This window comes from Taudactylus pleione, unplaced genomic scaffold (genome assembly GCF_031769625.1).
Source record: "Taudactylus pleione unplaced genomic scaffold, aTauple2 ptg000041l, whole genome shotgun sequence".
NCBI classification, from domain to species: Eukaryota; Metazoa; Chordata; class Amphibia; order Anura; family Myobatrachidae; genus Taudactylus; species Taudactylus pleione.
In genome coordinates, this window is record NW_028284443.1 from 70,467,425 (window position 1) to 70,539,513 (window position 72,089).

The window sequence follows — 72,089 nt, forward strand, 5'->3', positions numbered from 1 at the left end:
ATCTGTGAGCGCACAGTGTAGTTCGCGCATGCGCACTGCGATGCATACGCATGCGCAGATTAGCAACCATCGGCAATTGTGAACGGACTGCAGATACCGTCCGGGTCTGATTCAGGCCCAGTATCCACTAAGGGAATTGTGAACTTACAATCAAAGGTCACTAAATAAGGATATACAGTAAAAGAGCGTATGACATGTGCCTCAGAAGGAGTAATATAATTATTGCAATGTGAGTGTGGACTACAATATGTGGGAAGAACCAAGAGGAAATTTAAAATTCGCATAAGTGAACATATTAAGAACATCAGAAAAGGATTAAGAACTCATAGCATTTCAGACAATTTCCATGTGCAACACAATAATAACCCTAAGGGTCTTAAATTTATGGCCATACAAAAAATCCAACAAGACTGGAGAGGTGGAGATTATACACAATCAATGTCTAGAAAAGAAACCAAGTGGATTTATTAGATGAAAACTTTACATCCTGGTGGTCTTAATCTGGACTTTGAATTAACGCCTTTCTGAAAAAAACTTAACAGCAATACATCAGATGCCTCAAATTAAATCAAATGTACATTACAATATATTAGTAATATAATACTTAAAACACACTTTCACACCTGGGACCCATTCTGTTTTTCTTAGTCTATTCTCTATATACTTTTTATTCTTATATTTTATTTTTATTTTTGTAGGGCACACATGTTCGGTTTTGTTTCATTGTTTTTATTTTTATTTTTATTTATTTATTTGATCAGCAGACACTGAAGGACAATGTCCTTTTTAAATTGATTTAATTAAATAAAGAGACAAGTTCACCTAATTAACCATCCATCAGCTGTAGTTTCAACTTAATTAGCCAATGAGAGGAGAGTTAAGAGTTTAAATAGGAAGAACCAACAGCAACCCGGCTTCCTTGAAAAAGTCCGGTACGGATGAAACGCGTTGGAGCTTTTACACTTATCCACCGATGGCTCTCACATAGAGCAGCAAGCCAGAGAAGCCGCCGGAGACACTTTATATCACACCAGCAGCGTGTCACCACCTCCACACAGGAGACGGAACACACCGCAAGTGTCCATGCACTGTAGAGCCGACAAGTGATTTTTGAAGTCACCGGAGCCAGAGGGAAGTCGAGGTGGTTATCTTGAAAATCTAACATCCAACTAGGATTAGGGTAAGACAGGGATAGCACCCGCAGCATTGCTCACTGGCAGCGGGCACCCAAATCATTGTCCAAAAGAGTTTTAAACATTACCTATGTGTACTGCTGATTTATTTCATCATTTGTTTTTTTATTCATAAAAACAGTTTTATTTTTATTTTATATAATTGTTCATTTCATTCTTTTTCTTTAATTGTATATTTTTCATTTTTGTTTTAACATACATATTTCTTTGTTTTCATTATAAGTGGTATCAGGTATTGTTCACATACATCTGCTTACATTGTCATTTTCTTATATTAATCACATCATATGTCAGCAATTTTTCATAGTATTCAACATGCTCATATAAACCATCCTTTTATTTTATTCCCTAAGAAGCACTTCCCTTTCACTACACTTTTTTACTCCCAATTTTACAATTGGAAGCATGGAAGCAGCTAGCCAAACTTCAGGTGCGCTATTATTATTCCTTTAGCCATATTTGGGGACCCCCCTGGAGTCTATTTCGCTAGTTTTTACATTTGTCCCCCAACTTTGTACTTTTTTGCCCCCTTTTTCAAAGTCATTTTTTGGGGTGTTCTTAAGTTCCTTTTAAAACTTTTTTTGACACGGTTTAGCTTTGGAGGACTATCCCAAGGGAGCAGGGGGAATCCCGCAAGTTTGCACCCCAAAACTCCAATTCTGCACTTTTTTTCAGTAGCTTTCATAGGCGAATCTTTTTCGTCTATTTCTATACATCGACTTTCCACACCGACGAAAAGTCTTTGGAATTGAATACGGGGATAAGTTTTCGCCTGGCAAAATGATGTCACCAGCGATACTTTTCCGCAGAAACTGGCTTTTCGCACCTAATTGAATACGGCCCTTATGCTGCATACACACGTAAATATTTTCTGTCCAACCATCCAACTAGTTGATTGATTGGTTGGAATGAAAACCTGGTAACGTATGGGAGTAAATGATGATCAGCAATTTGCTCCTAAATGCCAGAAAACAGATGAAAATGGACGTTCAGACAAGTTTGTTAAATGTTTGATCTAAACAATTTGTTCAAACAACAGTTTTTGTCAATTTTCTGGCGTTTGGGAGGAAATTGCTGATTGTCATTTGCTTTCATACCTTACCAGATTTTCATTCCAACCAATCAACTAGTTGGATGGTTGAACAGAAAACCTTTACATGTGTATGCAGCTTTAGTCCTAAGACTATTGACTTAAGCAGAAAAGGAGAAAGGAGAGACTGGACAGAATAGTTAACTCACAGCATCTGAAAGTTTTTTCTTATTTTTGCTACATGGAAGCACCCAAAATTTTACCAAAAACCTGTTTTGTCCAGTCAAAACACATCTATCTATCTATCTATCTATCTATCTATCTATCTATCTATCTATTTGTCTGTCCTTTCTATTTATCTAGTTACTTATTTATCGATCTACTAAAAAGTGCCCATGGGTGGTCTTGCCTTCCCGAATCTTAAATATGAGTATTTTGCTTCTCAGTTGGCACAATTGTGCAGGTTGGCTATGGATGATAGGAGCCAGGAATTTCATACCATGTTGTTTCAGGAAGTTACCAGGGGACATTCTCCATTGCAAGTTTTTTTGAGTGGCAGCTTTTCTGGAATGCAGACCCCTTTGGTTAGGCAAGTGTTACAATTTGGAGGTAGGCATTTATATTGGTAGGAGGGGAGCATTGATTACCCTGTGGTATTGCTAAACACTATATGAATATGCTTCACTGATGATGGGGGAGGGTAGGTCCCTTTGGACCAGGTATGGTATCTTCTCCCTTGAACAGCTGTTCAATGATGGTGTGTTGAAATCCTTTGCGTAATTTCAGGTAGATTTCAAGATGCTGAATTCTATGTTTTTTCTCAACCTTCAGCTTGGACATGCTTTACCACCTGAATTTTCTAAGTTCTTATGTCCTTATGATTAATGATGACCCTATGAAATCCTTATTGTGATCCTCAGGGGAGAAAAAGATGATTTCTATGATCTACTACTACTTGATTTACTGGGGAATCTTACACTAAAGTAGAGAAGTTTAAAGTAAAATAGGAGATATATCTTGACACATGATTAGATGAAAAGGAATGGGCTTTACTACTTAGCATTCCCCTGATGGCCACTTTCCCTGCAAGATATCAAAATATTATGTTTTATTTATTTCATAGAGTTTATCTCATCCCACAATTGTTGAGTAGGTTTAGGACTGAATCTTTGAGCGTCTGCTCTAAATTTTCTAATCTCCGGTGTTCCTTCTGGAATCTCCTGAGATTTCAGTTCCTTCTGGGATTGCTCTGTTATTAGTTTGTTTTGGTAGGAGGTCTCACCATGTATAACCAGAACTGTAGGAGAATCCCTCTTTTGTCTCCTAGAGTATGTATTTTTGGCTTAGGACTGAGAAATAGGGACAGCCAAATGACTGGCCAGTATATTCATAATGCCCTGGCCTTGGCTAGGATTTGTATAGTTAAAACCTGGATAGCCTCTAGGCGATCTACGGCCCAAGAGTGGTGTTAACTAATGAATGAGTTATGTACACTAACCATAACTGTATACTGAAATACTGTATGAAGGCATCTGGGGACCTTGGAATAATTCTCCATACGGTATTAGAGATGGTGTCCGGTGGGACAAACATTTCAAAACTAACCTTGTCATTATTGAGTTTTATATAGTACAATCATACGCTCACTGGATATTGGTTTTACCTGTGAATTTATATCAGACATGCTAACCTTTTATTCCACCTTTTGTGTACATTCTATAATACATTTCTCCTATGATTATGTCATGCTATGCTTTTCTATGATGTATTCTTTGCACCTTTACTTGTTGTCATTTTTCTGTTTTGTTTAACGATGGCTGAGGCTTTACAATGCTAACTATATGTATGGCAAATTTTATGTTAATAAGGGCGGAGGGTGGTGGATGGGAAATGCATATATTTCTGTGTATTGAAAAATAAATCTGATTTTAAATAAAGAGGATAGTCCCCTTATAACTGCCTTTTGTATACAAACATCTAGATATTTACCCTAACTGAAAGAGTTGCAATATAATTATGTTACAATGTAAAATATCTACTGTAGTCTGTGCCAGCCTCTCTGCCCTTGTCCTGTCCCCTGCCGCCGTCAAACAGTGTATTTAGTATTAGATTGGAGGCGTGCAGAGGCTGCCCTTCCTTGTGATTTGTTCATCTCTCTCATGTCTTCCTTTACCTTACCTGTTTCCTATTTCTATCCACTGGATTTATTCTCTTCATGTTCTCCCATATCCATCTCCATTCTCCACTTGCATCATCATAAGCTCACAGGTTCTATAAAGTATTTTTTTTGTCAGTACCAGATTCTTACAGAGGGCCTGATTCAGAGCCGGACGCTATTTGCGCTCGCTCGTTCAGAAAAAGGGGCCGGCTATTTAAATTGAGCGCTCGCTCTTTGCGGTCTGTTGACGCCTCTATGTCTGAGCGAGCGAACGAAATATGCGCTCGCTATTTTGTAAAGATGCCCCCTGGCCGCTCGCATCCTACGTCATCTCCGCTATTTATTTGATTAATCGAGTACATCGAAAGGCGTCTGAACTGCTTGCAGTGCTTGTGGTAGGTTTATCCGAGCGCAATCATGCGAACAGTTCAGGCTAAGAAACAACCAAGTGACGTGGTCGATAACGCTGCTTTGTTAATTATGCACACCCTTAAAACGCACATTTTTTTTGACCTTTTGGCACGCCTGCGTTCGGATCTCCACTCCCCGTTTTCAAGCACCTTCCCCTGTTACCACCCACAAACGACTCATTCTGTCACTCAAATTAGCAGGCATTCGATATTTTTAAGCAGACAATTTCCGACCGCAATGACTGGTTCGCGCATGTGTATTACAACCCATACGCATGCGCAGTTGTGCGAACATCGCTCGGAGCGAACGAGCGGCCGCTTACGAGCGGCTCTGAATCAGGCCCAGAGTTCACAGCTGAGATACCTGATAATTAAACATGCTACAGTGGTAAGAGGGCATCATTTCTGCTGAGCCCCTCACTCACCTAAAGCTTTTGAAATAGGATCATCTCACATAAAATGATTGGACCAGTTAATGACTGCAGCACTAACATAAAGGGCTACTGCACCTTCAGCTAATTGAAGGATACACAAAATCAAACTTCCTTAATACATTTTTGGTAAACTAGAGGTACATATACAATACACAGTATATAGTAAAGGGAAACTTTTGCATAATGCAGTAGTAATAAAGATCTGGGATGGAACTTGCTGTGTGTCTTGTAGAGGTTAGGCCACCTCTAGGATACTTTTGTGTTGGCCACTACAGTATATTACATGTGGTATCAAATGCATTGTGTGCCGTGATGGCACTATGTGGTAGCCTGACAGAGTTTATTCCACCATGGAACACCAAAATCTAGATTCACTTACCAAAATAATTAAGGTCAGGCATGTGTATGTAACATGGCCACCTTAAGAAGGGTAGCATTCACAACCTGTCTACTGGCTAATGTTTTCTCAATATGTTGTGGTGAGAGGGGTTGTCTCTCATCTGAATTGCCCACATTCTGGTGGGATAAGCTCCCTCCAAGGGAGAGGAAAATAAGACCAGCACATTCTGCAGTTACAATAGAAAAAATATCAGCAAATATGCCTCTGGGTCATCTCAGGCAGACATTTTCTTCAGATGCCCTGAACCTGTTGTGCCCATTGAATGGGTCACTAACTGTAACATTTATTCCTCTGTCTTTTGGTGAAAGGCCAACAAATTTACTATCATGTGAAAAACTTCCTCCATTTTTATAGTGGGAGGGGTATGTATAAGGTGCTTTTAGATAACAAGCCAGTTTACACAAATAAATATCTCTTTCCTTCAGTAAGCAACTGTTATTCATGTTTAACAAGAAAAAGAAAACACTGCTTTTTTTTCTCCAGCAATGCAGGGGTTAAACAGAACACAGGGGGGAAAAATGGCTTTTTCTCTTCCAGCACTGCAGTGCTTAATTAGACCTCAGTAATATGTGTCTTGCTCTTGTTTAGTCAACAGGTGAACTTAATTAGACAGCATACTAGCAGCTGAAGATACTAATCAGCATTTGTTATATCTCAAGCACCTTAGTAAAGGCAAAGCAAAGTAACTTTTTTTTCAGTACATATAACCATTTATTGAACAATGCATAGCAAGTTTCAGTGTCCTTAAAATAACTGAATTTTTCTGGTTCGCCAACCATACTCACATTTACCAAACGTTTTGCCTTGTCCATTCCTTTACTATGCTGTAGGCATATAGTGATTGCACAGCAGTGCAGAGGTCCCCGTATGGGTCACCACATGTAACACGAGGTATTGAAATGAGGGCTCCAAATAGGCAGCTACTTGGTGAAGCATTGTCTTTTTAATGGTAGAAGACACTGCACCTTAGCATATGTGAGGTTAGGCCTGGACACACAGAGGCACATAACAGAAAATAAGCAAACAACGTACAAGTAAATGTTTCAGCACTCCTTGTGCTATTGCCTCCAGGTCCTGGTACCCAATGCTAACCACCACCCCCAGCCTATTGCCTGGCTAGCTTATTCAGCATCAGGAGTAATGAGCAACAGATATGTGAGAGTTTTAAACTATTCCTGTGCTGCTGAATTCCTGCTGGCTCTGGGCGATCTGGAAACCAAGGAGTTCCATATCTCCACTTTGAGCTGTGCAGCCCAGAAAACCCAGAATTCCACTATTGTAGTAGATGATAAGAATATGGACACCCTCCCTTCTGCCTGGTAATTTGTGGAGAGTGTGGACCCCACAATGGAGGGCTGCACTTTAAGGCAGTGTGACCCATCAGGGATTTACATAGACCTAGTCCAACATTATTTTAAGAACTTGTATTTCAGTGTTTTGGGGCCTTTAAATTGGACCTCCTATCACCTATATAAAATATGTATTAAACAGCACTACAACAATTACATTATTTAATTATTTATTATTTATATAAGGGTCAGGCTGCCCCAGGCACAACATTAATGGCCAACCCCACTCCCAATTTATTTTATTTTTTTTTCATTATTAGGTATAAGCCTTAAGTTGTTATTAACTTTCAATGTATACAAATGTTTTTGTACAGTCATTAATTATTATTATGCTTGCTATGTCTAATCTTTACTGTTTGTGACACACTGCTCTCATTATTTTACTGCCTTGTGTCAAAGTTGTTGTTTATATTTCACTTGCGGTATTGCAGTGTTGTGTCTATATTTATTTCCAAACTTAAATAGATATTTCTACAAAAAAATGAAAAGCAAAAAAAAAGCTTATATGAAAATGAACAAAATCTATCAAAATGTGAATTCACTCACATTATTTAACTAACATCTGTCACCACCAAATTCTGTTTCAAGAGCTGGGATTCTTTACATGAAGCCTTTGGATATGCCATTAATTATCTTATACACTCACAATTTAAACTAATAAGAGTTAGTATTAACCAAATAATTCACTTTATATTGTTATGTAACATTTATAACTAACTGAACTTATCTAGCACATTAAATATTTAAGAACATAAATACAGAATGTTATTAAATGGTGTTTAATATGACATAAAAGGTTCAATGCTTTTATTTAGAAAAAGGACAAAAAAATAAAATACTTTAATATATTCCAAAACAGTTTGTTAAAATAAAAATAAATAGCAGAAAACTATTATTCATAAATATTTATATAATCTGTTGACCTGTGAGACAATAAGAATGCATATAGCTCCTCAATCAGATTGACCCCCAAAAAGACATAGAATGGATAAGTTTTCTATGGTTTTTAGACACAAAAAACTTTTTCCCTCTAGTGTACCCCTCCTTGTGTGATGGCAAGGCTTAATGAGTTTATGTGTCTCAAACACATTAGTTAGTCAGAAATTCTTATAAAGAAGATATAACTCATTTGGAACATGGTAGAAATGTAATATTACTTACAATCAGCAGAGTATGCATTTTTGTACAAACACATACTGTAACATACATTTATATGAAAAATAAATCCACTAGTTAGTTACAGGATTTCCCTATTTCTTTAATAATAATTCCATAATAACAATTCAAAGGTAATATGTATGACATAGGTCATGGACCTAATTCCACCGATAAGATTAGTTATCTATGCAAGTATGGATCATGAACAATATTTGTTTGATTTATATTAAATCATGAGGGCTGGAGTTATGAGGGTGGATCCAAAAGTGTCCTGATGTAGTAGTAGATGTTGCCACGTATTGATTTTCTGTGTATATGTACTAGAGGTCTTAGTTGAACACTGTGGAAAATTACAGCACAATCCTTTTTTCATTTTTGCAATTATTGAATAATAAACAGAACAACATCACTAAAAGTTGAAAAATGGAGAATACTGATAAAATGGAGAAAACCGAAATTCAAGCTGTAATTAAATATCTGTAAATGAAAAAGATGACGCCTACTGACATTCATACTCAGGCTGAAGGAACACATTCGTGGGAAGTTTTTTGCATGTGATGACTGTCATGACTGCTGTACAGGACTGGTTTGAGGACCAATCACTGCACTTTTTCCTGAACGGAATCAAGAGGTTGTAGCATCGGTGGGAGAAGTGCATGGAACTAAATGGAGACTATGCCAAAAAATAAATGCCATCTGAACTTAAATTTCTCTTTTAGTCATGGTCAGGATCCCGACTTTTGGATCCACCATTGTAAATCATAACAATGTCTTGTCATGTTGAAATGCTGATTTATTCTGTGGTGGGTATTAAATCAATGGGGTCAATCCCATTAGCCGCGAAGGTTGCGAGTTGCCGTTGCAACGTCATTAAAACGCCCGCAACGGACCTGCATCTCGCACCCTTCGCAGCCAACTCTGATCCCAAATTTGCGAAATTTTGCTCACAGCCCGATGGGGCTCCGAACAAAATTCTGCCAATTCAGGCTGCCGTGAAGTGCGGCCATTGCCGCGAAGACTCGCGCCAGCGAGATCATCGCAGCTAATTGGATCAACCCCAATAAGTTAAATAATAATAATAATAAATGTTTACTAAAGAAACATTTAAAATCTATTTACAAGTTTTTGAACACATGTGAACATAGGGCCTGATTCATTACAGATCGCTATTGCGATTACCCACACAGTTCTGCTGCGAAAATATGCTGTTTGCAACTGCTCAGCCAGCATAGAGACACCCACTACCGCTTTCACACATCTGTAAGACCTCAAAATCCTGTGAATACATTGGTAATATCGAGTAACATCGAACCCTCATGCAGAATTGCAGCAGGTCTGACCTGTCTCAGAAATTGCATCTCTCGTCGCACGCAGTGAGTATTCAAGTTGCGAATGCTGTCGCAGTAGCTAATTTTGGACGCCCAGGAAATGGCGTTCACGCCTGCATTTCTCCAACCACCCCCAAACGCTGATGTCCCGTCGCTCACTCTGTGGTGGCATTGTATCTGCGTACCTGATCACAGTGAGATCGCAATATTGTCCTGCGCACGCCCACTGCGGAGCATGCGCAGTATGCAGGAGCGTATCAATAATGGGTGCAGGGTGTGTGGTGTCCCCGGGTCCAGGGGGGGGCCCGCACTGCACCGCACACCCATACTTTGTATTACTTACCTCTCCGAAGTCCCGCGTCGGGTCTCCCAGCGCTGTTCAAATGCCGGAGAATGGCGGCCACGCAATTTCCCAAACGATCTGCGCATGCGCAGTACACCCTGGGCCCAGAGTCTATTGATTCTGCGGTGGCCGGCCAGCCGCATCAGTCGGCTACCGCTCACCGGAGTGAGAGGAGGGGGCCCGTGTCGGGGTATGCACACGGGCCTCCTCCTCTCTAAAGATGCCCCTGGCAGTATGTATCATCATCCGATCTTCGAACACTGTTGCAATTGTGATCCGTGATGAATCAGGCCCATAGTGCATAGTAATATAATCTCTTTAACTTTGTGTGTGTATGTAATATGTGTTTAGTACATGTGATGGTATTGTACAGTATGTACTGTATAAGTTTAAAGATGCTTTAAGAAATGGCAAATCAAAAGTTTATCCTTAGCTCTTCCCCTATTTTCAACCTTTGTCCCCATTCTGACTAATAATTTACTTTTCTCATTGTTTACATAATTCCCTTCTTCTTGAACCATTTCAATCTCTGTCATCATCTGTCTTCATATCTAAATTAAGATCCTATCCACTAGATTGCTATCACTGTTACAACTGTTCTACCATGACTGCACTAAATGTACTTTCATTACTGGTATAGAGTTCATATAATTTGCATTCTAATGTTGAAACTCGTTGTTATTCACAATTTGATTTTTTTTGTATTCTATTGTATTATTTTTAATGAATTATATATCAATTTTACATGGGTATCTTTTTTCAAGAGTAATACTTAGACAACATAAATGATCAGTCTTAATCTGTAAATAAGTATAATAATGTTCTGTACATTGCCATTTATATACATACAGTACATCCTTTAATATATATGAATTTACATAAATATTTTCTAATCCACTTAATGTAAAGGGCAAACATATCAGTTACACAAAGTCTCAATAGTTTGATGCACATAAATCCCAGCCGTATTCAATTTGAGCGGACCCGCAATACATATCCGCCTCCCAGGCTTTTCGCCTACATCGCGTGTTTTGTAGGCGGAAAAGTATCGCCTGCGTGCCCGCGTATCTCCGTATTCAATTTGAAAGTACGAGAAAACGGGACCCGGCGAAACTTGAACAGGCGGAAAGTACTGTCAGATTTGGGGAAATCAGCCTGACACCCCCCAAAAGATGCTCTGACATGGGGGTTAGCTATGGTACCCCCTGATTTGGCTTGCTGAAAGTATTCGTATTTGGTGTTTTTAAACGGGCTCAATAGCTGCTAAATAGCATTTTTGTATAAGTGGTGCAGAATAGTATTCAGGAGTATTTTTTGCAGAAAATAACTTATCCCAGCAAATTTGGGGTACTTGAAAATGGGGTTGCTAAAGTTAAGTTGAAAAATCCACCTGCTGCAAGCCCCTGCAATGAAAAAAACACCGGGGGCATACTTGGGGACCCCCAGAGTATAGTTCGCTTGTTTTTAACTTTGTCCCCCAACATTTTTTTTTTTGCCCCCAAATTTAAAGTGATCTTTTGGGGTGTCCTTAAGTGTTTTTTTTTATTATTATTTTGATGCAGCTTACCTTTGGGGGACTGTCTGAAGGCTGCACAGGGGTTCCCGCAACATTAAACCCCGAAACCTCAATTCTGCACTTTTTTATGCCTGCTATTCATAGGCGAAACTTTTTCACCTATTACATGGCATTGACTTTCCGCCTAGACGGAAAGTCTTTCAAATTGAATACGGCGATACTTTTCCGCCTGGCGGAATACGGGCCACAGGCAGAAATGTTTTATACTACTTTTTGGCTAATATTATTCTACTGTTAAGTAAATATATGTGCGAATTTTGCACAACTGAAAGTGCTAGATGAACTACTCGCACATTATGAACGGCCTATAACATGGCATTTTAATATTATTTGTGATTTTAGCAAAGCTTTGTAAGGACACATCTCTAATAAATGTGAATACTATTAATTTAATGTCAACACTGGTTATGGAAAAATATGTCTTTTAAATATGAGTACTATTCATCTTATATTAGAGTTGTTTTTCAGGGATATGGTTAATTTAACATTGGTGTTGTTGCAGTGAGGGAGGCTAAATTATAGAATATATATCAGGGTTGCCGACATTTGGCTCCTTCCGGAAGGGAGCTGTTGGGCAAAACACAGGGGGCGTGTTGCGGCAAAGAGGGGGTGTGGCCTTTAGCATAACGTATAATTGGGGGTGTGGCATAGGGTGTGACAGCACGATCACGTCACCGTGGCCCCGCCCCCCTCTTCACAATGCCGAGATTAATGGCATTGTGAAGCAGGGGGCAGGGCTACGATGATGCTTAGAAACATAGAATTTGACGGCAGATAAGAACCACTTGGCCCATCTAGTCTGCCCCATTTTTAAACATATTGTTACCTCAACCCTTATTGATCCTTACCTCTTCTGAATAATATCCTTATGTCTAACCCATGCATGTTTAAATTGCTCTACTGTCTTAGGGCCTGATTCAGAGCTGCTCGTAAGCAGCCGCTTGTTCGCTCCGAGCGATGTTCGCACATCTGCGCATGCGTATGGGTCGTAATGCGCAAGCGCCAACCAGTCAGTGCGGTCGGAAATCGAGCGCTCGTAAAATAACGAATGCCTGCTAATTTGAGTGACAGGATGAGGCGTTTGTGGGTGGTAACAGGGGAAGGTGCTTGAAAACGGGGAGTGGAGATCCGAACGCAGGCATGCCAAACGGTCAAAACGGGCATTTTAAGGGTGTGCATAATTAACAAAGCAGCGTCATCAACCACGTCACTTGGTTGTTTCTTAGCCTGAACTGTTCGCATGATTGCGGTAGGAAAATCCAACCACAAGCACTGCGAGCAGTTCAGACGCCTTTCGATGTACTTGATTAATCAAATAAATAGCGGAGATGACGTAGGATGCGAGCGGCCAGGGGGCGTCTTTACAAAATAGCGAGCACATGTTTCGTTCACTCGCTCAGACATAGAGGCGTCAACAGACCACAAAGAGCGAGCGCTCAATTTAAATAGCCGGCCCCTTTTTCTGAACGAGTGAGCGCAAATAGCGTCCAGCTCTGAATCAGGCCCTTAGCCTCTTAGCATCAGTGCAAATCGTGTCCCCCCCTCCCCCCCCCCGCTGCCAGTGCTTATACAGCCAGCTTGTTGGGTAGGGAGGCTTGCCTGCCTTTCCAGGGGGCCAGGAGCAGCACCCGATTTTCGGGAGGTTCCCGGCCGAATCGGGAGGGTAGGCAAGTATGATATATATCCTATATATATTTGTATTCTAATTTTGGGTATTACCTCCACCCTTCATGAGCAGTGCAGTGTGAAGCAGGGCATTCTTCCTGACTCAGTCTACAGTTGGCACAAAGTCTCAACTGAACAGGACAGTCACTGAAAACTGCAACTGACCCACCAGAATCAGGACACTTAACTTAACGAGTTTATCACTCAAAACGAGTGATAAATATCACTTTTTATGATAAATGGTGCTCAGTCAATCAGCTCCCAACTGTCAACTGTTAGAAAAATGACAGTTGGGAGCTGATTGGCTGAGCACCATTTATCATACACAGTGATATTTATCACTCGTTTTGAGTGATAAACTAGTTGATAAATAAGGCCCTTAGTAGGCTGCTCTACTCTTTCCTTGTTGTTCTTGCAGAAATTTTGCTGCAATTTTCCCCCAGTAATACTGTATGTAATACAACTCCAGGATCCCATTTTTATTCATACTGCCAATGCGTGTTATTTTCTTATTCTGTTTATAGTCTGTAGTTACCATCTTACAGGAGTGATTTTGTACTATAGTCTTGATGTCTCTTTCCCAATGTCATTTTCTGTACCATAAAAGCCCATACGTGTCCATTTTAAGGGCTTTCGTCTCTGCATGAGACAGGTCCTTGCTGGCTGCAATTAACCATCATAACTTCTTCTGGAGTCTGCTTTAATACCATTACATTTATAAAAAGATCAGAGTACTGGTGCAACCCATATTTTGTTGTCTGGCAATTTCTGTTCTTTGGACCAAATCCACATTCAAGGGTGGGACAACATGGAAGGAAGTCAGTTTCCTTTGGCCCGCCCTTGTTATTACAGAGAGACTGGATTGACCGGACTTCACACATGACTAGACAATAAAATTATCAATTCATTTATACTATAAATAACGCTGCTTGCCGAATGACACTCACTCATATGAACAGTCATAAAGCAGACTGCCAAGGCTTTAGGAGAAGAGATATTTATAGCTATGTATAGCCTGCCGGAGGACACAGCATTCTTCTCTTAAACATCTATATTGTAAACATGCTGTGATACTTATAGACCGCTATGTTCTACTTCTAATCATTCTTAATAATATTCAGAAAATTAAATGATCCCAGGTACATTAAACAGAGCCATTACTAGGGAAAATGTGGCGGTAAATGTTTTTATTCAATGTCAGTAATTCTGTATGAAAGTAAACAATTTACATAAAAAATAAAAGCAAAAAAATGATTTTATATGAAATTACAATCAACATTTATCGCTACTTCACTTTTTGAAGGCTTTAAACACCTGTTAAGGTGAATATACAGATCTGTATGGTTTTAGACTGAATATGAATGTACTCTAGGAGGCAACAAGACTGACTTTAGTGAATGGAATATGGTCTAGTCCATTGATTCCCAACCACGGTCCTCAAGGCACACTAACAGTCCTGGTTTTAGTGATATCCAGGCTTGAGCACAGATAGTTAAATCAAAATAACTGAGGTACTAATTAGGTCGCCTGTGCATAAGTATGACTATCCTTAAAACCTAGACTGTTAGTGTGCCTTGAGCACCGTGGTTGGAAACCCCTGGTCTAGTCTTTACTCCCTAAGGCAGGGCTCGACAAATCCCAGGGGCCAGGTCGCCATAGCTACCAGATTTTGCTGCCTGGCTACCAGATTTTGCAGTGAGGGAGGAAGCAGATCCTCATCAGCTCCGGCGGAGATTCATGCCTATAGTATTGCGGTGTTCATCTCATGCACAGAAGTGCATGTGCTGAGTGTCGTGCCTGTGTTTGTCCCGGCCTGCGCTGACGACTACTCTCCATCCTGGCCTGCTCTGATCCCTGCTATCTGTCCCAGTCTACGTTGATCCTCCTGTACGTCCTGGCTGTTTACTGTCTCCTATCTCCGGCTGCATAGAGCTCCCCGGTAGTAGGGTCTGTGCGTGGCCAGGGATTGCAGAGCGGCTTCAGAGGGATAGTGGTGTGACCACGAGGGGAGGGGCGTTTTGTTGTACTTTCTGGCACCATTGTTTTATGTGAAATGTGGTCCATTATTACGGGAGGGTGGAGCAGGGGAGCTGTGCAGAGCAGTGAGGGAGCCTCCATTTTACTGTATCCATTCAACTGTGACCATTTTGTGGACTAGTATAGTGTGCTCCTTACTCACTCCTGTAATTATTTGGGGGGCGGTGCTCTGGCTCCTACACTTTCATCCTGGCTCCTAGATTTTAGAAAAATTTGTCAAGCCTTGCCCTAAGGGGTATAGGTACTAAGTCTTAGAGAGAGATAAAGTGGATGGAGATACAGGGGTCTATGTACTAAGCCTTGGAGAGTGTTTGAAGAATGACAGGATTGGTTGATACTTTATCTTCATCCACTTTATCTCTCTACAAGGCTTAGTACATATTAGTGTAAGTTTTGAATGGTTGAAATACTGTGATAACATATGAGGGGCCGTTCAAGTCAAAATTACAGCTTTCTGGATATGTCATATACCTAAATTATTGCTTTCTGGATATGACGTATGCTGAAATGGATATGACGTATGCTGAAATGGATATAACATATACTGAAATGGATATAACATATACTGAAATGTATATGACGTATGCTGAAATGGATATGACGTATGCTGAAATGGATATGACGTATGCTGAAATGGATATAACATATACTGAAATGTATATGACGTATGCTGAAATGGATATGACGTATGCTGAAATGGATATGACATACACTGAAATGGATATAACATATACTGAAATGGATATGACATACACTGAAAAGCACATGATAGTGCCAGCCAATCACAGCTCTCCTATATAAGCAGGGCTCCTGGGAAGGAAGAGCAGGAAAACAGTGTGGCAGAGCTGTAAAGTGGAGGTGAGTGCTAACACTATAGTCAGTGGTGTAATAACTTTTGCTGTGCTGATGATGGTAATGTAACACATAACTACTACTGCATGTACTATTAGTCATAGCTGCAGATAGGAGACTGCCTCTTTTCTGCTTTTTCTCCTGTGAGGATTGTGCTCCTGCTGCAGGCAGGTTATGTATAAATGTTACTTTCACTTTCCTTTCTGTCCTCATTCTCTCTCATCTCAGCTCTTTCTTTACTCTCCTTTCTCTTTTTTCTCTATGTCTGATTTCTTGACAGTGTCCCAGGTCCTTGCTCATGTTAGGGAGTGCCCTGACTCCCAGCAAGATGGCTCCTTCATAATCCAGCAGATGAGGTAGGATTCCCCTGTTGTCTGGCTGGATGTACTGTTACTGTATGCAGGCTGCTGGGTCAGACAATCGGCAGTAGGCTGTGGTTTTCACACCCCACACGTGCCAAGCATTATTATAACCATACCACCCAACTGTCCCACATTCAGTGGGACAGTCCTGTTTTTTTGGGACTGTCCCGCTGTCCCACCCATGGGCTGCAGTTTCCCGCAGTTGGGGGGGAGTTGGGGAAGCATACATTGCTGCTCTGCATAACAGAGCAGCGTGTACGCAGAGCGAGAACAGATGTGCGCATGCGCACAGTATCTTTCTACTTCAGGGTCCATAGGGTATCCACAGGATACCTTGGGGTGTAGGTGGATGATGTCAGACATTGGGCACCACAGAGTTCAAGTTTTCAGCCTCCCAGGATGCACTGGGATCCCCCTCCTATACCCTGCCTCTGAGCCAAGACAAATTAGTTTCGTAGGTGCACGGCTCGGAGTCGGATCACCATTTAACAGAGGGGGGCTGTAATGGCCCCTGAAGTTCTTCAAGGCAGCTGTGGCTGCTCAAGATGAGCTGCACAGCATAGACAGTCAGTACTGACATCTATGCTGTTGCTCCTTCACCCCGCCAGACCAGAACGCCGGTACTGATCCGGGGATGCTGGTGGGTGTCTGGGGTCACAGCTAGCAGTGACCCCGAATTACTCGGACTGTGGCCGGATTCAAGGGGGCAGGTAAGTGGCGGGGTCCCTTGGATGGTACACGCTGAAACACAGTCCAAAGTCCCCAGGCAGGGGGCTCCCTGGGGACTGTCTGCACGTGGAGCCAGGTATTAACTTGCGCTTCCACTAGACCACCAGGGACAGCGGGCCGCGGCTGAGCGGCAAAGGTCTGGCATCCCAGGGGTTAATTGCATGTCAGGGGAGCGGCCTTCCCTGTCTCACAGCTGGCGCCTCCCCTGCTGCACAGTGGCTCCCCATAGCGGTCTGGCGGGTTGTGTCAGCACTCCTCCCCCTGGCCCGCCTCCTCTCTGCTCCTCGGCGGCCATTTTCTAAGAGTGTGCAAACGCTGCTGGACGCTGAATTCAAGCTGGCATTGCGGTCCGGGTCCCCCCGCATACCTCTCCTGCGATTAAGGTCAGAGTATGCAGCACTGTTTCCTACCAGGCTCTGTGTCTGTGTAGTTGATCTCCGTGCTGGTACTGCAGGTGATTTATTTCTGCATTGTAAGTGACTAACTGCTAACGCTGCTGCCTGTACTTTCACTTCTGACTTTCAGACATTTTACTATCCCTGTTCTTCCTCTGCTAAAGCCCTTGCGGTGCGGTGTTGCAGGGTGTTCATTGCCTCACTGTAAAAGCATTTATCTGTGAGGGGAGTCACATACACTACGGGTATACAATCGGGAAGCCAGCTGCCGAAATCCCGACAGTCGGCTTCCTGACTGCTTTATCACGGCATGGGATAAATGACCGGCGTCTATATCTAGACGCCTGTCATTTTCCCGATACCGGGAGACTGGCGCCCGGCATCCCAATCGAAGGGATGCCAGGAGCGCCACGAGCAGACAGCCGCGGGAGGGGAGGGTTAGGTTTAGGGTACCCGGGGGGACTTAGGGTTAGGCACCCCCCTGGGAGGTTTAGGGTTAGGCTACGGGGAGGGAGGGTTAGGTACCCCCGGGGGGGACTTAGGGTTAGGCACCCCCCGGGGGACTTAGGTTTAGGCAGCGGGGAAGGGGAGGTTAGGGTTAGGCACTTAGAGGGGGGATTAGGGTTAGGAACTTGGGGGGGGGGAGGTTAGGGTTAGGCACCCTAAAGGAGGGATAGGGTTAGGGGGTTAGGTTAGTATAGAATATACTTACCTTTAGGACGATCAGGATTTCCAGCGCTGTCGGGCTTCCTCTGCCGGACTCTGCTAATCTGTCGGCCTGCCGATGCCGGGAATCGAACTGCCAGCCATGCGGCCGGCGGTATTTCATACCGATTCCACACTACGTTACACTCATCATTACCATTAGCGGAGGGTGATGGAAACACTGAGGGGTTATGTAGGGCGTGTTATCTTATATCACACCCGATTTCTGTCACTGCACCTGTGCAGGAACCGCCCTAGGCTTGTTTTGCTAAGGCACTTACAACCCTTGTGGGCCAGCTAGCGACTCCCCCTACATTCCCCCAGATGGGGTTATCACAGCAGTCGGTTGTGTCGTCACCCATGCAGGGGTTCCCCAGGCAGTTGCTGGTACCCCAGTGTCTCCCGCTTTAGCCCCCTCAGGTCTCGCAGGAGCCTGCGTGGGTGAATTCATTGTCCAATACGGTGCAACACCTGTCGGATGTTTTACAGGGGTAGTCATCATTGCAGCCTCCTAAGCGGCCTTTAGTGTCTCAGATGGCTCAGTATGATGTTGTCTGATGACAATGAGATGTTTGACTTTTCAGACCAGGAGCCCCTCCATACTAATAAGGCGGAGTCTAAGTCTAAAGTGTATATACCTGGCCTTATATGGGCAGTCCGTGCGGCCTTGGTCATTGAGGATGATAATTCCCCCGTGGCTAAATCTAAATACACCTTCTTTAAGGATATTAAGGGAGATGCCACTGTATTTCCTCTATCTGGTCAGTTAGTGGATCATTTAGAGGAGGCGTGGAAAAATCCAGGTAAGCGGTACCAGCCTTAAAAACATTTGGCCTTTGCATACCCCTTTGCGGATAATTCTTTTTTCAAGTGGGAAACTCCTCTGCAAGTGGACTCTCATGTCACATGCCTTGTGAAGAGAGATACATTGCCCATGCCCTCCATGTCCTCCTTAAAGGATGCTACAGATCGCAAGGTGAAAATATGCCTTAAATCCATTTATTCCCTTGCTGGGGGGGCGTCCAGACTGGCTATGGCTGTGTGCTGGGTGGCCAGAGCCATGGAGTGTTGGGCTGATAGCTTGGAGGCGTCTCTGGACACTGACTCTTCACCTGAGCAGGTGGAGTTAGTGGGTAATCTCAGAAACTCAGCCACGTACATTAATGAGGCAGCCTCGGATATAGGTCACCTCACTTCCAGAATCTCCTCAGTAGTGGTGGCGGCTCGCCGCACCCTATGGTTGTGCTCTTGGAAAGCCGACACAAATTCCAAAAAGGTTTGGAATGCTTGCCTTTTAATGGACAGGTCCTGTTTGGCCCTGATCTGGACAAAATTGAGGCCACTCTGGCAGCAGCTAAGTCTGCGTGTCTGCCATCGGCTACAGTCCCATCAGGGTCGGGTTCTTTGTCCTTTTGGCCCTATAGGGCCCTGGGTAAGTCCAATGTACAGTTCTTTCAGAGACAGTCAGGGGCCAAGAAATCTGCCAAGCCTAAGAAGCAGGCTTGGAGTACAAGATGTCCTGCTTCCAAATCGGATGATAAGCCTTCCGCCTGACAGGATGGGCCTCTCCTTGGGGGACCCCAAAGTGGGAGGCCAGCTTCTTCAGTTCGCACAGTGCTGGTGTCTCACCACCATGGACACTTGGGTAAAAGAAGTGGTCTCTCGGGCATATGCCCTCTCCTTCCGGCGGAGGCCTCCCAGCCGATTTTTCACCATGGGCTGTCAGTCGGATCAAGACAAGGCCCTGGTATTCCGGAAGGTGTTACACTCTCTGCTCCAGGCTGGAGTTATAGTGGCGGTTCCATTGTCCCAGAGGGGATCGGGGTATTACTCCAATCTTTTTCTGGTACAGAAACCCAATGGTCTTACCGGCCCATCCTCAACCTCAAATCCCTCAACAATTCTTGAGGGTTCCTCTGTTCTGGATGGAGACCCTGCATTCCATCATTTTAGCGATGGAGCCTGGGGATTTTATGGTGTCACTAGATATTCAGGACGCTTACCTGCATATCCCCATTGTTTCAGCACACCAATGTTTCCTCAGGTTTGCAGTGGCCGACCAACACTTCCAGTTTCAGGCACTGCCCTTTGGTCTGGCCACGGCACCTCGAGTGTTTACCAAAGTCATGGCAGTTATGGCAGCCCACTTGCGGATGCAGGGGGACCGCTTGTTGCCCTATCTGGACGACCTGTTGTTGGCAGGGTCTCCAGAGATACTTCAGTGCCATCTGCAACTGACAGTCTCTGTGTTGCAGACTCATAGCTGGCTGGTAAACTGGAAGAAGTCCTCCCTGGTTCCCTCACAGAGGATGCTCCATATCGGAGCCCTGTGGACTCCCAACAGAGGATCTTTGTGACAGAGGAAAAGATCTCTGCATTACAGGCAAAAGTACGCAGTTGCCTGCAGAGTTGCCGGGTGTCTAATCACTCGGCGATGAGGTTACTGGGATCCATGGTGTCGATGTTTGACATGGTGGAGTATGCCCAGTTTCACTCCAGACCTCTGCAGAAGTTGATCCTCTCCAGATGGAATGGGTTTCCCCATTGGATAAAGACACAGACAATGGTGCTTTCCCCGGAGGTACGTCTGTCTCTGGCCTGGTGGCTGCACACTGCTCACCTGAACAAGGGGCACCCCTTTTGGATTGCGGACTGGGCCCTTCTGACAATGAACGCCAGTCTCCGAGGCTGGGGAGCGGTGATGGGTCCGCACTTCTTCCAGGGAAGGTGGATGCCAGCAGAATCTGCGCTTCCGATAAACATCTTGGAACTTCGGGCAGTATTCAAAGCTCTCCAGCAAGCAAGACATGTCCTGCACGGAAAACCCATGCAGGGGTAGTCAGACAATGCCACCACAGTGGCTTGCATAAACCGCCAAGGAGGGACCCGCAGTCAGACAGCCCTGACGGAGGTGTCCCGCATTCTAGCTTGGGCGGACGGCAATCTCCCTGCCATTTCGGCAGTGTTCATACCAGGAGTCCTCAACTGGGAGACAGACTATTTCAGCCATCAAGACGTGCATAAAGGAGAATGGTCTCTTCACCAGGAGGTGTTTCAACTCCTGGTGAACAAGTGGGGCCTTCCAGAGATAGACCTCATGGCCTCCCGACACAACAACAAGCTACCTGTGTATGGGTCAAGAACAAGAGATGCAGAGGCACTTCTGGTAGAAGCTCTGTTGGTCCGGTGGACCTTCCAGTTTGCGTACCACTTCCCTCTGTTCTCCCTTCTTCCTTAAGTGATTCGCAAATTCAAGCAAGAAGGTGGCATGCTGCTGCTGATAGCTCCAGCTTGGCCCAGATGGCACTGGTACTCAGATCTTCAGAGTCTCTCCTTAGACACTCCAATGCTGTTGCCTCTATGTCCGGACCTGTTGTCTCAAGGTCCTTGCCATTACCCGGACCTGGGTCGTTTGTCTTTGACGGCATGGCTGTTGAGACTTAAGGTCCAGGGGTTTTTCCAGGTCTGTAGTTAACACCATGCTCAGAGCTCAGAAGCCTGCGTCTGCAAGAATTTACCATCGAGTATGGCATACTTTCTTTGAATGGTGTCACCCTAGAGCCTTTGATCCTCAAGTGTTTTGGATATCCAGGGTGTTGGCTTTCCTGCAGGTGGGCTTAGATCACAGTCTTCGCCTTGCTTCTCTGAAGGTGCAGGTTTCTGCCCTGTCAGTGTGGTTTCAGCGTAGGATTGCTACTTTTCCTGATGTCCGCACCTTTCTGCAAGGTGTACTTCGTGTTCAGCCTCCCTTTGTTCCTCCAGTGGCTCCTTGGGATCTTGCTGTGGTCCTGAGGGCTCTCCAAGGACCGCAATTTGAAACACTGGGCTCAGTGGATTTGAAATGGCTTACAGCTAAGACTGTATTTCTTCTGGCCATTGCTTCAGCCAGAAGGGTTTCAGAATTGGGGGCTCTCTCATGTCGGCCTCCCTTTCTCATTTTTCATAGGGACACTCGCCCTGGTTTTCTCCCAAAGGTGGTATCTAGTTTCCACATTAACGAGGAAATCATAGTGCCGGCCTTTAATTCTCCAGACCTCTCAGTTGGTGAGGCCACCTTAGATGTGGTACTGGCTCTAAGGATTTATGTTGACCGTACCAATTCTTTTAGGAAGTCGGACTCCTTGTTTGTCCTCTATAGCTTCCGTAAGAAGGGAGGGCCTGCCACTAAGCAAACTTTGGCAGGATGGATTTGCATGGCTATTTCTAAGTCTTATATTCATGAAGGCCTTCCTGTTCCATCCTCTGTTAGGGCTCATTCCACTAGGTCTGTGGGTCCTTCATGGGCAGCTCTATGTGGTGCCTCTGCTGTTCAGCTTTGCAAGGCAGCCACGTGGTCTTCTGTCCATACCTTTTAAGGTATTATGCATTCGATACCTTCGCCTCTCAGGATGCTTCCTTTGGGCGGTGGATTCCCCTTTCAGCACAGGAGCGTCCCCACCCTTAAAGGATACTGCTTTGGGGACATCCCCAAGGTATCCTGTGGATACCCTATGGACCCTGAAGTAGAAAATATGAGATATGGTAAGAACTTACCCTTGTTATCTCTATTTCTACGAAGTCCATAGGGTTCCACAGGACTCCCGCCCTGTCTCACCTGTACTGCAGATGGGCTTTGTTCTGGTCACCGGTTTTTCCATCTCCTTCTGGTGAGAATGTGATTCTTGTGTGTTCCAGACTTTTTCTCCTCCTCCAGCTTATGGCTTTTTACATAACTGGTTTGCCTTGGCTTGGGGGCGGGGTATAGAAGGGGGATCCCAGTGCATCCTGGGAGGCTGAAAACTTGAACTCTGTGGTGTCCTATGTCTGACATCATCCGCCTATACCCCAAGATATCCTGTGGAACCCTATGGACTGGGGTCCCCCTTCTATAACCCGCCCCAGAGCCAAGGCAAACCAGTTATATAACAAGCCATAGGCTGGAGGAGGAGAAGAAAGAGAGAGAAGAAAGTCTGGAACACACAAGAATCACATTCTCACCAGAAGGAGACAGAAAAACGGTGACCAGATCAAAGCCCATCTGGAGTACAGGTTCGACAGGGCGGGAGTCCTGTGGAACCCTATGAACTTCGTAGAAATAGAGATAACAATGGTAAGTTCTTGCCATATCTCATATTATTCACAGTATGGGGGGGAAGTCCGGGGGCAGCCCAGCATCTCGGAGATGCTGGGCACGCCCCTTAGCAATGTAAACAGGGTGTGCCGCTAGGTCACGCCCTTTTTTCACATAGGTCACACCCCTTTTCAGGAAAGCTTCACCGCGTAGTTGCCCCGAGTGGAACTCTGCAAAAGTTGGGAGGTATGTTATAACACTTACTTGGCTTTGTGTGTTTATTTAGTGCATATACTGTATAGGTACAGTATGTGCATGTCTACATGCAATTCTATGTCTAGGGCTTTATATTGTGTATGTATGTATGTATTTATTCTTCCGCTACTTGTGAGTGGCAGAATAAATACATACATACAGGGCCGTAGAGAGCCTGGCCAGTCCCGGGTAAAGGAGGGGGCATGGCCTAATCGCTGGACGCATGGCCACGCCTCCTTGGAAAAAACACAAAAATATATCAGCCCAGCGCTAAGCAGGGGGGGGGCGCGATCAGTGTGATCGCTCCCCCCCACAGCCATAGGAGACTGCTCTGGATGCTGCAGCAGCTGCAAGCAGTCTCACACTGCAGCCCAGCACAAGCTGTGTGCTGAGCTGCTGTGAGGGAGGGGGGGGGCCATGCCGGGCTCCTCTAGCAAGCCCAGGCTCGGGTAAACTGTACCCACTCCCCCCCTCTCGTTGCCCATGTATACATACATACATACATACATACATACACAATATAAAGCCCTAGACATAGAATTGTATGTAGACATGCACATACAGTACCTATACAGTATATGCACTAAATAAACACACAAAGCCATGTAAGTGTTATAATAATGCTGTGTATGTATGGGGTGTGAAAACTACAGCCTACTGCCGATTGTGGCAGACTATAAATCTCTGACCCAGCAGCCTGCACACATCTAGCCAGACAATAGAGGAATCCTACCCCACCTGCTGGATTATGAAGAAGCCATCTTGCTGGGAGTCAGGGCACTCCCTAACATGAGCAGGGACCTGGGGCACTGTCAAGAAATCAGACATAGAGAAAAAGAGAAAGGAGAGTAAAGAAAGAGCTGAGATGAGAGATAATGAGGACAGAAAGGAAGTGAAAGTAACATTAATACATAACCTGCCTGCAGCAGGAGCACAATCCTCACAGGAGAAAAAGCTGAAAAGAGGCAGTCTCCTATCTGCAGCTATAACTAATAGTACATGCAGTAGTAGTTATATGTTACATATGTTACATTACCATCATCAGCACAGCAAAAGTTATTACACCACTGACTATAGTGTTAGCACTCACCTCCACTTTCCAGCTCTGCCACACTGTACAAGTAAGAGGGGTGGGCTGTGCTTCAAATTATTATTTATATTATTATCATTAATTTATTTATATGGTTCCACAAGTGTTCCGCAGCGCCTTACAAAGTACATAGTCAAATAAGTAACCATTGACTTACAATACAATACAATACAATACAATACAGGACATGGATAAACATTGCTATATTAGCAACCTTTATGCCCGCATAAGCAGCCAAGTGTTAGTTGCCCTAGTGGGGAGTAAGAGATAAATTAAATTACAGTAGGGAGAAGCACAAGAGGGTAGAGGTCCCTGCTCGAAAGAGCTAACATTTAAGGGAGGGAATGACAAACAGGAGTGACACAGATGGGGTAGGTTGGGAGGAAGGAAGATGTAGCAGCAAGTTAGGATGAGAGCAGGAAGGCTTTAATGAAGTAGTGGGTCTTAAGAGCTCATTTGAAAGATTGTAGAGAGGTTCAGAGTCTGATGGGGAGAGGGAGGGAGTTCCAAAGGTGAGGAGCAGCATGGGAAAAATCTTGGAGGCGGGAGTGGGAGGAAGTAATCAATTGGCATGAAAAGTGGCGTGTACTAAGTGAACAAAGAGGATGGACAGAAGAGTGAAGGGAGATGAGATCAGAGATGTAAATGGGAGAAGATTGGGTGAGGGCTTTGTAAGTGAGTGTGAGAGCCTTGAATTGGGTTCTGAAAGGGAAGGGGAGCCAGTGGAGGGCTTGTAGGAGAGGGGAGGCAGATGTAGAGCATTTGGAGAGGAAGATGAGCCGAGCAGCAGCATTTACCACAGACTGGAGAGGAGAGAGATGGGATTTGGGGAGGCCAGCTAGGAGAAGGTTACAGTAGTCCAATCTGGACATGACCAGTGAATGTACAAGGGTTTTGGTAGCATCCTGGGTGAGAAAGGGTCTGATCTAGGAAATATTCTTGAGATGGAAATGACAGGACTGCGAGAGGTTCAGAATGTGTGGCTTGAAGGAGAGGGAAGAGTCCAGGATGACTCCAAGACAACACACTTTGGGACTAGATGAGATAGTTATGCCATCTATTAATAAAGAAGTAGTGGGACATGATGTTATGTGGGAGGGTGGGAAGACTATCAGCTCAGTCTTAGACATATTAAGTTTGAGAAATCGCTGGGACATCCAGGAAGAGATAGCAGAGAGACAGTTAGAGATACGAGTCAGTAGAGAGGGGGACAGATCAGGTGAGGAAAGGTTGATCTGAGTATCATCAGCATAGAGATGATAATGGAGGTCAAAAGAGCTGATGAGTTTACCTAGAGAATACGTATAGAGAGAGAATAGGAGAGGTCCAAGAACATAACCTTGGGGAACACCTACTGTAAGAGGCTGTGGGGGGGAGGAATCGTCATGAGAGGAAACAGAGAAGGAACGTTCAGAGAGGTAGGAGGACAGCCAGGAGAGAGCAGTCACGTAGACCAAGGGAGTGAAGAATATGCAGCAGTAGAGGGTGGTCCACAGTGTCAAAAGCAGCAGAGAGGTCAAGGAGAATGAGCAGGGAGTAGTGGCTCTTGGATTTTCCAGCAAGGAGGTCGTTGCAGACTTTTCTGAGGGCAGTTTCAGTGGAGTGAAGAGAACGGAAGCCAGACTGAAAAGGGTCAAGGAGGGAGTGGGAGGAAAGAAATGTGGTGAGGCGGTTATAAACAATACGCTCAAGGAGTTTGGAGGCAAAAGGGAGGAGAGAGATTGGTCAGTAGTTAGAGAGAATGTTAGGATCAAGGTTAGGTTTTTTAAGAATGGTGGAGACAAGGGCATGCTTGAATGCAGAAGGAACAGTGCAAGAAGAGAGGGAGAGATTAAGGAGGTGGGCAAGATGGGAGCAGGCAGGAGAGAGGTAGCGGAGGAGGTAGGAGGGGATAGGGTCAAGGGGAAAGGTGGAAGGGGGGAGGACTGGATAAGGGCCTTAACTTCCTCTCCAGTCACAGGGGAGAAGGATGTCAGAGTCGGTAAAATGGATGGGGAGGGGTGATCCAGGAAAGGAGGAGGTGGAGAGCTGGGGGACTGGTTGGATATGATGTCCTGACGTACAGAATCAATTTTAGATGTGAAATATGTAGCAAGCTCAGTGGCAGAGAGCAAGGAGGGGAGGGGAGGAGGGGGTGGGCAGAGGACGGAGTTGTAGGTGGAAAAAAGACGCTGGGGATATGAGGACTGGGAGGAGATGAGATTCTTGAAATATGACTGTTTAGAGAGGGAAAGGGCAGCACTGTAGGATGACAGCATGAATTTTAAATTGAGAAAATCTGCCTGAGAGCGTGATCTTCTCCACTGTCACTTGGCGGTTCGTGAACATATTTGCAGGTATCTGGTGCATTTGGAATGCCAGGGTTGAGGTGTGGATTTGCGAGGGTGAGTAGTGATCGCCAGAGCAACAGAGTCAAGAGCAGAAGTAAGGGAGGCATTGTATAGGGAAGCAGCTTGTTCAGCGCAGGAAAAAGAGAGGATAGGGGAGAGAAGTGAGTCAAGTAGGGAAGAAAAGAAAGCAGTGTCAATAGCTTCAATGTTACGCTTAGTGATGGTGGCTCTGGGAGGTAGAGGAGGGGAAGGAGAGAGGGATAGGTTAATTGAGAGGAGGTGATGGTCAGAGAGGCGGAATGGGGAATTGGAGTAGGCAGAAATATCACAACGGTGAGTGAATACCAGATCAAGCAAATGCTCACTCGCATGGGAGGGTGAGGAGGTCCATTGGGAGAGTCCAAATGAGGAAGTGAGGGTGAGTAGTTTGGAGGCGGTAGATTCTGTGGGGATATCAATAGAAATATTGAAGTCACCGAGGATAATAGAGGGAAGGTCTGAGGAGAGAATGTAGAGGAATGATGGGGTGAGGATAGGGGACTGGCGGGAAGTGGGCAGGTTCAGCAACATGATATTAACAGGAGTACTAATGCCTGCAGGTAGAATATGAGGAAAAAGGGGTACACGTGCGCTCCTGCTGGGTGTGTGTGATACGATGGTGTGGGGGAATTGGCTGGGGGGTAGCAAGGGGAATGTGGGGAGGGGAGATGGAGAGCGGTTTGTGTATTGGGGCTAAATGGAGGCTATGTTAGTGGGTGTGTGGGTGAGAAAAAATGAGGCAGACAGTAAGTGTGGAATCTAACCTGTTTTATTTGGTAAGAGACAGTGCTTCCCTATGTGGTTCCGTTATGGGGTGTGGGGATGAGCAGATGGCTCTGTGCGATCCTCGGTTGGGGAGTGGGTAGACCATTTGAGGGGGCTCCTATCCAAGCGGTCCTTACTCCTGCACATTCCCCTGCTGGACCTATGGTCACAGTCTTCCGGAACCGGGATGCATGGGGTGTTGTTCAAGTCCTGTAGCTTGTGCAGTTGGCGGCATCCCGCACTGTCTCTGGGACCTGTTTGACCTACCGGTAGGTGGAGTGATGTCTGTGGTGCTGTGCAGCGCAAGCTGTGGTCCCAGATGCTGGCCAGGTGTTGCGTTGCACCTCTGCGAGCCCGCGGGGTGCCTGGCAGATGGGCGCCCGTCGATGTCCTGCTGTGGGCTGTACAGTGATGCGGAGAGCCACAGTGTGGTGCTGCCCCATGGTCCCGTGGAGTCAGTCTACTGTGCTGTATGCACAGCCAGGGCGGGCAAGGGGGACCCAAGGTTTGCCGGGTTGTACAGTGCTGGATCCTCTGTGGCCTGGATTCGGTGTAGCAATAAATGGTTGATTAAAGTTCTTGTAGTGGTGGTGAGTGTGGGTGGCTTGATCTTCAGCGCATTTCGGCCTCAGGGCCTTTTTCAAGGAGTCATTGAAAAAGGCCCCGAGGCCACCCTGGCAGTGCATATAGCACAGTAGGCTGACCCCACGGGACTGTGGTACAGCACCACACTGCAGCTCTCCACATCACTCTACAGCCCACAGCAGGACATCAACGGGTGCCCATCTGCCAGGCACCCCGCGGGCTTGTGGAGATGCAACACAACACCTGGCCAGCATCTGAGACCACAGCTTACGCTGCATAGCACCACGGACATCTCTCCACCTACCGGTAGGTCAAATAAGTCCTAGAGACAGTGCAGGATGCCACACTATACTCCTGCTTTTCCTTCTCAGCAGCCCTGCTTATATAAGAGAGCCGTGATTGGCTGGCACTGTCATGTGCTTTTCAGTATATGTTATATCCATTTCAGCATATGTCATATCCATTTCAGCATACGTCATATCCATTTTAGCATATGTCATATCCATTTCAGTATAGGTCATATCCATTTCAGCATAGGTCATATCCATTTCAGCATACGTCATATCCATTTCAGCATACGTCATATCCATTTCAGTATAGGCCATATCCATTTCAGCATACGTCATATCCATTTCAGCATACGTCATATCCATTTCAGCATATGTCATATCCATTTCAGCATACCGTCATATCCATTTCAGTATAGGTCATATCCATTTCAGCATATGTCATATCCATTTCAGCATACGTCATATCCATTTCAGCATACGTCATATCCATTTCATCATATGTCATATCCATTTCAGTATAGGTCATATCCATTTCAGCATGTCATATCCATTTCAGCATATGTCATATCCATTTCAGCATACGTCATATCCATTTCAGCATGTCATATCCATTTCAGCATATGTCATATCCATTTCATCATATGTCATATCCATTTCAGCATACGTCATATCCATTTCAGCATACGTCATATCCATTTCAGCATAAGTTATATCCATTTCAGCATGTCATATCCATTTCAGCATGTCATATCCATTTCAGCATAAGTCATATCCATTTCAGTATACATCATATCCATTTCTGCAGAAGTCATATCCATTTCAGCATAAGTTATATCCATTTCAGCATAAGTTATATCCATTTCAGCATAAGTCATATCCATTTCAGCATACGTCATATCCATTTCAGCATACGTCATATCCATTTCAGCATACGTCATATGTCATATCCATTTCAGCATACGTCATATCCATTTCAGCATACGTCATATCCATTTCAGCATACGTCATAACCATTTCAGCATAAGTTATATCCATTTCAGCATAAGTCATATCCATTTCAGCATAAGTTATATCCATTTCAGTATACATCATATCCATTTCAGCATAAGTCATATCCATTTCAGCATACGTCATATCCATTTCAGTATACATCATATCCATTTTAGCATAAGTCATATCCAGAAAGCAATAATTTAGGTATATGACATATCCAGAAAGCTGTAATTTTGACTTGAACGGCCCCTCATAATAACATATATGTAGCTTTCTGTAATGTCAGACAGGAAGAGGCCAGTTTGAACAGGATGTGATGTCAGCAGATATGAATCCTTTGGAATAGAGAAAAGTAACACCATATTCAATTTCAAAGAGTTATCGCAGTTTTGAAAAGTCTTTGATAAAAAACGGGGATAACTTTTCACCATTGAATAGGTTTCGAAAAAAAGTGCAGAATTGGGGTTTAGGGTTGCAGGCTTAAAAAAAATAGCCCGCACCCCTGGGAATGACATTTAAAAAAGAACTGTGTCAAAAAAAGTTTTAAAAAACATAGGGACACCCCAAAAAATTAATAAAAAAATTGGGGTGAAAAAAAAATTGGGAAAAAATTGTGTAACAATAGGGAAATAAGTTCAGGGCTATTCTGCAAGTATGCGGCAGGTGTTTTGAAGAATAGATTTATATCGGCAGGTGCACAAATGCAGATTTTTTTTTTAAATTTACTTTAGGGACTTAAAAATATGCTAGTACCCATTTTCATGTACCCCAAATTTGATGGGACCACTTAAAAAAACGAAAAAAATAACCTAAGTGCTCTTCTGCAACACTTCTTCAATGTCGGGATAAAAACACCTGCTGCGGCTATTTAAATCCCCGACTTTCAATTAAAGGCTAAAACAGGGGTACCCATAGTGTTCCCCCATGTTTTCACAACTTTAGGGGGGTCTTACAATTTTTTAAAGGAAAAATTCGTAACTTAAGCAAATCCAACTCCGGAGCTTCCCGTTTTCGTTAATTCTATATTGAATACGGGGATAAGCGGGAGCGCGCCCGATACTTTAACGCAGGTAAAAACTCCGATATGAAACGTTAACTTCGACAGTGAAGTTAACGTTTCATATTGAATACCCCTCATAATGTACTAACAAATCTGCTCCTAACTGTCATTGTACAGGCTGTGTTTGAAAAATTACAGGAGCTGATTGGTTGGTACAATATCTTTCACAATTTTATCATTCTTCAAGCTTTCATGAATACCCCAATGTCCCAAAACATATGCGGTCGCGTTACTTTTTTTTACTGATCGTCGGAACATGCTCTTATCGGAACCCCTGTCCCAGTGACTCAGAATTCATACAATTCAGCGAATAAAGATTCCTTATTGCTGTGAATTACAGCGATAGGGAATTTTTAATATTGGGGTCACACCGCAAATGATATGGTTTTAAATAAAAATAATAAAACACCTCACATTTACTGTGTGCAGTAAACATGTAATGGTGGATGGGGTACAATGCTCTAAAATGCACCAGGTGTGGTGGGCTGCTGACTCACAGTTAAGTGTCCATGGCAACTATAATCATCTTATATGCTGCATGAGCTCTGGGCGCCAAAATGGACAGAGGGCGCCATCCAAGGTTCCCGAATTAATGGTGTGCTGCACAGTATGACGGCCGCCTGTTAGTTTTATCTAGGTATGTTTTCTCTATATCCTAAATAAGTTATGGATCTGAGATCCATTTCTACATTTCATGCTCCTTCCTCTGAGATCATCTTCTGTCACCTCCCCTTTCCTGTCAGATTGATTACATACACTTCTCACCTCTTTAATTCCCTTCCCTTTCTACCCCTTACCTCCCAACTGTCCCGCTTTGAGCTGGACAGTCCCGTTTTTCTGGGACTGTCCGGCTGTCCCACCCGCGGGCCGCAGTGTTTCGCGGTGCGGGGGAAGTTGGGGACAGCACACACTGCTGCTCTGGTGTGCAGAAGGTGAACTGATGCCATGTGCATGCACACGGCATCTGTTCACCCGTGTAGTGAGAGCCTGGGGGCTGCCCAGCATCTCGGAGAGTGCTGGGCACGCCCCCTATAATGAAACAAACGGGGGTTGCCGTGAGGCTCCGCCCCATTTCCGGGAAGCCACGCCCAATCTAGCTAAGCCCCACGCACTTTTCCCTAGCGCGTGAAGTGTCCCTCTTCAAGGGATAAAAAAGTTGGGAGGTATGCTACCCTGTGATCAGCTCTTTGCTCCTGTCCACTCCATTCTTATTGCAGTGTTCTCCCCAGGCTGTTTTTTGCTGGTGCACCACCTGGCACTTTGGGAGCCTGCAAGTGGGAACAGTATCTGGGAGCTGTATAAAAAGGACCAGATCCTGCACACTTTGCAGATTTTTCATAATCAGATGACTGGGCCTCTAATAAGAAGAGGAGAATTAATATATAAAATGTTATTTCAAGTTTAAATCATTATAAGGTCAGGGTTTAAAACATTTTATTATTGCGAAGGCCCCCACCCGGCTATTTCTTAATGCCACCGGGCTGGAAGAATTATCTGGGGAGAAAACTGTATTGGCTTCTGTCACCACCCCTGTCCAATCCTTTTCTTATTGACTTCGGTCACTGGCCTCTTTGATTGGCTTTGCCCTTCCCCTCTCCCTCTCCTTTCTTATTGGCCAAACCCCAATGGCAGAGTTCAGTACAGGGAGGGGGCGCGATTATATGCACTTTCTCCAAGGCACCATGGTTCCACGCTACTCCTCTGGCTGCATAGTATATTAAAGCTACAGAATATGCAATTTCTACATATCACATTCTCTATTTGTGAGTATTTATTATTTATCTATTTCTTTACTTGCTTTGTTTACAAAGTCATGGCTCTCAATTATCTTTAGTTGTCATTTGCTTTTATCCTCCTGTACACACAAGTACATGTGTGTCATTGTGTGTGTAGAACGCATGGCTTTGTTGCCAAAGTAACTGCAGGAAAATCACCAGCAGTCCCTGAAATAAATGTGTAATAAATACCTGGCTGGGGAAACTATAGATGTTCTGCTGTAATATAAATGTATGACCCCCACATCTAATTGACGTCAAAAATTAGACCTTTCCAGTGTGTTCTGTCTGTAAACAAAGGTTATATTTCATGGAGGAGAAAGGTGTGAAAACAATTAATATTATCTCTGTTCTGTCTAGAATCATATAATCCCCAAAGCTAAAATTAGATGTAAAGTCAATGCTGGCTTCACTTTTACAAAATAATCTCATTAATCCACATTACTTGGAAAATGGTTTTATGGTTATTGCGTCTACAGAACAATGAGTTCTGATGTTTTCTCTGTATAGCACTGCCATTCTGTGTGCCAGTAAGGCGTATCAAATGAAAATGAAAACTCATTTTCATTTTACCAAACAATTTCACAACATGCACGGATCTTTAATTAAATACACATTTTTCTTCCGATATCTTACGCACAGAACCGTAATTGCATAATATGCTAGAACAACACATGCAGCACAATATTTGGTGTTTTGTTGCTCAGAACTTTATGTTATCTCTATTTAATAAAGGACCAAAAAGCTGGAAAATCCCCAGGTCTGATGACTTCTCAGTGGCTTAGTAGTCCTCTTCCACACTTTCAGTTATTTTTACATTTATATCAGATCTCTCCTCTTACAGAACTTTCTTAATATCATTGCTGGGTAAACTAAATGAGATTAAAAAATATTGGGGGATGTATCAAACATTGGAGAGAGATAAAGGGGGTGATGTACTAAACCTTGGAGATTGATAAAGTGAACAAGATAAAATACCAACCAATCAGCTCTTAACTGTCAGTTTTCAAACAGCCTGTAACATGGCAGTTAGGCGCTGATCGGCTGGTACTTTATCTCTCTCCACGGCTTAGTACATCTACCCCTAAAGTACCTCTTAACTGCCATTTTTCAAACACAGCCTGTAACATGACAGTTAGAAGCTGATTGGTTGGTACCAGGGGCATATCTATAATGGGTGCAGGGTGTGCGGTGCACAGGGGCCCCTGGGTCCAGGGGGGCCCACACCGCAAACCCTGCACCCATATATAGTTATACTTACCTTTCCGCAGTCTCCAGAGTGATGCTCTGCAGCTCCAGTCCAGAGCTGCAGAGCAGACGAATCACAGATTTTTTAACAACATTTTCTCAGAGACCCGCACATGCGCAGTAGATTCTGACATTACGCCAGAATCTAATGCGCGGCCAGAAAGGGGCGGATCCACATGGAGGCTGCACACGAGCCCCCTCCTCTCTTAAAACGCACCTGTTTGGTACTTTATCTCTCTCCACTTTATTTCTCTCCAACCTTTGATAAATCTCCCCCACAGTCTGTTAAATGGCAGTTACTGTAGATGCTGACTGGTTGATACTTTATCTCTCTCCACTTTATCTCTCTCCAAAGTTTGATACATCTCCCCCACAATACCAAATATCCCATATTGTTTTACATTTTTGTCTGTGCAGAAGCTGCACACAATGAGAGCGGTTCAGTTAGCCTCATGCACAATATATTTAAGAGGGAGGCTGAAGAAAGTCTGCTATTCAATAATCTTGCATACTCCTCCTCTGTCATGCATTACACATAATTACACATGAGATGGGCTGTCTTCATTGTATTGCCATGATTCAGACCACCCATATAGACCGGCCGTGCCACATACTTCATTTTCCTTATGCCATCCTCTTTCACTCATTGCAAAACTACACAATTTGGGCTGTGCTATAGGTGTGAGATATATAAACAATGATAATCGTAAAATAAAAAATTATAATAATAAAAAAAGGTATAGTATTATTTGACTGAGAATTAATTATTAGAACAAGGCTTCTCTCAATAAAAATTTAAATATTTAATAAAAAAACATATATCCCACCTACAACATACATAATATATTACAATTACATAGATATATTGGATATATCTATAAAAATAGTCAATAATACTTATACTGTTACCACTTGTGGTTATGATGTTTAAAAATTTTATATTTCTGTTGGTCCAAGGAGCCTTTGTATAGTTACTTAAAAAGGCAGAAAGTCTCTTGCAGTCAAACGGATAGAAATTTTATTTTTGAGAGAAGCCTTGTTCTAATAATTCATTCTCAGTCAAATAATACAATACCTTTTTTATTATTATCATTTTTTATTTTACTATTATAATTTTTATATATCTCATGCCTATAGTGCAGCCCAAATTGTGTAGTTTTGTAAAGTGTGCTTGAATTGGGCCAATTGGACTTGCAGCATTTGGAGGTGGATAAATAAATCGCAAGGATAAATAGTTGTTGGGTAACTTACATACTATTTTTACAGCTCCATACCTCCCAACTGTCCCGCATTCAGCGGGACAGTCCCGTTTTTCTGGGACTATCCCGCTGTCCCATCTGCGGGCCGCAGTGTCCCGTGGTGGGTGGGGGAAGTTGGGGGAAGCATACACCACTGCTCTGCATAACAGAGCAGTGGGTATACGGAGCGAGAATAGAGGGTGTGCGCACGCGCACAGGATCTATTCACAGTACGGGGGGAAGCCCGGGGCAGCCACTGCATCTCGGAGATGCCGGACACGCCCCTTAGTGATGTAAGCGGGGGCATGCCATCAGGCCATGCCCCTTTTTCGGGCACGCATACCTTCGGCGCGCGGAAGTCCCGATTCATCTGGGACAAATGTTGGGAGGTATGTAGCTCTGTATCCTCTGTCACTCAAACAGACTACTCCTGTTAGCGGTGCCACTTACACATCTCACTTTCTTAGATGGTGCCACTTACCTATTGATTTATGAAAGCTTTTGTCACATGTTAACTTAAGTTTATCTCCAACTAATAGCTTCAAGAAAGCAAGTCACCAAAAATAGAGATAGGTAATTGAAATTTCAACATCTCTACGCCACCAACTCACAATGCACTCTTTTCATTTTTATTAGAGATGTGCGGGTTTGGTTTTACTCAGATTTACTCGGTTCTTTTCGCCAAAATTATCGCAAGTTCGGATTAGTTCGGATTTATTTTATTGGTTATCCAAAACAGATGATAGCCTATAGCCAATAAAATGCCATTTTTGAGATCCGAACATATCCGAGTAAATCCGAGTAAAACCGAACCCGCACATCTCTAATTTTTATATCTTAATTGACCAGACGGTGCCACTTACACATCTCACTATGCAGTCCTCTTCCATTTTCACATAACACAATGACATCCTCTGTCAGTTTCTCTCTGCCAGTTGGTGCCATGTAAACCAACAGAGTCATCTAAACTTTGCCTCATATACTTTACAGGATGTCAGAGGGACCCACATGTACACATTACAACTAGAACACTTCTACAACAGTTTTATATTTGTCCTAGAGAAAAACTGCGAAAGGGTAAAAAAAAGGCCATCTGACAACAATAAAAACAACATCCTCATTTTGCTTTATTGATATTCATGATTTATCTGCAATGTTGCATTATTCTTTATATTGTTGTAATACTTTTCCAGAAAACATCCCAGCAATAGATGACCCAGATGGTCCCTTCGAAAAGACCTGCTACTCAAATTGATCATTTAAGGTCTTTTTGCTAAAGCATTCTATGTAAGGATGTAAGGAACATTTATAGATAATACTTTTAAACATCACAAATGAAATACTGTACCTCATCCAAATAACGCAAAATATTCTTGCTTATTAAAACAAGCATACATTTTATACTTTATAAATTTTAACATATAACTTTTTTTTTATTTGGTCAATTAAATAAAAACCACAAGGAGTCTCACAGAGAGAGCTCCTGCGGCGAGACTTCTTCTGAGCCAAACATGTAAGATCTCATTTAAAGTAGCTTAATCATAAAATGCAATATTAGTATTACCTATGTCTGATTTACATATTCTTTCATTTAATTTATAGAGACCCAAAACAGAATGGGTGAGAGCCAAGCCCAAATGGCCACAAGCCACCAACTAACAGTGGCAAACTGTCTGCTAATTATGACCCAACCCGCAGTTGATACTATGCAAAGATGCAAGGTAGGCAAGTATCAGGATCTGACTTACACCAATATTTTCTGGCAATAAGACTTGAATACTACATGATAATATAAATCCAGATATCTTTGTTGCATATACAGTATTTGAAAAGATATGGTTAAGTATCGGGACACATCAAGGGGTCTTTGTACCAGTGTCCCTAACGCTACATGATAATAACACCAATTTTGGGTCATATAATTGCATACTGTTGTGCCACATGATAATAACACATACATTAATATATCTAAATTGAGAGCCAACTCACCTAGAGGTATCCCAGAATCAGGGTCAATCTAGGGGTGTTCGACCAGTGCGGTCAAACAGGGGCGCCACCCATAGAGGGCGCAACCCTCCCCAACATCCTGATTTCAGCGGGACACTACTGTCCCGGTGTTTTACCCGTGGGTCGAAGTGGCCCGCGGGTGGTCAAATCGGGAGGTTGGGGACCCCCATCGCTGCAGATGTGCTGCGGTGCCGGACCCCGAAGTCTGAATGGATGCTGTACGCGTGCGTGCGGCATCCATTCAGTGACGGGAGTGGGCTGGGGGAAGCCCAGCTAGTGAGGCTTCCCCCAGCCTGACGCCATCAACTAACAGCACGTAGGGGTATGGCCTATGGTAATTAGGCCACACCCCCATTGTGGTAGATGTTGGGGTGCACTTTAGAGAGCCGGCACAGGGTGCTCCGAACCCTGGAGCCGGCCCTGCCCAGAATCCTCCAAATGTAGATAAGTATCCAGTGATGTCCATTAATGTATGCATTATAAATGCAATTATTCATACATCTCACCCTTAGAACCTTAGGGGTCTATGTACTAAGCAGTGATAAGTGACAGAGTGAAAAAGTGATAAGTCTGTGATAAGTGCCAGCCAATCAGCTTCCAACTGTCATCTCACAGGCTGTGTTTGAAAAATTACAGTTGGGAGCTGATTGGCTGGCACTTATCACAGACTTATCACTTTTCACTCTGTCGCTTATCACTGCTTAGTACATAGACCCCATAGTCTTTAAAGACGCTGAGATTGCTTAAGCTGCCTTATAATTATTTAATTACATTGATATAAGTATTGTGGAACTAATTACCTGAGTGCTAGTTGTGTCATGCAATTGTAACTAGAGAGATTTGGGGACATGTAGCTCTTTTACTACAAGTGGTGGCAGCCTACTGGGTTATAGATATATGCTTAGAGGAGTATATAGTAGGGGTGTCCACCGGGCACTTTTCGTGTTTTGTGTTTTGGTTTTGGATCTGGATCATTCTTCGTGTTTTGGTTCTGGATTGGTTTTGCCAAAACCACCCTTCCGTGTTTTGAGTTCTGGGTTTTGTGTTTTGGATCTGTATTTTTTTTTAAAAAGCATAAAAACATCTAAAAACACAGAATTTGTGTGTTTTTCTGCTCCTATGCTATTATTAACCTCAATAACCTTAATTTCCAGTCTATTCTGAACACCTCACACCTCACAATAGTGTTTTTATGTTCAAACGGTTGCACCGAGGTAGCTGGATGACTATGCTAAACGACACGAGTGAGCGGCACATACACGTGGCCCATCTAGGAGTGACACTGCAGTGGCAGACAGGATGGCAGTTTGAAAAACTAGGCCCCAAACAGTACATAATGCAAAGAAAAAAAAGAGGTGCAAGATGGAATTGTCCTTGGGCCCTCCCACCCACCCTTATGTTGTATAAACAGGACATGCACACTTTAACAAACCAATCATTTTAGCGCCAGGGACTGCCACATGACTTTGGCTGAAATGATTGGTTAGTTTGGGCCCCCACAAAACAAGCTGGCAATTAATCTGTCCCCGCACAAACTGGTTCTACGGAGGCAAGATGTCGTCCTCATCCTCCTCATCCACCGATTCCTCACCCTTTTCAGTGGTGTATACATCCTCATCCTCACAGAGTATTAATTCGTCCCCGCTGGAATCCACCACCACAGGTCCCTGTGTACGTTCTGGAGGCTGGTCTCCCTGGAAGAGTTGATAATTCATTTTTATGAACATCATCTTCTGCACATTTTGTGGAAGCAACCTCCTACGCCTTTAGCTGACAAGGTTCCCGGGTGCACTAAACACTCTTTCGGAGTACACACTGGAGGGGGGCAACTCAGGGAAAATAGAGCCAGTTTGCACAGGGGCCTCCAAATTGCCTCTTTTTCCTGCCAGTACAGGTACAGACTGTCTGACATGCCTACTTGGATGCTGTCACCGATGTAATCCTCCACCATTCTGTCAATGGTGACAGTATCATATGCAGTGACAGTAGACATGTCAGAAATTGTTGCCAGATCCTTCAGTCCAGACCAGATGTCCAAACTTGGTCCTGCCTGCCCTGCATCACCGCCAGCAGGTTGCTTAGGATACCTAAGTTTTTTCCTGGCAGCCCCAGTTGCGGGAGAAAATGAAGAAGGAGCTGTTGACATGTCACGTTCCGCTTCAGCTGACAGTGTTTTCACCAGCAGGTCTTTGCACCTCTGCAGGCTTGTGTCGGCCGGAAAGAGAGACACCACATAGGCTTTAAACCGAGCATGGTGGCCAAAATGTAGTGGACTGATTTCAACAGATTGACCACCCTGGAATCCTGGCAAAGCGAATGAAGGGCTTCATCCACAAGTCCCACATGCCGAGCAGAATCGCTCCGTCTTAGCTCCTCCTTCACTTTCTCCAGCTGCTTCTTCAAAAGCCTGATGAGGAGAATGACCTGACTCAAGCTGGCAGTGTCTGAACTGACTTCATGTGTGGCAAGTTCGAAGGGCTGGAGAACCTTGCACAACACGGAAATCATTCTCCACTGCGCTTGAGTCAGGTGCATACCCCCTCCTTTGCCTATGTCATAGGTGGATGTATAGGCTTGAATGACCTTTTGCTGCTTCTCCATCCTCTGAAGCATATAGAGGGTTGAGTTCCACCGCGTCACAACCTCTTGCTTCAGGTGATGGCGGGGCCAGTTCAAGAGTGTTTGCTGGCGCTCCAGTCTTCGGCACGCAGTCGCTGAATGTCGAAAGGGGCCAGAAATTTTTCAGGCCACCCAAAGCGTCTCCTACACGCCCCTGTCGCTTTTCAGAAAATTCTGCACCACCAAGTTTGTTGTGTGAGCAAAATATGGGACGTGCTGTAATTTGCCCAGATGTAATGCCTGCACAATATTGGTGGCGTTGTCAGATATCGCAAATCCCCGGGAGAGTTTAAGTGGGGTGAGCCACTGGGCGATGATTTCCCTCAGTTTTTCTAAGAGGTTGTCGGCGGTGTGCCTCTTACTGAAACCGGTGATACACAGTGTAGCCTGCCTTGGAACGAGCTCGTTTCTGAGATGCTGCTATTGGTGACGCTGCTGTTGTTGCTGTATAAGGTCATACATCTACCCAGTGGGCTGTCACAGTCATATAGTCCTTAGTTTGTCCTGTTCCACTTGTCCACATGTCCGTGGTTAAGTGGACATTGGGTACAACTGCATTTTTCAGGACACTGAGGACACTTTTTCTGACGTTTCTGTACAGTCTCGGTATCGCCTGCCTAGTGAAGTGGAATCTAGACGGGATTTGGAACCAGGGACACACTACCTCCATCAATTGTCTAAATCCCACTGCACTAATGGCGGATACCGGACGCACGTCTAACACCAACATAGCAGTCAAGGCCTCAGAATTACGTTTTGTTTCAGGATGACTGCTGTCGTACTTCATCCTCCTCGCTAAGGACTGTTGGAGGGTCAATTGTTTAGTAAAAGTAGTGGTGTTCCTACTTCCTCTCTGGGATGATGAATGACTCCAAGCAGCAGCAACAGCGGCAGCAGTAGGCGTAGCAATGTAGGATCCTCCGGGGGAATCCAGGATAGGAGAGTCAGTCATGCCAGTGACATGGCCTGCAGGACTACTTCCGATCCTGACTAAGGAGGAAATTGATGAGGAGGTAGTTGACGGTGTGGTTTGCAGGTGCTTGGATACAACAGGACAACAGGATTTAGGTGTCCCTGGACTGCTTACGGTCTTAGCCAAAGTTTCTGAACTTGACAGTAACTTTTTATGAATGCGCTGCAGGTGCCGTATAAGGGAGGATGTTCCTAGGTGGTTAACGTCCCTACCCCTACTTATTTCACCTTTACATATGGTACATATGGCAAGACATGGATTTGGATAGAAATATTGCCAAACCAAAGAGGTGGAATGTTTGGTCTTCTGCCCAGGCATGACCATGATGGGCTTTTTCATCCCACAGACAACAACTGTCTCCCCCGAAGCCTGATTTAAACAAACCACATCACCATCAGAATCCTCCTCGCCAACTTCCTCCTCAGCGCCAGCTACGCCAGTATCCTCATCCTGTTGTACTTCAACAGTGACATCTTCAATTTGCATATCAGCAAGTGGACTGTGGGTGGTCCTTTCAGCACTTGCAGGGGGCGTGAAAATGGTGGAAAGAGCCACCTCTTCCCGTCCAGTGCTGGGAAGGTCAGGCATCGCAACCGCCACCACACTTGGACTCTCCTTGGGGATTTGTGATATCTTCTTAGAACGCACAGTTCTTCGCTGTGGTTTTGCCAGCTTAACTCATTTGATTTTTTAGCGGGAGGAGGACTTCCATCGTCATGTGAAGCTGAACCACTAGTCATGAACATAGGGAAAGACCTTAGCTGTTCCTTGCCAATCCATGTCGTAAATGGCATATTGGCAAGTTTACGTTTCTCCTCAGATGATTTAAATGTTTTTTTAAGGTCATTTTCCTGAACTTTGTCATTTGGGATTGTATGTGCCCTCTACTATGACATTGGGCATCGGCCTTGGCAGACGACGTTGATGGCATGTTATCGTCTATGTCATGACTAGTGGCAGCAGCTTCAGCACTAGGAGGAAGTGGTTCTTGATCTTTCCTTATTTTACGTTTATCGTAGAAAGTTTGGTCCTCCATTTATGTTATATTGATATATATGTGCGGCTAAGGCTCACACAAACACAGAAAATAATGTTTTATTTTTGATGGAGACTAGTGCACTTTGTGGGTTACACCACCCTTTAAGAAATGAGCCAGCCGGCTCTTTACTTATGGGACACAGGCGCACGCTTGGCGCTGCTCCTTTGTTGATGCACGTGCAGCTACAGTGCACACAATTCACAAAGACAGAAAAAAAAAGAATTTTTTATTCTTTGTGGAGCGCACTTTGAGGGTTACACCACCCTTTAACAGACAGATGCACGCTTGGCGCTGCTGCTTTGAGGATGCACGTACAGTGCAGACAATTCACAAACACAGAAGAAAATGTTTTATTTTTGTTGGAATGCACTTTGAGGGTTACACCTCCCTTTAACAGACAGACGCACGCTTGGCGCTGCTGCTTTGAGGATGCACGTACAGTGCAGACAATTCACAAACAGAAGAAAATATTGTATTTTTGTTGGAGTGCATTTTGGGGGTTACACCACCCTTTATCAGACAGACGCACGCTTGTCGCTGCTGCTTTGAGGATGCAGGTGCAGCTACAGCCCACACAATTCACAAAGACAGAAAAAAAAAGAATTTTTTATGCTTTGTGGAGCGCACTTTGAGGGTTACACCACCCTTTAACAGACAGACGCATGCTTGGCGCTGCTGCAATGAGGATGCACGTACAGTGCAGACAATTCACAAACTGACGATATTGGATCAGACCCTCTATACACACCTTCCTATACCTTCTAATATCCTGCCTATACCTTCTAATATCCTGCCTATACCTTCTAAGGATGACGCTAATTTGCGTACGCAGTCATACAGTAAATAAAGACTTAGACCTGGAATCTGTGGTTCCAAAGCACAAGTATTATTCAAGTAATAATACAGTCAGTTACACGCAATTGATCCAGACACAATTTAGGCGCAAAGGAATTATACAGACCCAAGTACAGTATACATATGCAGCGCTTCCGGTACCAGATGTTAGGCATCAGCAAGATACCCCTCAGTCAACATTCAGCAAGAAGACTAAAGACCCAATGTTGGAGCACACATATTTATACCCCCCAGGAATAGGCAAAACAATAGAGATGTTTGTTGCTGATGCTATTGGTTCCCAAGGGGAATCCATCTGTTACGGAGCATTTAACAGGCTGGTTCAACTAGACTCACCCAGCCTCTAACAACTGAGTGTCTCTCCCTTCCCGCCCCCTGTAACATCCTAACAGTTAATACATTTTGTTGCTTGAAGTCTCTGCGGTCCATAACTCGAGAATGCATGATGCGATCTCCTCACCGATTACCCGGAATACTGTGGAAAGATTACGCATCAGTACAAAACCAAACACGGCTTGTTTAGCATGTATAAAACCTTAGTTACCAAATATCTTTATTTCACAGCATTTATATTAACTGAACAAACTTAAATCTTATACCTTAACGCTAATGGAACCTTGTAAGTGAATATGTAATGTGTGAGTGTACGGGGTTTGATATGAAGACGCTAGTTAACTGGGGACAATTGCGTGCGCATTTAGCTCCTAAACTGTGTTTTCATACAGGATCTTAAGCATAATGTGTGTATGTGAAATGGTGAAAGATGCAATCGCATGATTCTAATAATTGTGCATTCGCTACTGGGCGTCATGTTAGCAGCTCAATTGTGCGTAATGTGCGGTGTTTATGCATGAGATTCCATCCATGATGGACTTAACATATATATATATATATATATATACATACATACATACACACACACACATATTATTCCTCGCTCACAGTTTCAGACTGCAATGCAAATGTGTTACCTCCAGCTGTGAAGCTAGGGCCATTCTGTCTGGGTGTGAAACTAAAACCTGTTTAGGATTCAGACACATTCAATTGTGTAGATCAATGCCTGGATTACATTACAATTGCCACAACTATACTTGTCTGCATTCAGGCATTCCCAATTTGTATGTAAAACACTCACAGTTTCTGGTGCATTGTCTATTCTATTTACTTTTTCGCATGAGGCTGTTCTTCTGGTTGCCCTTGGTAGATTATCAAAAACATTCCCATCTGTTCTTAGCTCGTGAGTTGTAACTTAAAGTGACGCTGGTCGCAAAATGGCGTCTTGCAGATTCTTGTTTCTAAAATGGAGTCTAGCTGCCATTCGTAAGATGGCGTCGCGCACGCTTCAATTTTAAACTGATCTTGTTTCAGTCAATTATCCAGCTTTGACAAAACACAGAAGAAAATGTTTTATTTTTGTTGGAGTGCACTTTGAGGGAAGACAGACAGACGCACGCTTGTCGCTGCTGCTTTGAGGATGCAGGTGCAGCTACAGCCCACACAATTCACAAAGACAGAAAAGAAAAGAAGAATTTTTTATTCTTTGTGGAGTGCACTTTGAGGGTTACACCACCCTTTAACAGACAGATGCACGCTTGGCGCTGCTGCTTTGAGGATGCACGTATAGTGCAGACAATTCACAAACACAGAAGAAAATGTTTTATTTTTGTTGGAGTGCACTATGGGTGTTACACCACCCTTTAACAGACAGACGCACGCTTGGCGCTGCTGCTTTGAGGATGCACGTACAGTGCAGACAATTCACAAACACAGAAGAAAATGTTTTATTTTTGTTGGAGTGCACTTTGGGGGTTACACCACCCTTTAACAGACAGACGCACGCTTGGCGCTGCTGCTTTGAGGATGCACGTACAGTGCAGACAATTCACAAACACAGAAGAAAATATTTTATTTTTGTTGGAGTGCACTTTGGGGGTTACGCCACCCTTTAACAGGCAGATGCACGCTTGTCGCTGCTGCTTTGAGGATGCAGGTGCAGCTACAGCCCACACAATTCACAAACACAGAAAAAATATTTATTTTTTTTGCACTTGGGGGGAGCACCCCTGATGGACAGAGCACCTCCTGCACAACACTACAGCACCCCTTTAGGACTGGGACACTGCACAGGACTTTGGAGTGGACACAGCCCTTATGGACAACTGACTGCACAACACAGTCCAGCCAGCCCCTATGGACTTTGAAGGAGTGGACACAGCCCCTATGGACAACAGCAGCACAGCACAACACAGCCAGCCCCTATGGACTTTGGAGGAGTGGACACCTATGGACAACAGCAGCACAGCGCAGCACAGCACAACACTGCACTACACTACACAGCCCAGCCAGCCCTAACTCCCACCCTCCCTCTTCACTGTCCACAGCCGAGTGAGAAAACGGCGCCGACGCGGGTACCTTATATAGAATCCAAAACCCACGAGACCCGGAAGGCGGGATGATGACGTTTTGCCTCGATTTCAGATCCGAGTCAGGCGGGAAAAGTCGAGCCTGACTCGGATCTGCCTCGGATCGGGGGGGGGCTCGGGGGGTTCGGATTTCAGAAATCCGAACCCGCTCACCCCTAGTATATAGTGTAAGTGGCGAAGTGAAAAAATATTAAATGTATGTTTAATATTATGTTCCGTCCTCACTACATCAGGACATGGGGTTCTACATGACCTCAGTCTTGACCTATGTACTACCAATTAGGGGATATAGTAATTGCTGACACATAAGTATATATTGATTATATTGTATATTTTTAATATTGCAATTATAGGGCCTGATTTGGAGCTGAACGCTCTGACCAGAGCGCTCGCTCTGAATCAGGGCCCTCCTCCCTCAACTTGGAGCGGCCTCATGGACACTCGCATAGCTGTGGGTTACCACCCACAGCTATAGCGAGTGTCCATGATGATGGTCACAATGGTCAAGACCATCGCGACAATCGGGCTTGCGACGATACCCTGCGGTAGGGTCTCGGTGACCGCAAGCCCTGGAGTGATTTTGGCTCTATCAGAGCCAAAATCACTCCCACTGACATCACTACTGATGTCAGTGGGGCCGGACTCAGACGGTAGGCGTTCCCATGGGAACGCCTCCATCTGGCAGCCACGCCCCCGGCACGCCCACCAAAGGGGGCGTGCTGTCACTCACCATCGACAGCACGCCCCCTTTGGTGCGAGACCCATAACGACGGCTTGGCCGTCGTTATTCGGGTCTCGCGCATGCGCACGACGGAGCTCCCTCCGTTGTGCGCATGCACAATTCGGCACCATCGACCCGCTTGCGAGCGTCCTGCACTCGCGAGCGGGTCTGAATCAGCCCCACAGTACGTACTATACAAAAATTCCTTGTATTATGTGTAAACAATGACTCTGTATAAATAAATATATATGTACATATCAGATTTAAATCAAGGTCAGTATCCTTAAAACATTATGTGTAGTTATATCTAATTTATACTTGTTAAACTGGCAAGTTGAAATTTATCAGCTTTGACTAGACCGATCATCTGACTGACATCAAAAAGAGCCTCTGTGATGTCACTCAGCTTGGGAATACAAGTCAATGCTTGGCAAAGAGGAGTCAGTTAAATGCTGTCTGAGTAAATGTGTACATAATATAGTCACTGCTTATTTGTGTAAGTATTTCTACTGGATATGACCACCTAGGTTCCCATAGTGGATAGTGTTTGTTTACCTTAATTTCAATTCTAATTTATTGATACCAAATGTATATTGTATCCGCTATCTGTAATTCTTTGAACAACATACACTAATAACACTCATATAGTGAATAGTGGTTAATTTGCATACTTATATGTGAGCCACTCACCCCCACTCTACAGCTTACGTCCAAAATGGAAGACCAGCATAGAGCAGCACAGATGGTGAGTAACCATGGTTACATTTTATCTCTATGTATAATTGTATGGTTTTGAGACTATTAGGGGTATTCAATATGGGAGCGAAAACATTGTTTTTGCGTTAATATCGCACCTATGACGTCATTATCGCAGGTTTTAGTTTTACACCGTATTCAATTTCAAAGACTTTTCGCAGGTTCGAAAAGTCTTTGATAAAAAACGGGGATAACTTTTCACCATTGAATAGGTGTCGAAAAAAAGTGCAGAATTGGGGTTTAGGGGTGCAGGCTTAAAAAAAATAGCCTGCACCCCTGGGAATGACATTTAAAAAAGAACTGTGTCAAAAAAAGTTTTTTTTAAAAAAATAGGGACACCCAAAAAAATGAATTTAAAAATTGGGGTGAAAAAAAAAATGGGAAAAAATTGTTTAACAATAGGGAAATAGGTTCAGGGCTATTCTGCAAGTATGCGGCAGGTGTTTTCTAGAATAGATTTATAGCGGCAGGTGCACAATTGCAGAATTTTTAAAAACTTACTTTAGGGACATCAAAATATGCTAGTACCCATTTTCATGTACCCCAAATTTGATGGGACCACTTAAAAAAACAAAAAAAATAACCTAAGTGCTCTTCTGCATCACTTCTTCAATGTCGGGAAAAAACACCTGCTGCGGCTATTTAAATCCCCGACTTTCAATTACAGGCTAAAACGGGGGTACCCATAGTGATCCCCCATGTTTTTACAACTTTAGGGGGGTCCTACAATTTTTTAAAAGAAAATTTCATAACTTTACGCAAATCCCACTTCGCAGGCTCCCGTTTTCGTTAGTTTCATATTGAATACGGGGATAAGCGGGCGCGCACCCGATACTTTAACGCAGGTAAAAGCTCCGATATGAAACGTAAACTTCGACAGCGAAGTTTACGTTTCATATTGACTACCCCTCTATGGGCCATATTCAATTTTCAAGTGAAAAAGTATTAACTGTAGGTATAATATTAAGCTCCACTGTTTCTATATATAACCCTTGGGGTTCTGTATGACTGCAGCCTTGACTTACATTTTGTAGCACCAGTTAGGGGGATACAGTGATTGCACCCCGACAAATACATATATTGCTTACACTGTATATTTTTATATTGCACTTACAGTACTATACTAAAATTCCCTGTATTATATGGCAGTCACTGCAATGGTCTCTGTATTATATGGCAGTCAATGAGATGCTCTCTATATATTGTGGCAGTAACTGCAAAGCACTCTGGGCCCGATTCAGACCCGGACGTTAAGCCGCGGACGCACGCTATGGGCGACTGTCGCCCGTCTGCGCATGCATATGCATTGCAGTGCGCAAACCAGTCATTGCGATCGGAAATCAAGCACAAAGACTGAGTGCTACTTTGAGTGTGGGTGGTAACAGGGGATGGTGCTTGTGAACGGGGGACTGGTGCTGCGAACATAGGCGTGTCTGGGCATCAAAACGGAGTTTTATGGGTGTACATAATTAGCATGGAAGCATCATTGTACACGTCACTTGGTTGTATTTCAGCCTGCAGTGATCGCAGTGCTTGCGGTGGGGTAGGGTCAACCTTAATGGTTGTGAGCAGCTTCAATGGTTCTCGATGGTTCTGTTTAATCATACACTTCCTGGAGATGACGTGTGCTAAGAAAGAAAAGAGGGCGTCTTTATACCGGCGTGTGCTCCCTCTGCCGTCGCTCTCTAAATCATAAAGGGCGTCCTTACACCAGACACTGCGATCGCGGAATTTGCATACCTGACCAGCGAGAGAGCGCAGCTTAGCATCCGGGTCTGAATCGATCCCTCTGTGTTATATGGCGGTCACTGCAATGTATTACATTTGGGTCACTGATGGTCTCTATATTATATGGCAGGCATTGTAATTCACTCTGTATTATATGATGGTCACTGCAATGCTCTCTGTATTATATGGCAGTCACTGCAATATATTATATGGAGGGCACTGTAATTTTCTTTGTATTTTATGGAGGGCACTCTGATGCTCTCTGTATTATATGGTGGTCACTGTGATTCTCTCTGTATTATATAGCAGCTACTACGATGCTCCCTGTATTATATGGCAGTCACTGCAACGCTTTCTGTATAATATGAAGGTCGCTGTGATGCTGCCTGCATTATATGCCTGTCACTGCGACTCCCTGCATTATTTGGCAGACACTGCAACAATCCCTGCATTACATGGCGCTCACTACGTGCTCACTGTAATATATGGCGGTCACTGCACCACTCTCTGCATTATATGGCATTACTGCGTAACTCTGCATTATATGGTGGACATTACAACGTTCACTGCATTATATGACAGTCACCCAAAAGAGTGGGCAAGTCTGAAACGCGTCATCAATGGCCCGTTTCCCACTTCACAATGCTGGTAATCGTTGCACTGTGTAGTGGGAGGAGGGGCCAAGATGACTCAATTGCGACATCACGCCTACCGGTCCATCCACTTTCCCATGATACACCCCAAAGGTAGGGGGCAGCTAGGAAGTTAGCAGGTATGAATTCATCACACATGTTTGGAAACACAGCCACTCACGTAGCCATCAGTGTGCTGGAGGGTAGTAGCTATTTACTTTTAGCACATATCCTCCTTATTCCAGACCCTCCTGGATTTCCCACCTAATTTATGATTGCAGTCACCTGTATTGAACTAGTTAATTGATGAGAAAGGTGTTTTAACACAGATGATAGCAATCATAATTTAAAAGGGAAGTCCAGGAGCAGAGCATTTTGTACCTGGCGGAAGGGATGGTCATGTTAGTGGTTCCAAGTGTTTGCTCCATGGTGGATAGAGAGGATTACACCCACCTGGTCTGCATTCAGGAAGATCACCATATTTCAGAGAGTCTCCTTGACTCTCAAAGAGAGTTGGCAAGAAATAATGTAAATGAGTGTCCGAGGGCAATCTAGTTCATAAAGCTTTAGGGAATTAGATAGGTCTATATTCTTTTTAACCCTAATTGTGTATTTTTATAAATAGTGTTAAAAAATATCTAAGATATATTAACAGATACCCCACACCTCTCCTATTTCACATAGGACACAGACAAGCACAAAGTACACAGTGAAACAGATAAAACACTGGAACAGACAGGAGACACATACATATGCCTCACAGATAAAACAGAATAAGAACAACAGTCAGTATGCAGAAATATGGCTATATTACTAAAGTACCTGTCTAATGGATTTTAGTAGAACTCCATGTTTGTTTATTCTGCTGAGGGGAAGTTCTTCAGTAAAGTTTTGCCAGGAAATCATTCTGGTAAATTAATTGATGTGTTACAGGGTGTCTCTTTTACTCTGAATGATTACAGACATTTTCCGGAGACAAAAATGCACTGAAGCCTATTCAAATAACTCATCCAATATGGCTTCTTCACTGAAGACAAGTTTGTTTGTGACAAGTGATCACCAAGTGGTGAGATAGACAAGCAGTGCAAAGAAGTGCATCCATTGTACACAGGCCCACTTCGGTATTACTTATTAAAATAGGCATAAACCTCAATCAAACAAATCCTATAATTTTTCTATCACCGTTCAAGCAGTGTAAAGAGTGTAGAAACGAATAAGTGGAGAAGTTGTCCTTAGCAACCAATCAGCTTCTACCTTTCATTTTATAGACTTACTTGATAAATGCTAGCTAGAAGCTGATTGGTTGCTATGGGCAACTTGTGTAAAACATGTCCCACAATGTTTGTTAAGCTGTTTTTTTTTTTTTAATAGGGGCACCAAAATACCTGGTGGGCCCTGTGGGTGGCAACACCCCTTTTGAAGACATCCACTAGGAAGTTTGTGAGGAGAATGTGATTTATTAAATGTTGGAGAGAGATTAAATGGAGAAATTGCCGTGGCAACCAATCAGCTTCTAACTGTCATTTTATAGGCTGTGCTAGAAAAATGACAGTGAGAAGCTGACTGGTTGCTATGAGTAATTTCTACACTTTATCTCTCTCCAAGATTTGATACATTTCCCCCATTGTGCCTTGCTGTGTGAAGTTATTGTGCTGGTTACTCATTGTGTCAGTGCTGCTGATAGCACTGAAGTCCTCTGTTAACAAAGCCCTGTGCTGACAGCAAGTCAGAGATGGGAACTGCTTTTGTGGGAAAGAAACATTACTGCAGAGTGAGTAGCATACTGCAGAGTGAGCAGTATGCCCTCTTGGCAGAGAAATGCTGAGAGGGAGGGTCAATCCTCTGCCTCCATAGCTGGTCCAGTCCAGACAGACAAGCCTGAGCCCATGTATGTATCTTTAGGAACCTGCATGTGTGACTTACTAGATACTTGTTTATAGGTCCTGTTCCATGATTCCTTGATGTCATATACTTCAGTATTCGACTATCATTAATGACCTGGTCAGGGACGTAACTAGTATAGCAGGCCCCAAAGCCTGTCTCTGGCTTGTCTGCCACAATCATTTACTTTAAGTGCTAACAGAGAGTACACGGCACTCACCTTGTTGTACCAGACTCCAGAGCACTCTTTGGGGTTAATCCAATTAGGTGCGAGTTCCTCACACCCACGAGTAAGTGCAGTTGTATGCCGCACTTACGGTACCTACAGACTAGCACATTCTGTATACAGCCTCATGCGAGAAAAATGAAATGGACTATGAAGGGTGATTAGGAGAAGGGACAGAAGGAGGGCGGGTACCAGGTGCCTCCTCTCTGTCTGTAGGCACTGGATCCATGACAATGTGTTCAGTGTACTCCAAAGGACTCACTATTCATTAAACCTACAGCTCACCTTTAGGATGAAGTCTATAGTTAGTTTTGCAGCATGAATGTGCAGCCAACAAATATGCAGCAATTGCATAATCCTATCATTTCAACATGGACCAGAATCTCTATGGGATGTTTCCAGCATTTCATTGCTTCAAAGAATTCAGACTATTCTGTAGGCAAAGGGGTTCCTCCTTAGTAGAAAGGTTAGACCTAGGGAAGCCAATCCCAAGATTCCGGATCCCGGGATCCCAGATGTTTTTGAGACCCCGAAATACCTGTTATTATAATCATTAAATCCTGGGTATTATGGGATTCAAAACATACTTGGCCAGGGGCAGTGGAATAATACTTAGTGGTGCAGTCCACTCAGGCTCTCCCAGCTGCCTGTAGAATTGATGGAGTCCCATGATGCAGTTGCTCTCAGTCACTGATAAACTGGGAGTGCACTGGGCGTGCTCCCAGCCAATCAGTGACTGAGCAGTTGTATCACAGATTACCCATACTGTCTGGTGAACAAGGAGCTGAAGACAATCATCTGCTCAGTGCTCTCTGCTTTCCATGGTGCCCAGTGTATTGGTGATGTTAGTGTATCACTGAATACTGTTAATGCTGAATCCCGGGATTACAAAAATGGGGCGGGTTTGGCTTCCCTAGTTGGACCTAATAAAGTGGCCACTGAATGTAGATATTTTATTATCACTCTGGGGGACTTTTCAGCAACATCATTAATGCATCTGAATTAGAGTCTTCAATAACTTACCTATGGGATAGTGGACAATTGTTGTTTTATTGCTAATTGTATCTTGGATGCTTTATGATAATAAAAAAGACAAAAGACAATAGTTCTAATCAATTATTTAACTTCAAGTCCATGAGTCATTTAGAGCGCCAATCTATATACAGTACAACGTTATACTAAAAATAATCAGATAATAATAAAATAGTTTATTGTGTTTACGTGTCCCTAAAAGAGTTTTACAGACCTAAGAAATCCTTTGTAATATACAGTATGTCACTTTTGTTTGTAGGAAGTTATAAGAAGACTAAACATGCAGGTTTTCAGCATTAAATAGTTTAATCCCTAGATGACTGAGAAACCCTTCACTTTATATATATTAATGTTACTTTATTGCAGGAATTTGAAAAATAGTCATTGTTAAAAAGGATGTTTGCTTGACAACAATCTAAACCATGAGCTCTTCTTCTGAAGGCTCGCTAATCCACATGTCAGCTTCAAGTGACAGCACATTTTACTTGGCTTTAGAACATCATTTTGTAGGATCAAATTCACTTTTCCGCAAGGACTTGCTTACTTCATCAGCTATGAAATGATATATTGTATGTCACGTAAGAAAAGAGTCATAAGTGACTTTGGACTGAACATAAGATTTACTGAGGAGGATCATTTCAAAACCAGATGAAATAACAGCTGTTTCTTAAATTAAAAAAAAACCTGCAAACAGCTTGTGCAATGAAACATAGCCTTTATTATCATACAAACTAAAACAAAAAAAAGAAGAGTCTGGTGAACAGCGCTTTGAATAATATCATACAAGCAAAGTACTTAATTCATGGATTTGTATATCTAACCAGACTCAGAAAATGTACAGTATAAGCCCATTTACAGAGACATATAATAGGAATCTTCAGTGCAGCTCCTGATGTTTCAGGATAAATGATCCGGAAAAGAAAAGATCCTCTTTTCAGGATCCTAAGGGTATAATAATATTCATACATATAAAGTAAAGAAAGCAGAACACAAATACCACAGCACAAAACCATCATTTAAAAAAAAAAAAATAAAACCTTTATTTTGCGCTCACTGAGTACATTATGAATATCTCCCTTATTTAGTTGGTCTAAATTCTTTCCATATCTTCTTATTGTTTTTACTTTATTACGAGCTTTATAATTACTATACAAAAATACATGTAAACTTTGGCCCTGATTCAGAGCCGGACGCTCTGACAGAGCGTGCGCTCTGAATCAGGGCTGTCCCTCCTCCTTTTTGGAGCGGCCTCCTGGCCTCTCGCATAGCTGTGGGTGACCACCCACAGCTATAGCGAGCGGCCAAAATGATGGTCGCGATGGTCAAGACCATCGGGCTTGCGACGAGACCCTTGCAGTAGGGTCTCGCTGCCACAAGCCCTGGAGTGCTTTTGGCTCTATCAGAGCCAAAAGCACTCCCACTGACATCACCATGCGAACGCCTCAATCTGGGCAGGCACGCCCACCAAAGGGGGCGTGCTGTCAATCACCATCGACAGCACGCCCCCTTTGGTGCGAGACCCATAACGATGGCTTGGCCGTCGTTATTCGGGTCTCGTGCATGCGCACGACGGAGCCACCTTAGTCATGCGCATGCGCACTTGGGCAACATCGACCCGCTTGCAAGCGCTCAGCGCTCGTGAGCGGGTCTGAATTAGGCCCTTTGTCCCATAACTCCTAATGCAGTATCTATTATCCAAATGATTATATATCGTTCAGGCTGAATGTTGAGAACAGGATGATATTTTAATAAGGACAGGTCTGCCCTACACCGTAACAAACACACTTGTGTGCTTGTTATAGCAGCCAATGAGAGTTAGACAGACTCTCACTGGCTGCTGTGTCTATGGAGGGAGCCGGCTGGAGCTCACTCATTAGCTCCGCCTTCAGGCTCCCCCCACAGCAGGTGATGCAGAAGAGCGGGCCAGGATGAGCGGACAGCAGCAGTCACGGCAGGAGCGGGGATTCAGGTAAGTTAGTTTTTGTTTTGTGTGCGTGTGAAAGGGGGCATGGGAACTAGCACAGCATAGGGGGGATATGGATTAGGAGGTCATAATCGGAGACTTTGGGCCTGATCTAGTGATGGACGTTATTGCAGCAGAGTAACTGCGTATTTATGCTAATACCACAGGCGAAGGGCTTCCTACAGAGACACACCGGCTTTGTCTGTAATTCGCCGATGTGCATAAAATGTTGCACCTTCAAACACACATCGGTCGCAACATCGGACATTAGAGCAACCCCATTGTCACCAGTGCCATTGCAACTGCGTCTTTAGACACAGTCACTGGCTGCAGCATGCACATGACATGCCCATGTTTGAGTAGCCAAATTCGTTCTCCGACCACCAAGGTAACCATCAGGACGCATGCACAATGCGATTCAGAAACATGTGCAGTACAAAAATTGGACAACTGTGCAAACATCGGCACTGCATCCACCTCTGAATCCTTGCCTTAACGCTAGAAAAGTGATTTTTTTTAAATAAATTTTAGGGGGCAAGTTATTCACCTTCCCAGGGGCGCCCAGACTTCTAGTTATGGCACTGAAGAAAACAGTAAATGTTAGTAACATTGTAAAATAGCTCTCTTATATTTTACTTTTGGTCATAAATGTAACATTTCATCAGAATACATGTGAATAGGCTATTTTCCCAGATCTTCACATCCCTTTTGTGAAAAAAAAAATAATAATAAAATAATAAATCAGCACACATCAGTACCTTTGGAATCAGTCAGAGAATTGCAATCACTTTTCAGGCCTGTGCAACTTGTGAGTCATAAAAATGTATCACTGCTGATCAGGGCCGTTGCAAGGTTTCCTGGCACCCTAGGCAGATCTTCAGTCTACTGCCTTCCCCCCTAATATACACGTTCCAGCCCCACTCACCTGAGATTATATAGAGCTGCTCAGGGGCTTGCTTCTATTCGCGGGACTCCTGCTGGTGCTGCCTGGAGAGCTGCGGGGATGGAGGAACCCGGTGACTGCCCTATGCCGAATGTGTTGTCCCTGCGCACGGCGAAGGGGTGTGTGACCGGAAAGGGGTGTGGTCTATGTTAAATGTTGTTATTTAGGGGCATGGCACGCCTTCCGTGTAACGTCAGGCCGGGGGCAAGCCCAGCACTCCGTCACTATCTGGGCTGCCCCCAGCCCTCTCCCTGCACTGAATGGATTCCGCACAGCTGTGGCAGCGGGGGTGCCCAACCTCCCGACCAGCCATGGGACACTTCGGCCCATGGGTTGAACAGCGGGACAGTGCCCGAAAAGTGGGACTGTCCCGCTAAATAGTGATGACTGGGAGGGGTGCGCCCTCTATAGGGTATCGCCCCTGTTCAACCGCACTGGTCGAACATGCCTCGAGCCGGCCCTGAGTAGAGAAGTTCATCTGCACAGTCACCTTATTGTGAAGGGGGTCCCGGTGGAAGCATTTGAACCCAGAGCAGGAGTGGAGGATTCCCAGGTACTGTGATAGAGCGGCACAGTGTGGAGCACATGGGGGACCTGACCTACGCATTCTATCCCACAGAGGTGTCATCCGGCAAATGGAAGAGAGAGAAGTGGCCATTAGTTAATAGAGGGATGGAATGGATCTCATAGATCGTTTCCTGCCATCACTGGGTGCCAATGTTCCTGGATGTCTGAGATCCCTCCGTCCCTCCAGAGGTGAAGGTAAAGGCAAGGAATGGGGAGTGGGCATTCTGCTGTTGTAAATTGTCACTTTGACCCTGTGGGTCCCTAGCGGCCAATAGTAATATGGGGCATTCACAGGGTATACTGTTACTGATGTTGCTGGACATCTGTACTTGCTCTGTCTCTCCGGCAATGATGATAAATGCAGGGACTGGGAGTGGATGGCTGCTGTTGAATGCTGCTCTGGTTCTGTAGCAAGTCCCCAGTGGCTGGTGATAATGCAGTGCTTTTACAGGATATTATGCCGTTTTCTGTTACTGGATGCCTGGGAGCTTTCTGTCTCTCTGGCGGTGCTGGTAGAAGCAAGGTACGGGGAGCGGGTGGTGTAGTTGCCAACCCTGGTTCTGGCTCCCTTATTCAGCTGCCTAAAGCTGCCTAATGGAAGCGCCGGCCCTGCTGCTGATATGTAATTGCTATACTTGTATTAAAAAGTATACAACTGTTTTAGAATATGCAACACATTTACTCATGTGATAATATAACCTTCTTTTTTTCCTAGAGGTTAGTTTGGCTGTTGTGAACAGGGATTTCCACATTTATAACTTAATATGTATAGCATGCTTTGCCATGTTTGATATCTACTAAATGACTGGCCTGTTGGCAGAAATTGGCACTGCAATCACAATTAGATGACTAGTATAACATGTTCGCTATAATTTAGGATGCACACATGAGGCCCCATATTTGCTAAAGGTCAATTTTCATCAATTTAAAATCGATGAAAAGTGATCAAAATCGAATGTTTGTCACGCCTGAGGATTGGTTTGGACAGTAACAGGCGTGGGAGGCTGAAGGAGAGATTGGAGGAGCGTGGATGAATTTGGGTGGCTTTAACAAGGACCTCCTCATATAGGGATAGGAGGATATGGTAGTGAATGAGGTGCCTGAAGGCGATGACAGAATAAAGAAAGTCTATTTTATTAATAAGTTGGGTTGAGAGATTAATTGTGTGATTTGACAGAAGTCCGATGTTGAATAATATAACGTGCTTTGATAAGAGTCTGATGATGAAGAACAATAACTTGATGTAATAAGGATTCTATGTTGAAGGATAATAAGTTGATTAGTTGAAGATCCGATGTTTGAATATTTAATTTGATGAGTATCCGATGTTTGAAGAATAGTATTTGATTTATTGAGGATCTGACGTTGTAAGAATAATACTTGATTTTCTGAGGATCTGTTGTTCTAAGAACAATACATGATTTGCTGAGGATCCGATGTTTGAAGAATAGTATTTGATTTACTGAGGATCCGATGTTGAATATAATGTTTATTGGTAAGAACTGATGATGATGACACTTTAGTGTAGTTGATCGGTAAGGACCGATGGTGATATGAGAGATAATTCTCAATGGCAATTCTAGACAGCAGCAGACGGTCAGGGCCGGCTCTAGGGGTGTTCGACCAGTGCAGTCAAACAGGGGCGCCACCCATAGAGGGCACACCCCTCTCCAACATCCCGATTTCAGCGGGACACTACTGTCCCGCTGTTCCACCCGTGGGCCGAAGTGGCCCACGGGTGGTCAAATCAGGAGTCTGAATGGATGCTGCGCGCATGTGTGTGGCATCCATTCAGTGACGGGAGAGGGCTGGGGGAAGCTAAACTAGTGAGGCTCCCCCCAGCCTGACGTAATTTGGAGGCGTGCCATGCGGGCACGCCTACAAATAACGTCATGCAGGGGGCGTGGCCTATGGAAATCGCACGCGATGTAGCGGCACATTAGAGAGAGCCGACCCCTGGAGCTGGCCCTGCAGACGGTATTGGAGTCTGGTTGCAGATGAAGGAAATAGAATAGGACGTACTGCAATGTTCAGATAAGGCATATCTGGAAGCTCAGTACTTGAGCTGTAATTTCAGAGATAAGCGACGTTGTACTGGCAAAAGAAGCCAGTCAGGAAATGGAATTATAGGGCAGGATCCCTGGTGATTGGATACTGCTGATTGGATACTGCAGTCAGCAGGTCAGAAGGTAGTGTTCTGAATGGAGGCATGGCGTCAGGTGACAGAATCCAAGATGGCTGGGTCCATATCCCATTCAGGAGGGAACTCCGATGTGCGGGCCTGTGTGTCACACTGCTGGGGAAGCCTGTTAGGAGTAGGAAGCTGCAGAGAACCAACGGCATGCCCAAACATTAGCCGGGCGCAGCGTGCAGCCCAGACGCATCTCTGTGTCATCCTGGATAGGCATCGGAGAGGTAAGAAAGGGCTATATCACATATTTACTAACAGACAAATTTTGATTAGGTTTGCTTTAAGTATTAGTAAATGTGTGATTTAGCCCCAGAAATCCAACATTGAATTTAATCGAATTTCATTGATTTTATATTGATAAACATTGCTAAAAATCGACCTTTAGTAAATATACCCCTTAGAGTGAGGAGTGTATAAAGGTGCAATTGTGCATCTTGTCGAAATCATTCTGCATTACAGGAGAGGCTACAGTAGGTGCATGTAGTGCGTCTGCTACGGAGCTTGGGCCGCCTCGGGGGCCTGGCCCTCTCCCAGCACTGAGTGACACTGCCATCTCCTGAGCCCCGGCTTTTCTATTCTCACCAGCACTCTGCAGAGTATCTGCTGACACTGGCCCAGCCAGCTCTGCCTCCGTCTCTCTTAACTGACTGATTTATTAGTGAATCATAGCCTTAAGCTGCCCATAGGAAAACGCAGGGGGGTTTCCGTCTGCCTGGAAACCCCCTCCCCAGCACACACCATGACCACAATAGAAATAGTAATATAATATAGTGCTGCATGTTCTTCGCAGTATCACAAATGAAATGATTAGCACCACCTGTGGATCTTTTAAAATGTGTCAGCCATTAATAAATATACCTGTGCACCAACTAGGAGATGTGGAAAACATGCACTGTTAGGGGTGCACTGCTATAGACTATCAATAGGGTTAATTATTAATACTGTATAATAATACACTATCCAGTACATAAGGAGACCAATATGTACATACTGTATATGTCCAGGGCAGTGCTAAGTTCTTCTGCTGCTCCCCCAGACTCCCGGACTTGCTCCTATGCTCTGGAATGGTGCACACATCTGAAAAAAAACCATTCTGCTCAGACAGGATGGCCCTACTGCCGCATCTAATGGCTTACTGTGATCGCTGGTCCTGTATATGCTGGAATTATGCAACACAATATACTTTGTATGATGCATATTAAATCTGGATAAGTGCTAATTATACCCCTTCATGGACTGGCCACACTCACTCTAAAATCAAGCATTTGGAAACCCCCCTCTAGAAATCCTGCGTTTGCCACTGCTGCCTACACACTTAGCGATATTTTACACGATTTACCCAATTCCAATGCACCGTGACAACAAAAAAGTGTAAAATATGCCCAAATCGTGAGCGTCCACTCACGATTACGATGCGCGTCCCCACAGGTCGTACATCGCATCTTCAGATCTGCCGTGCTGTAGGGCAGATCTGACAATCTCAGTCACGATGCACTGGAATAGTTAGGAGGCACGATAGATCGCTTGTCACATTGGACAGTTTTTAACACCAAATCGTACCCACGACTGCCAGGGAGCTGCTGGGTTCGTGAGCACATCGCCAAGTGTGTAGGCACCTTTATTATATACCACATTATATCATAAACAATTAGGATTAGCAGGACTGTATCATTTAAAAAAATAATAATAATAATGTAGAATATTATATACTAATCACCATTCATTTAATCCTTTATGTCAGCTTTGTAGGCAGATAGGGCAAATATTAGATCATTTACAATAAAAATGAATAAACTTAAAAATTATTTGCACAGGTGAGCCCTGTAGAAATGTTACTATGGGGCTCCCATAGGTCTTGCTACACCTCTGCTATAAGGTATACATTGGGAAAATTATTGATAACACCAAGGTGATACTCCGGGAAATTAAACTCCTCAGCCTCCTCAGGCTTTAGGGCCTGATTCAGAGTTGTACACAATCCCGTTGGTTTTACACTGCTGACCACTCTCTTCTCGTAAAAAAGCTACAACCCCTAGTTATTCAGGGCACTGTCTTATCTCATTCTCATCCTACTTATCCAATCACTCTTTCAGAGTTTACTTCACTTGATCCACAACCTCTCTGCTTCCTCTATCATTTGGAGTACCACAAGGCTCAGTCCTAGGTACTCTGCTTTTTATTTCTATCTATACCACCTTGTAGAATTCAGTATTATCTGTATGTGACTTGTCTTGATTTACATTCTGCAACCCATTTGTGTACCAGACCCATATTGACAGCGGCAGATTTTACCTAGGGGCTGCGAGGCTGCAGCCCCCCAGTAAAATAAGCCACTTCAGTGAGCCAGTGCAGTCCGTCACTGCACTGGCTTCACTGTGACTGGAGGTGGCATCCCATTGGAAGCGCCACCTGTCTGTCATGCTGAAGATAGGCAGCCCAAAGGGGAGGTGTGTCCTCCCCCTGGGACTGCCAGTCCGGGCTGCAATCAGCAGAGAGCAGCTTCCAGTGGGAGCCGCTGCTCTGCCTTTCAGGTAAACCCACAGGGCTTATCAGGGCTGCAACCAATGCAGCCCCGAGAAGCTGGTGTTATGCGCATGCGCTGCGCTACCACTGCTTATGCGCATACATCGGTCCCGGCGCCTGACAGATTCATTGAGCAGGGGTCGGAACCCAGGCCACCAGCAGCGACAGCCCCCCTCAGGTAAGAGGACAGGAGCCACTGCTGCATGTCGATGGTCATTCTTTGTACTGTACCTGCACCAGCACATCACTTCTGCAGGCATGGCAGAGGTATACAGCCTTCCATCTGCAAAGCCCAAATCACCATGCAGGGTTCACTGGTGGAGATCAGAGATTCACCAAGGAAGCATCAGCATTTGCAAACAATACTGTTGTTTTATATATGTGCAGGTAGGGCCCAGGGCTGATCTAAGCTACAGCCATCTCTAGTTGCTGCCTGTATGCATTGTGATGTCACAATGCAGATCACAGCCCTATATAAAGGATGCCCAGTCACTGGCAGCCATTTTGTGGTGATATTTTGTCCTGCATTAGATACTGTCTGAATAGTTCCTGCTTTATTTAAGCGACTTTGGATAAGGACTACTGATAAGGAATTTGGATTACATCTTCCAATATGGTCCTGAACAGCAACATCTTCATAAAAAGAATCTGAGTAACATCTTCAGGTAAGGACTATACAACAAATTTTGGTCTGTCACCCTGACCCCTTCAGATGCCTCCCTCCATTTTATCTGCAGTTTTTAATCTAGAAACAATGGATAAAGCTAATTATTCATCTGATATGACGCTGCATGACTTAAGATGATTACACAGTTGTCCAATCTTCCGGGGATCTAACTCCAGACCAGACTGTTGACACAATCCTACTGGGGACAAAGACACAGATTCTGCACCCAATATATGTCTACACAGCTGTCCCAACATTGCAGCAGATCTCAGATCGGCAAAAGCTGAAACAATCTATTAAAAGGATTGTGTTACCGTACACACTCATCCAATCTTTGGTAGACCAGCTGCCACTCACAGGCAAGGACATAGCTACAGTAGGTGCAAGGAGTCCGGCTGCTATGGGTCTTAGGCCACCTCTGGGGCCCGGCCCTCTCCCTGCACTGAGCTACACTGCCATCTCCTGAGCCCCGGCTTTTCTATTCTCACCAGACTGCTGCTGCAGGGCATCTGCTGTCACTGGCCAGTCCGCCTCCATCTCTCCTCACTCGCTGACTGATTTATTAGTAAATTATTTCCTTCTTATACATCATATCATAACAATTATGATTAGCAAGACTGTATAATTTTTAAAAATATATATTTTTTCGTTTAATTACTTTTTATATGCTAATCACCATTCATGAATCTGCATGTCAGCCTTATATGCAGAAAGTGCAAATATCAGATAATTTACAATCAAAATGGTTAAACTGCTAAATAATTTGTACAGGGTGGGCCCTGTGGAAATTTTGCTATGGTGCCCAAGGGCTAATGCAGGATTTTTAAAGGGGGGTTTCCATGTATATATATATGCACACACACCACACATACAGACACACATATATACACCGCACATACATATGTCACAAATACATTACACACACAAACTTACCTTGCAGCATCTGCAGATTGCAGATGGGATGGGGACAGGACCTGGCAGACTGGCACCATATTATTAATCTCCACCTCCTCACTGCAAAATTCCACTATTCGCGGGTGAATTGGGAGGGGGGCCAAATTACACAATTGTAATGAAATTGCATAATATTGGCTCCGCCTCCTCCTGATTGAACTGCGAATTGCGGCATTTTGTTGTGAGGGGGTGGGGCTTAATAACACCTAGCCTGCTCTCGCGTCTGGCAGGGGGTTCTGGGAAATGATATACTGCACTCTAATACTTATGTTGGGACATTGGTATATCACAAGACAAATTACGTGTAAAAATGTATTCAATAATAAACAATTATAACAAAAACGTATCATAAATAATATAAATAAACTGAAACAATTACCACATGTATCTTATAGTTCCTCATATGACATTAAAATGACTGTATTCAAATTCATATTATACACATGTGAAAAATACAATAATAAAATGGAGTTGATCAGGCTCCTAAAATTGGGAAAATCATTCCAATATGAGGAAGCTAAAGCTTAGCAATAAAAGTTAGTTCCAGACTGTGATTTTGATTAGATCCACATCACTGATACTGTATCAAATAGTATCTAAATACTGGTTCCCTGGAGATTCTTTCTAGGAGAAAAAAATATGCAGCTTTAAATCCAGCTCTCCCTTAGATGGTAGGTGGAGATAAATAGAGATAGATAAACCCGTCACAGTAGAATATTATAGACACTGTTATATTAACCAAACTCAGGGCCTGATTCAAAACCGGTTGCAATCGCTGAGTGCTCGCAACCGGTTCGATGGTGGCCCAGAGCGCATGCGCACGATGGAGCCGGCTCCGTCGTGCGCACGTGCGAGACCCAGATAGCAACGGGCAAGCCGTCGCTCCAGGTCTCGCACCAAAGGGGGCGTGCTGACGATGTTGAGTGACAGCACGCCCCCTTCGGTGGGCGGACCGGGGGGGTGGCTACCCAGATGGAGGTGTTCCCATGAGAACGCCTATCATCTGGGGGCGGCCCCACTGACATCACAAGTGATGTCAGTGGGAGAGATTTCGGCTCTGTTAGAGCCAAAATCTCTCTGGGGCTTGCGACAACGAGACCCTACCACAAGAGTCTCGTCGCAAGCCCGATGGTCGCGATGGTCTTGACCATCGCGACCATCTTCCTGGCCGCTCGCTGTAGCTGTGGGTGGTCGTTCTAAAAAAAAAAGACCAGCCCTGATTCAGAGCGAGCGCTCTGTCAGAGCGTCTGGCTCTGAATCAGGGCCTCAGTCAGTATTTAACAGACCAGCCGTCTTATCTAGCCACAGGCCGCCGTTCATCAACTTTTAACAGTCCCATATATGTGCGCAAAAGCAGACAGGCCTTGTTGGTAGCTGTCACTGGCAGCCCGTATCAAGTGTACCTGTGAGATGGATTATACACGGCATAGAGGGACGGCTGGATATAATGTAATGCTGCGATGGCGGGTGGCTCCGTCTCTGTATTGCTAGCGGCGTGGAGTTATAGCGGGAAATAGCCGACAGTTGATGGCCGCGTGTATCAGATCCATAGTTGTAATCAGCTCCTGTCCTTGCGAAAGTCTGATGGTATAGAGCTTACAGCTAATAATAAATACTGAGAAAATGAAAAAAGATAGTGTATAGACACCGTGTCAGATCTTGCAGCGCTATGTTTGTAATGTTCAAATACAATGTAACTTCAGTGTATCAAATAATAGTCCTCCTGAACAATATAAATAAAGCTGTACTCCTCAGGCAAAGCACTGGATCCTAGTCCCAAAAAATGTCTATATGTCTGATATTGTTATTTGCAATAGACCAAAAAGAGTCTAAAAATGATGATCTTCAATAAATACAAATCTTTAATTAAACAAAAAAGATTAAAAAAAAATCTTTTAAACTACACAAGTAATTCTCAAAAAACACTTTTATGCCATCCAATGATGCTCACGGATGAATTGGGAGAATTATTGATACTACAGGGAAGATTTCAGAGTAAAAATTGATAACATCAAGGTGATCCTCCATGAAATTAAACTCCTCTGCTTTCCGTTGATAATATTGAATAAAAAAACAAGATAATACTGGAGACAATAAACGAGAAATGTATTGCTAAACTTTTCCTTTTTGTGCTTATCAATTTGCATATTCATATATTATAAAGTGTGTATAGAAATTGTTTATACACCCTTATTGACATTGTAGGTTTTTGTGATTTAAAGCCTGAATTCCAGATAAATCATGTCAATGCAAGAGAAACACGAATAGATATTTAAGAAAAATAAATGAATCACACAAACTTACAATACACTGGTTTCATAAGTGTTCATTAAGTTATTTGTAGTTTTTTATTTACATTTTCTTCCAAAAAAATTGCGTGGTTTTTACTTGATTTTTGTTGATTGCAAGATCACATTAATGGGGAAAAAGGCCTGTCATGATGTATCTCATTTTCAGGCATTAGGGCCTGATTTAGAGTTGTACACAAACCCGATGGTTTTACACTATTGGCCACTCTCTTCCCATAAAAAAGCTACAACCCCCAGGCATTCAGGGCACGGTCTTATCTTGATTCTCAGCCTACTTATCAAATCACTCTTTCAGAGTTTGCTTCACTGGATCCACAACCTCTCTTCTTCCTTTGGAGTACCACAAGGCTCAGTCCTAGGTACTCTGCTTTTTTTTCTATCTATATCACCTAACTTGGGAAACTAATAAGCTCTTTTAGAAGCCTGTATTACCTGTATGTGGCTTGTCTTCTTTTTCTTCTGCAATTGATTTGTGTATGAGACCCAGCTTGATGATCATTCTTTGTACCTGCATTGCCACGCCCCATCTGGAGGCATGGCAGAGGGATACAGCCTTCCATCTGCAAAGCCCAAATCCCCATGCTGGGTTCACTGGTGAAGATCAGAGATCCTCCAAGGTAGCACCAGCCTTCACACACATTTACTGATGTTCTATAAATGTGGCAGGTAGGGCCCAGGGCTGATCTAAGCTACAGCCACCTCTAGCTGCTGCCTGTATGCATTGTGATGTCACAATGCAGGTCACAGCCCTATATAAAGGATGCCCAGCTACTGGCAGCCATTTTGTGGTGACATTTTGTCCTACTGTGATACTGTGAGTAGTTTCTGCTTTATTTAAACAACTTTGGATAAGGACTACTAAAAAGGATTTTGGATTACATATTCCAATAAGGTCCTGAACAGCAACATCTTCATAAAAAGAATCTGAGTAACATCTTCAGGTAAGGACTATATAACAAATTTTAACCTGTCACCCTTATCCCTTCAGACACAGCCCTCTTTTTTATCTGCAGTTTTTAATTTAGAAACAATGGATAAAGCTAATTATTCATATGATATGATGCTGCTTGACTTAAGATGGGTACACACTTGTCCAATCCTCCAGGGATCAACTCCAGCACAGTATTCACACAATCCTACTGGAGACCTAGATGCAGATTATACACCCAATATATGTATACACAGCTGTCCAACTTTGCAGCAGAACTCAGATCTGAATCAGCTGATACAATCTATAGAAAGGATTCCGTCACCGTACACACTCTTCCAATCTTTGGCAGACCAGCTGCCACTCACAGACAAGGGCGTAGCTACAGTAGGTGCAGGGAGTGTGGCTGCTACGAGGCTTGGGCTGCCTCTGGAGTCCGGCCCTCTCCCTGCACCGAGTTACACTGCTAACTCCTGAGCCCCGGCTTTTCTGTTCACACAAGAGTGCTGCTGCAGGGCATCTGCTGTCAGCCGCCTCCGGCTCCATCTCCATCTCTGCTCACTGGCTGATTTATTGGTGAATCATAGCCTTCTTACGTACCATGCTATATTAAAAACAATTATGATTAGCAAGACTGTATAATTTAAAAAAAATAATAATTTTCGTTCATAATACTTACTATTTGCTAATCACCAAGTAGACATATAGTGCAAATATTAGATCACTTACATTCAAAATGGCTAAACTGCCAAATAATTTGTATAGGATGGGCCCCGTGGAAATGGGGCCCCCATAGGTCTTGCTACATCCCTGGAGTTAAGGTTAGGATAGCAGCACATCCTAGATCAACTGTAAGTCAGTGTAGAAATAAATCTGTCAACTTATTTGTGGGTTACATGTAAAAGTGGCAGTATTTTCTCTGTATGCAAGAAAAAAATTGCATTTGCAGCCCTTGTATAACAACTTGGCTTTGTCAAGATGCAAATTGCACCCTTCAACTGGAATCCCAACTAACTGTAAAAAGGGACATGATGTTTTGGGGTCTTAGATACAGAACACAACTCAGATCTGTAAATTAAAGATTTAGTAACACAGTAACATGCACAGATCCGTGAGAGGTTACTAAAGGTTACCTAGCGGAACAGATTTCCTCTTCTCCGTCCCGGATCACACAACTTCTGCTTTCCCCCACCTCAGGCTCCTATCACACTGCTGAGATCTGTGGTAATGGTAACACTTTTTAATGTTTGCCTTGTGTTGACATTGCAGCACTATAGTATTATATTATATATATAGTAAGAATCCATAAGTCCATCATAGCGGAGTGCAACCTCAGTGCAAATCACACAAAAAAATTTGGGTTCACATATATGTAGAATATATATTTTGGAGGGCACTCACCATTGCAGCAATAAAAAGATTCTTTAATAGTTACATACCACCAGTGTCATTATAGAAAGTCCAAATTTTCGTCTGAAATTGTCAAGGCACACAGTTTGTCAAGAAGCCACAGCTATCAGAAATATACCATTTTGAGTCCAGGCCCACATGCCTCTACACCATTTTGTATTTTATTAAAATCAGTCGTGACCTCGGTACAACTTTGAAATAATTTGTGTTACCTATACCAATCAATTGCACATTTCCTTCTATCTGTACTCCCTTGTGTCTGCCCGTGCTCCTATCTGTACCTCTTCTCCTTCTCTGTGTCTATCTGTACCCCTTCTCCCTCTCTGTGTCTCTATCTGTACCCCCTTCTGCCTCTGTGTGTAGCCCCTATTCCTTTCTGTGCTTCTATCTGTGCTACCATCTGACTCTCTGTGCCTGTCTGTACCCCCGTCTGCCTCTGCCTATACACTTTATTCCTCTCTGTGCCTCTATCTGTAACCCCTTCTGCCTCTATGTGTAACCCTACTGCCTCTTTTTGCCCCCTTCTACTTCTCTGTATCTCTATCTGCATCCCTTTCTGAACTACCCTTGCTTTACTTCACCCACTCTGTGTTGTTAGTGGCCACCATGTTATGCCCCCCCACCCTACACACACACACCAGAGCCGTAACTAGACTTTTTGGTGCCCTCTGCCATACAAAGCACTGGCACCCCCCTCCATTTTTTAAATAGGGACATAAGGTAGTGCGCCTGAAAAATGGCCATGACCTCATAGGGAAGGGCAGGGAAGAGATAGGAGCAGTCAGGAGATGCTGGGGATAAAAGAAGAGGAAGAATGATAATAAACAGGAAAACTGACAGGCCCAAACAGCGCACCCTGGCTTGCGGTGCCCTGTGCCATGGCACTGGTCGCACTACCCTAGTTACTGCCCTGACACACACACAGAGATTGGCATTTGTACAGGTGCCTCGCACATCCCCCTCTGCACCGCTTGGGCTAGTCTGCATCTCAGACATCAGCACCACCATGAAAGGTCATATACTAGCCACCCTTTCCGGCGCCTGGCAACCAGCTTCTCTCCCACCCCCTGACGCATGCTATTGGCGCCTGAAGCACCAACTCCGCCCACACACTCACACTATCCCTCTTCCAAGAAAAGAGCTCACTGTATACCACCGAACCCCCCTGTCCGCCCAGCAGAGTCTACTGTCCACCTTGGGGATAATTTGGCCCTGCCGGATGGTGCCCCTCCACCACCGCCAGTGCCTGGGTTACCAGCTCCAATTGCTTTGCCCCTGATTAGGAGCAAATGTAAATGAAGGTATTAAATAATATGAGGAATCCTCCTGTAGTTTTGTCCACTGCATAATAGGTAAATAGACTCATAAATCTTTTAATAAAAAGTCATACTTAAGAAGTGTATAAAATGTGTTTTTAATCTAAAAGTGTTCATATTGGGGATGCAGGTTATTTACCAGTGTCCGGAATGCCGACACTGGAAGCCAGACTCTGTACTAAAGATAAGCGTCTATATACCAACGCCTATCTTTAGCCAGATGCCACAATCCCGACACCCAGCTTAGTTAAGCGGGGACTGTTAGAGGGTTAGCTTCTTAGTTTTAGACACCCCCGGGGGGATTTAGGATTAAGCACCACCCCCCCCCCTGGGGGGGTTAAGTTTAGGGTGCGGGAAAGGGGGGTTAGGGTTAGCATTACTGGGGGGAGGTTAGGGTTAGGCATCACCGGTTAGAGGGGGGAGAGGGGAGGGTTAGGGTACTTTCAAGCCCCAGTCGGGATCCTGATGGTTCGGGCTTCCAGCTTCAGTATACAGTCCGCCGGCAATACATCCAGCGGCATTACATACCGATTCCTTTAAATTGTTATCTTTTGCAGATTGTGTTATTCAAAAATGACATTTTTTTTAAAGATAATTCTATTCAACAATGGCACTTAAAAATAAAAAGTTTAATCCCAAAATATATTAGCCTGACCTTCATGATCTGAATTGTTATTCATAAAACACTGTCTGCAAGATATTAGCTTTAATTAGTCCACCTTGCACAATTGGATCAAAGCAAAGTCTTATTGATTGCTTAACTGGACTTGCTACTTTATCTGATGACTGAATGTGAGGAGAACTCTTTTCCTTTTAATTAACTCCCCATTTTACCTTGACATTTTACAACTAATTAGGCTGAAAAAATAAGTTTGAGATAAATTATTTTAGATAGTATTAATATAAATAGGCAATCTCAGCATTGTATAAAATGTGAAAAATTCCTAAATATAGCATTGTCTAAATATTTTTATTAATTATAAAATGCTAAATATTTTATAAATAAATCTCTCTAGTTAACGCTAAAACAGCACATTTCCCACCATATGCATAACCATATGCAGAGCTGCCTGTGGCCATCTAAAGAATGTTAAAGCTTACATGCTCTATGTGCCTGCTTTTGTGTTGCAGATGCAAAATATGCTCCTCCTAACAAGTGTATACTGTGGGCCTGATTCAGAGCCGGTCGCTCTATCAGAGCGCTCGCTCTGAATCAGGGCCTAGTCTTTTTTTTTATTAGAATGGCCTCCTGGTCGCTCGCATAGCTGTGGGTGGTCAAGACCATCGCGACCATCGGGCTTGCGACGAGACCCTTGTGGTAGGGTCTCGTTGCCGCAAGCCCCAGAGAGATTTCGGCTCTAACAGAGTCGGAATCTCTCCACTGACATCATATGTGATGTCAGTGGGGCCGGCCCCAGATGGTAGGCGTTCTCATGGGAACAACTCCGTTTTTGGCAGCCACCCCCCCAGCCCGCCCATCAAAGGGGGCGTGCTGTCACTCATTATCGACAACACGCCCCCTTTGGTGCGAGACCCGTCGTGGTGGCCCGTCGCTATCCGGGTCTCGCGCATGCGCACAACGGAGCCGGCTCTATCATGCGCATGCGCTCTGGGCCACCATCGACTCAGTTGCGAGCTCTCAGCGCTTGCTACCGGGTCTGAATCAGGCCCTGTATGTGTTTCTGCAGGTCTTCATTAGCCGCTTTTACTGTACTTCGCATGTTTCTGTACGTCTCTTCTCTTGCCAGTTCCTCCACTCCAGTTGTAAGGAGGCCCATCTGCCAGCCTACTGTACATAAGCATGCGGTCACTTTGTGGGCATGCACAGTACAAATTTGCACAATTTACACTATACAAACTGGCATAAGCTCTACTCACTATCAGACCCATAGTACATTGTATCATAAGTATTTCCTTTTAATTTAGACCTGTCACTATGAATTAACATTGTTCCGAATCATCAGTACAAAAAATACTTTTTAGTGTCATTAATATTAAGCACCTTCTGTACTAATACCAGAGCTGTTACAGGGCATTACGACGCTCTGTGGCGGCCATGCCACTCGACCGCAAGATGTCATGATGTCATGCTGAGGGGGCAGGGCTGCCAGTCCTGATAAGGACAGCAGCATCATTGGAGCATTCTCAGGATGCTCAGGTGTGCCATACAGACTGCCAGCTGTATGTCTGGTGCGTCCAACAGACCTGCATGCAGTGGTTCTGGCTCTGCAACTAAATTAGGCATGTAAGTATGTTTTTCTGTCAACAATGGCCCTGATTCAGAGCCGCTCGTAAGCGGGCGCTCGTTCATTCTGACCGATGTTCGCACATCTGCGCATGCGTACGGATTTTAATACGCATGCGCGAACCAGTCAGTGCGGCCGAAAATCGTTTGTTCGCTATATAGCGAATGCCTGCTATTTTGAGTGACAGAAGGAGGCGTATGTGGGTGGTAACAGGGGAAGGTGCTTGAAAACGGGGGTGTGGAATTCGAACGCAGGCGTGCTTAAAGGTCAAAACGGGCGTTTTAAGGGAGTGCATAATTAATACAGCAGCGTCATTGACCACGTCAATTGGTGTTTTTTTACTCAGAACTGCTCGCAAAATAGCGGTTGAAAAAACCAGCCACAAGAATAGCGAGCAGTTCATACGCTGTTCGATGTACTCGATTAATCTAATAAATAGCGGACATGACGTATGATGCGAGCGGCAAGGGGGCGTATTTTTCAAAATTACAACCGCAAGTTTTGCTCGCTCGTTCAGACTTAGAGGCGTGAACAGACCGCAATTAGCGAACGGTTCATTTGAATAGCCACCCCTTGTTTTCGAACGAACGACCGCAAATAGCGAGCGGCTCTGAATGAGGGCCAATGTTTTAATATATTTGACACAATGTTTTAATGTCGTTTTTTCATGTTAAAACCATGATGCATTGAGTATGTTATATTTTGATTTAGAAGGTGGCCTTCAAGATCATCAATTGCACATTTGCTTTGGAAAATAGATTCCTTTTAAATAGAAAAGGAAAATTATTATGAGTATGACCACATATAACACACTTTAAAACTATTGTCGTTCTATAAAACCACATTGTTGCTTTTGAAATATCAGTGTCCTTCTTGTACCTTTCACTGCCGAAAAGGATTTTCAGACATCAAAAGGAGGGTGAAGGAAAATATGTCAGAAGAAAGGAAGGCTGTCTGGAATATGCTGCATATGAAGATACATTGCACTAGATAAGGGGTTTTCAACCCGTGGCCCACGGAGCTGTACCCCATGGCCCGCCGATGGTTAGTGTAGTGCAGACCGCAGTAAGGGTTCTATTTACTAAGCCTTGGATGGAGATAAAGTGAACAGAGATAAAGTACCAGCCAACCAGCTCCTAACTCATTTTTCAAACACAGCCTGTGACATGGCAGTTAGGATCTGATTGGCTGGTACTTTATCTCTATTCACTTTCTCCATCCAAGGTTTAGTAAATAGACCCCTGAGTGCGGTCCGCATTACACAAAAACAAACACCACCGCTGGTGATGTATTTGTTTTATCAGCCAATGAGAGTCAGACAGATTCTCATTGGCTGCTGCACCCACGGCTCCTGCAGTGGGTGATGGGAGAGAAACGTCATGACGTCTCTCCCATAGTGCAGAGTGGGCCAGTAGGAGGAGCGGACAGCGGCAGGAGCGGGGATTCAGGTAGGTAGGAGTTTTTTTGTTTCACAAGAAAAGAAAAATATAAGCAGTATGAAACTGCAAATCCCGGAGCTTGAATTGGCTGTAAATGATAAATAATAGCTCAGTGATGGCTGCAAGCAATGAGGGTTTGACTAGAACCCCAGAGACCACAGTCTCTATAAAACAACAGGAGCAAAGTATGCTGTGCTAAACACTGTGGATGTGATAGTGTATATATGATCTATATAATTGGTTTGCTGTCTGTTATAAAACAGGAGGCTTGATATTAAAAATGAAAAATTATTTAATGAAACACATCAATAATGTAGACTAAACAAATAAATAATGAAATAATAATGAAAAAACGACCTTTGGAATGATATCCGTGTAATTGTTAATCCGGGATCATACAACCGCCGCTGGAGAAATGCCGGCTCCTGTGTGGAGAAGTGCAGGGCTGCAAGCGGCTGCCGTATGCCAAATAGCGGAGGACTCCAGAGGATATCACTCGGATATTACACGGATATCATTCCAATGGTCGTTTTTTCATTATTATCCTCCCACTCACTATACTTATTACAAGTGCGGACCACCTGTTTCACACTGGGACGCCAGTAGTGAAACATGATATAGCAGCGGAGTTTGGCTGCTCAGTACACTTCTTTGTGGGATTGTGATTATTGCCCTAGCAACACTGTTGCATTATTAATGACATTATTCAAAAGCATATGTTGTGGAACCTCGGTCTTCTGTTGTTACAATTAGTAACCATTTCACTCAAGCAATTCTCAGTCATATCACACCTGATATAGGTTGTTTGTGACACTCCATTCATTCATTGTCTGCATGTAATATATGTTTTTATTTCATTATTTATTTGTTTAGTCTACATTATTGATGCATTTCATTAA